We start from the raw sequence: 72,089 nt of genomic DNA on the forward strand, positions 1-72,089 counted from the left end.
ATTGACTGGGTTCCCTTCTCCCATTTTACAGGTGACATAGAGTGACAGTGATGCTCGGTATTCCTCAAGGCACCTGGAAATATTCTGGGCTGTGCCCTGAGCTGACATCAGGTGGGTTCTACCTTCCTGATTGGCCTCTGTTGGTGCTTGAAGAGCCCACTGAAACAACAGACTGAGCAAAGACTTACAAACGCTGTGCCTGGAATCTACTTGAAAGAATACGAAGTTCAAACTGGTCATTTTGCAGATGAGAAAAGTGAGGCCCAGCACCATGAAGCATTAACAGAGGATTGAGACGAAGGCTCTGTCCCCTGATTTCCATTCCGGTGGTCTTTTTCCAGTACACAGGCTGTGCCATAGCTTTTACAGGCATCTGCAATTTTGCTGGTAGAGTTACTTCTAAGGAATCTTTTGGTGGAATCTCTTTAAGTGTCCCTTGGAGTGTAGGCATTATGGGCAGTCTTCAGTGACTGAACACTCCAAAGCAGTTTAAACAGGCATGGAAGCAAATCCCAGTAACACTGGGCAGATGCTTTAGACATTTAAGGAGCTGCAGACCCTGCAGAATCCCTCAGTTGTGTGGTCAGCACACAACAACTCACATAATTGTAAAATTTTTCTGCAATAAAAATTATTTTTAATAATTAAAAAACATACTGTTATAAAAATATTACCACTGGTAATAACACCTGCTTTGATACAACTTTATAAAGACTTTTCCTGTAATTATTTCATCCTGTCTTCACAAAAACTGATGTCATATGAGCATACCTATTTCCACACAAGGAAACTGAGGCTCAAAGGGATTAAATGATTAGTTTAATGGTATTCAGTTATTAGGCAGCAGAACAGGAACCTGAAATCCAACTCCCTTGCTTCTATACATTTCTCCTACTAAATCACAATTCCTCTTGACACGAGCTTTAAAATGGCTTTCCTTGCAATTTTCCTGAGCATTTTGGTAAACAAAGGTCTCCAGGTAAAGTCCAAATGATTTTTCACTGACTACTGCCTGGCTTCTAGTTCTCTTGGCAATCTCTTCTTTTTAGGCTCTTTTGCATTCATATTTTGAGAGAATAAGATCTTGAGGAACTTGACTGTGGCCTGGGGATACTTCAGGATTGTGAAGTCAGGGAATCTGAGGCAGGAATTAAAAGGTACATGCACACAAATAAGAACACACCTTTTCAAGAACTTACGCTTTTTTTTTTTTTTTTTTTTTTGAATAGGCCTCAGCCTCTTTAGTAGCTGGCACCACAGGTACACCACCATGCCTAGCTATTTTTTAAACATTTTTTTATAGAGACAGGGTCTCCCTATGTTGCCCAGGCTGGTCTTGAACACCTGGGCTCAAGCAATCCTCCCACCTCAGCTTTCTAAGGTGCTGGGACTACAGGCCTGACTCAATATACCTGGCAATTTATGCAGGAACTTTTTTTCTTTTTTTGGTAATCTCTCCATGAATTCATTATAATACCATTTTACTGTATATTTAACAAATAAACCTATCCAAGAAAACAAGTAAACAAGAACAACAACAAAAACAAGGAATTCAGTAATTTACTACTAACTCAACACTCACCAAGCCTTGTGTAACACTTGCCAACCTAGGGTAACCAAACTGCTCTTTTCTATGAGAAATCTTAGAATTTACAGCAATTTATCATCAGGGCTGATGTCTGAGCTCTTGAAACAAAATTGAAAGCTGGGATGTCCAGGAACCCTAAGTGAGTTGCTATCTGTTTTGTGTTTTGATTTGATTCGTTTTGCCTCTCATATTTCAAGTCTTTCCGTAATCTACAGCCTTTGCAAAGAAGGAGAGTTGCATAGAAGGGCCAGCTTTGGGGTCCTCAGATGAAATATCTGGGAGCATTGCCCAACACTACTTTTACTGACATTCAGCTGGGTCAAAGCCACGGCTCCAAGTAGGGAAAAAAATAAAAGGCCATTGTCCAGCTGGGTGAATGGCTGCTATCTTAGTGACTTGCACTAAAGCTCTGGTATAAATATTTGATTGTTTCTTTCTAGATTTTTTGATTACATTTCTGGGGAGAATAGAAAAGCTACAGTATACATGCCTGTGTATACACACACACACACACACACACACACACACACACACACACCCCACAACCACACGACCGTAAACAGTAATTGGAGGTGGAATTCTGGTTTAAGGATCAACTCTGCCCCAGATTGTATAAAAATAATAGTAGCATAATCTTTTAAACCACTGTTTTGATCCCTAGCTTATTTTTACTTTATTAGTTAAATAATTAGTGCTCACATTAAGCCAAGGGCGTATCAGTGGATTTAAAGCTTTAAAGCAGAATCCAACATGCAAAATTAACTTTTTCTTTATTCAAAGTGTTATAGTGAATATAAATGTGAAATCACTTTACCAGTTATAAAGCAATATACAAATGTAGGTTGATATGATGCTTAATTGAATCTATGCATTCATTCATTAACCGAACAGTTAGCGCTCATCACGTAGCAGCACAGTGCCAGGAACTTAACAATGTCAAAGTTGCCTGAAGACCCCTTTGATTTTGGTTTGGAATTGTGAACCTGTAATTTATCCAGTGAGTAATATGCCTTTGAAATGGGTCCTGATTTCAAAGACAAACATACAAAGCCTTTCAATTTTAAGTTTATAAACAACTGAATTTCACTGAGTAGGATTTTGAATATACACCAATCTATTCAAAGTAAAACTAGTTTTTTTAGCCTCATCAGCTGCAAGAAATGTTACCCAGCAATTGAAGTCTGGGAGTTTACCCAATGCAAAGTAATGTAGCTACTTGATGTTTTCTTAGTTTTATCATTGCAGAAAGCAAATTAAAATAATTTATGCCCCTAAAGAGATTTTTCTTCTTTCTTCCATTCCTTTTTATTTATTGTTGCTGCTGTTAGTAGTTAAGATATTTTGAGAGAAAGTGGGGGAGGGCTGAACAATCATCTCGCTGAGTAGATCAAAGGAATAGATTCTATGGGCTAGGCATACTCTAAATGTTCTTTGGTTTTTGATGCCCCAGAATCACATTAGATCCTGTAATTTAAATTTCATTGTCAGAATTGTATCTAGTTGAGTAATTTCTACCTTACTTTATCAGAAACAAGGTTTCTTTGAATAGTATAGAGAAAAAAAAAGAGGCAGAGAAAAAATTCTTCTCCAATAAGCCCTTATTCAGGATCTACAGATAAATACTCATTTCACAATTTCCGCTTGTATTCTATATAAGCCCTCATGGCACGAAAGAGATTTTTTAAAAATTTTAAATAACAGATTCTTGAAAAGGAGTTTCAAGCTCCTTGAGAGTAGTGAGCTTATTTTAACTCTTCAGCACATAGCCTCGGACTGGCTATGTTTATTAAGCAAGTAAATGAATGAATTGTGATAATACCAGCAGCATCTACCAAAACTACTGAGCAATTCCAGCCTGAACTAAGTGACATTCAACCAGAATTTTTTAAAAAAGCATCAGGCACAAAGAACGTTAGCCTGAGCTAGGAACAAAGCTATGCTGTGGCCATACAGAGGGAGTTTCATAATGTTGCTCACCCTAGAGAAGTGATTTCCCAAAGGCATGTCTGTGCAAACATTTTCACAAATCCAGGGCAGAATGAAGGAATTTTCTTAAGAAAAATTTTATTCTTAGATTATGACCTTCTCATATTACAGTATAAAAATTTCCCTTTTTCTATGAAACAAAGGAAAAAAGAGACTGGTTGTGTTCACTGTCTTTACGGGAGTGCGGTGGGAGGGAGTTAGCAATTCTGTTAGTCCTCAAACTATTTTTGGCAACTGCCAGTTTACGAAAAGCCAAGGTAAAGTAATCAGTGGACCACAGAACTTAGCCTCTCAGCCCGCTCTCCTGAGAGTAAATGGGACCTACAAGTGCAGGTCACAGTGACCTCCTATCACTCTCATGACTGCCTGCAACAAGGTAGCAAAAACGCAGACCATCTCCTCCTGATGTCTGCAACTTTCTGGGTGTGATACTGACCACAGGTGAGGTTTTCACAGGTGTTTCTAATTCATTCCTACACGAACACCGGCTGCACTTTTAACCAAGCTTTTGCCGATGAATGCTTCATTGAATTATCCTTTCTTGGAGAGACTTTGGAATCACTTGATCCCCAGATTCAAACAGCATTCCAAGGCACTGGGGTTAGGGAAAGGAAAATCAAGGGCATGTTTCAAACGACGGCAAAGGCCTCTACCGACCTCCCTGTACATGGTGCTGTTTGTCATGACGAGATGCTAATTCCAAACCAAAAAGTCTATTTAGTCAAGGAATGGAAACCCCCACATGACATCAGGACTGTTTCACATCACACACTCAATTCCGATCCCACACTCACAGTGCACCAAAGTCACTGAAGGAAATCACTCCAATTCTGGGCACTCCAGCTATCTGAGAGTTCAAAAGCTTAGACCATCATGTGCTTTTTGCTATTATTCATGCAGAGAAGATCTTTTCATCTTTTTTTTTTTAAGTTGGTCAGAGAAACTGGGTGGTGCTTTTCCTTAAAATAACTTGAACAAAAATTAGAAATGACATAACATCTGTGACAAATGAAAATTCTACATTGTATTCATTCACTGAAAATTCTCCCAGCAATGTATGAAAAGCCAGCCAAGGCTGTAAGGCAGCCTCCCTATCTGGGGAAATACTGTGAAGCTGGACAAATGATGAAACCGAGCTTTGAACAAATATACCCCTAATCCAACATAAGATGTGGCTGAACAGCAAACTCAATGAGATCTTTGGTTTAGCAGAGAAATTATGTAATGTCAGAGAGCCCCAGACTTGCTTAGCTACATGTCTGAGAATGCTTAAAATGGTCCTTCCACACCAACTAATACAGATGTACAATTCACTGACCTAGTTTTCCCAAATTGGATCAGTAGCAAATGGTGATGATTTATGTCCCAAACCTTCCACCATGAGCAATCCAAAAAACATATTCAAAGCGGGGGTGTGGGGGGGAGAGAATCACATGTTCAAGGGAATATAAAATACCCGGATGTTGCAAATTAGGTTCCAGAGCCACTGGCTAATATCAGAATATGTCTGCAGCATTATAAGCTGCTGCTAACCTATGAATATACAAAAAAACAAAAAAAGCCACTGGACTGGCACCTCAGACATTTACAAGGAACCATTCATTCATTCAAATGAACAAACCTAAGGAGAGAAGAGCCTACCTGTGAAGTTAGACCCTAATATAGGGCATACACACTGGTATTAATAGCAGGTGGCATCCTAAAAAGAAAGTTCTTGTCAACTAATTAGCAATGTGTCTTAGGCAAGTGATTTTTCTCTCTGGCCCTTACTCAGTTTTGTGATCTGTAAAACAGGGATTAGATTAGATTAGGACATATCTAAGGTCCCAAACATTGCTGATACTTTCAAATTCAAGTTGTTAATCGAATACCAAGAGAAGATTGTTAAGGATTAACACGATTTTCAAGATAAATTTAGATCATCCTCCTCAGTGCACACTGAACATCTTCCATGAGAGACCACTGCCTTAGTATGTGGGGGAAGTGAGGCAAAATGTTCAAATCCAGTCTTTAATTTGAAAGGGTCTGACATGTTGGTTCAGGAGATAGCACAATGCCTAAAACTGCAATACAGATCAATCAATGCTAAGTTCCAAAACGTCCAGTACAGATACAGCACAGAATTCAAAGGAAGATAAGCTTCTCCAAAGTTCAGGACAGAAGGAATCATTTTCAAGGAACAGGTAGAACTTTAGCTTAATTCTCTGAAGGTAAAAAACTAAATTGGATAACATCTCAGGATCATTGCAGATCTAAAAAGGCCCCACCTCTAATAGGTATAGTATAATTACTAGTATCATACAAATTAGTTCAATTTATAAAAGACTTATTTTTCTAGTAGGTATTTCATGATAATTAATTACAAATTTCCTTTGAATAATCATACCATATAAGCTACCTATCTACTTTATATGTGACTTAATAACTAATTCAGGTTCAAATAATTGGTTCAAAATAAATTGAAGATGACTGCTGAAAATTATTACTGTCCTACTACTAGGATTTATTACTTGACCTTCCAGTAGCTATCTCCTCACCACTGGTACTTCTGGGGTAGAACACAGGTGACTTAAAGCAGTTGTTTGGCAGCTATACAGAACTCCTCTCTATGCCACTGACCTTTTCATTGGTAAACTGGTGGACACAGTTAAGAGAGGAGACAACAATTCTGCCATCATCAAGTAGCTTTGCTATGTTTGGCAACTTTGCTCACAGCTGGAAGAACACAAAGGAAAGCTTTCCCATAGCAAGTGGCAGAAGGTTACCTGTGACACATCCCTCCTTTTAGTGACCCCACCAAGACTACAGTACCCAAAAGAAGAGTCAGCCACAACACAAAGGGTGACATTTAAAGTACATCAAATTCTGAATTAGAAACACAGTCAAAAGCCCTAATTTCACGAAGTTGGGCCATCCTGTGCCTGCAGCTCTGCTAATGGTTGAAAGAAAAAGATTTTTTAAAAAAATAAAAAGAAAACAGAAAATGGGAAAGCACTTATTTAAAATTACTGTCACATCTCATTTTCAATTAGTCTTTCCTGAACTCTGCCTCACCCCCAACCTTTGCTTGTTGTATGTACTTAAACCTATAGACAAACATGAAATTCGTTTGCATAAAGGCACTAATTAACATACATTGCTTGATGATAACAAACCCATCTTTTCATCTATTTTTAAATTCTTATTGTGAATCCTTAAAATATACCTCATTTTAAAGCATCACTGATTCAATTTTAAAACATTGCCAGAACCTGCTTTGCTAATCTGCAAACTCGATAATTCTCTCTCAAACCTCAGCACACTCAGCAACAATTTAATAGCAAATATCTCTAGTGGGACCTCATATTACTAAGATTCTATTACTTTTTATATTACCAAAAAAGTGCTAGTACACTCCAAAGTATTATAAATAGTTCAGACCAGGCAATGCTTGTCAAAATATATGAAAGTTTATTTTTTTGCACTCAGAAACCTGGGATTTTTATGTTGTGTATTTATAACCTATAATGTGCCCCCCATAATTAGTACAAAATGTGGATTACTAATCAACTTTCTAAAGTTTCTAGACATTTTATTTCTGTTAATGTGACTGCTAAGTTTGGTACGTTGTATGCTTAATAACCCGATCTTGCTACTAAACGCAAATTATAAACGTATCTTAAAATAATTGCATATACGCCTAAAACGGGCTTCTTTAATTATATTCTTCTTAGTCTGCTAAGCAGCCTTTTTCTGATTGAGGGAACTTGTGTTTGTGCTTCCTGAAGATTTTTAGTTTGGGGTTTAAGAGACAGATATAAATCTACATACTTATAATAGTTTTAACATATTTAAAAATGACCTTGAAGAAGTATATACACACTTAACTACCAAATGCTTTGTATCTTGTCAGAAGTCTCTGTAAAACTGCTCGTTTGAAACGTTCAAGTTCTTCCATCATTAGTACAAGTCCAACTAGAAGTATACATAAGTATGTCAATCTATAAATACAGAGATATTTCCACAAAGAAGAGATTATATAACACTCTATCAAGGCATGTCTTCAGCAATGTCATGCTAGCTCCATTTTTAAACAGATTCTTACTCATTCCGTGTGTGAGCACTGTGCTTTTTATTTATTTGCAGTAACTACTATTCACTATACAGACCAGTCTTTAATAAACTACTCACATTCTTTGTCAGAGATGAATTGCAAAATGCCACCTTGATTACAAAGCAAATCCACTGTTGATATTTGCACTACGTGTGTATGGACAAACCAGCAACATGATACATTAATAACCTCCAACTTGTATTCCCATGCTCTACAAAATTTCTCTAAGGGTTATGAAATGGTGATCTTTTAGTCCAATTTTCTGCCCCTCTTCTACTCTTCACTGTTCCTCCAGTACGTTTAATCTCTTTAAATTCCCTCTCCATGGTAATACCATCTACTCTTCTTTTTAAAAATTTACAATGAGGTATAACTGTCACAGGAACAAAATCCTCCAGCTTCTTCTCTTCCTGTAGATGGACCTAGCTGGCAAGCCAAATCGTAAGGAAGAGGCTTTTTTAACAAACTTGATCAAACAAAGGAGAGTACCTGGAAATCCAACACAGAGTGGATCCTATGCATTGAGAGAGAGTCTTGCTCATTGCAGTGGAATTTTCTACCTCCCAGTCAAGGAAGCATAAGGCTGCTCTGGGTTCTCCTTGGCAAAAATGGACTACATTTTTGTAGGACTCTGCTCCCTTACTATTTCCTTGGTATGATCTGGACCATGCCTTACAGTGAGACTGATTCCATAGCAAAGCTAGAAGGGCAGGCTTAGTCTCTGATACACTAATCGATGCCTGCAAGTGACAAAAGTCAACACACTTTTTCTGGCTTGATGGGCAGAAATCACCTTATCCATCCAAACAGTTTCTGACAAATTCAGCACCTACTACCATTCCAGAAACACATTTGTGCCACAGGTGTGGTCGTCAACAAGCTTAATGCCCAGCTGCTTAGAATCATAGAACATTTCAAGCTCCTAAAGAGCCTACCACCCAAAAAAAGCCCAGGTTCAGATGGGTTCACAGCTGAATTCTACCAGACATACAAAGAGGAGCTGATACCATTCCTTCTGAAACTATTCCAGACAATCCAAAAAGAGGGAATCCTTCCCAAATCATTTTACAAGACAAACATCATCCTGATACCAAAACCCGGCAGAGACTCAACAAGAAAAGAAAATTTCAGGCCAATATCCATGATGAACATAGATGCAAAAATCTTCAATAAAATACTGGCAAACCGATTGCAACAGCATATCAAAAAGCTCATCCACCATGATCAAGTAGGATTCATCCCGGGGATGCAAGGCTGGTTCAACATACGCAAGTCCATAAACGTAATTCACCACATAAACAGAACCAAAGACAAAAACCACATGATTATCTCGATTGATGCAGAGAAGGCTTTTGACAAAATTCAACAACCCTTTATGCTAAAAACCCTCAATAAACTAGGTATTGATGGAATGTATCTCAAAACAATGAAAGCTATTTACAACAAACCAACAGCCAATATCATACTGAATGGGCAAAAACTGGAAGCATTCCCTTTGAAATCTGGCACTAGACAAGGATGCCCTCTCTCACCACTCCTATTCAATATAGTACTGGAAGTTCTAGCCAGAGCAATCAGGCAAGAAAAAGAAATAAAGGGTATCCAAATTGGAAAGGAGGAAATCAAATTGTCTCTATTTGCAGATGACATGATTGTATATCTGGAAGACCCCATCATCTCAGCCCAAAATCTCCTGAAACTGATAAACAACTTCAGCAAAGTCTCAGGATACAAAATCAACGTGCAAAAATCACAAGCATTCCTATACACCAGTAATAGACTTCAAGAGAGCCAAATCAAGAACGAACTGCCATTCACAATTGCTACAAAGAGAATAAAGTACCTAGGAATACAACTAACAAGGAACGTAAATGACCTCTTCAAGGAGAACTACAAGCTCCTTTTATAGAAACAGAAAACAAGACCCAGAGAGGTTATATGATTTTCCAAAATTAGACAGCTTGTTAGAATGCTCCTGTTTTTCTTTTCTTTTCTTTTTTTTTTTAATTGTATTTTAGGTTTTGGGGTACATGTGATGAACATGCAAGATTGTTGCATAGGTACACACATAGCAGTGTGGTTTGCTGCCTTCCATCCCCTCACCTATATCTGTCATTTCTCCCCATGCTATCTCTTCCCACCTCCCCACTCCCCCGCCCCTCCCCCATTTCCCCCCAACGGACCCCAGTGTGTAGTGCTCCCCTCCCTGTGTCCATATGTTCTCATTGTTCAACACCCTCCTATGAGTGAGAATATACGGTGTTTGATTTTCTGCTCTTGTGTCAGTTAGCTGAGAATGATGGTTTCCAGGTTCATCCATGTCCCTACAAAGGACGTGAACTCATCGTTTTTGATAGCTGCGTAATATTCCATGGTGTATATGTACCACATTTTCCCTATCCAGTCTACTATCGTTGGGCATTTGGGTTGGTTCCAGGTCTTTGCTATTGTAAACAGTGCTGCAATGAACATTCGTGTGCACGTGTCCTTGTAGTAGAATGATTTATAATCCTTTGGATATATACCCAGTAATGGGATTGCTGGGTCAAATGGGATTTCTATTTTTAGGTCCTCGAGGAATCGCCTACCAAGAAAAGATTCAAAGTGTTCTGCCTACACCGTGTATGGCAGCAGGCGAGGGAGAATACTTTAGAAAGGTTTCATTATTAAGTATTCAAAATTAAGGCAAAGTATCCAAATCTTAACTCATCAGAAAACCCAAATGCAGATATCCACATTTTGGGGATTTTGAAAGGATCTTAGAGAGCACCTCATATTGCATTATTTGATAAATAAGAAAACTGAAACTAAATGAACAAGAATCATTTGGTTTTTGAGATTTTTAAAAACTAAAATGAGAGACAGAAAGAATTAATTGGTGTCATAACAAAGTAACAAGCCACTGGTTACTTATGTAAATATTGGCACTACAGATCTATTTAGTAATCATGCTAAGTTACAGGAAATACTGCATAATAGTGGCTTTTCTTAAATATTAGACTATCAACTGTGGGAACCAGTGGCTCACCAGAGAATCCTTCCATGCCTCTGACAACTTCAGAGCAGAAAAAACAGGGAGGACTGATGAGAACATCCAGCTGCTGCTGCTGGCGTCTCAGACCCTCCTTTCTGGAGGAAGTGCCAGGATCCTAGGAAATACATGACCTGGGTTCTAGCCTTAGATCTGCAGTAAGCAGCTGTGTGGTCTTGGCAATACATTCAGTCTCTTGATTTTTCATCTGCAAATTAAAAGCTTAAAATTGCATTGGTTCCTTCTAGCTCTCAAATTCTTTGAGCTCAGTATGCAGAGCCGGGGAGTGACTATATGATGTGTATTCACGTGTGTGTGTAGGACAGATGTGGGTCCAGTCTCTGTAACCAGCAAATAGTGAATGGGCAGAAGAGATAGCATGGGGAGAAATGACAGATACAGGCGAGGGGACGGAAGGCAGAAAACCACACTGCCATTTGTGTACCTATGCAACAATCTTGCATGTTCTTCACATGTACCCCAGAACCTAAAATGCAATTAAAAAAAATTTAAGCACATTGAGTAGCAGTGGAATAAATGAGAGCTGCAGGTCCTACATATTCCTTATAGCCATTTTATTCATAGGAGGGATTACAGAGAAAGTGTCTCTTTTCCAGGGAAAATTAAGAAAACCAAAGCATCATTCTGATGCAAAGGTTCAAGAAGAATGGAAAGAGGCTGGACAGAGTAAGAAGCGCACTGAGGAGATGAGAGGAATTCACACACGCACAGGCAGTATTGTGGATTCGGTACTAGGCCACTGTAGTAACACAAGTCATACACATTTTTTGGTTTCCTGGTGCATGTAAAAGTTACGTTTACACTCTTCTGCAATCTACTAAGTATGCAATAGCATGCTTAACAGCACAATGTACACATCTTAATTTAAAAATTACTTTACTGCTTAAAAACAAAAACGTAACAGTATTTCTGAGCTTTCAGTGAGTTGTAATCTTTTTGCCATCGAAGGGTCTTGCCTTGATGCTGATGACTACTGACCAACCAGAGTGGTGAATGTTGAAGGCTGGGGTGGCTGTGGCAATTTCTTAATATAAGACAGCAATGAAGTCTGTCATATCCATTGACTCTTTCATGAAAGATTTCTCTGTAGCATGTGCTACACATATTCTTCACAGAATTGCAGTTAGTTAGGGCCTTGTTCTAGATTAGGCTTTGGCTTAAGGGAATGTTGTAGCTGAATTGATCATCTACCCAGACCACTTAAACTTGCCCCTATCAGCAAAAGCCTGTTTCTTTTTCTTATCATTCATGTGTTCATCGAAGTCATACTTTTCATGTCCTTGAAGAATTTTTCCTTTGCATTCATAACTTGGCTAACTGTTTGGCACACGGGGCCTAGCTTTTGGCCTGTCTCAGCTTTCAACATGACTTCCTCACTAACCATTTCTAGCTTTTGATTTAAAGGGAGACACATGTGACTCTTTCCACTTTAACACTTAGAAGCCATTGTAGGTCATTAATTAGCCTAATTTGAAGATTACTGTATCTCAGGGACTAGGGAGGCTCTGGTACAGGAAGAGAGACTGGGGAATGGGCCAATCTGTGGAGCAGTCAGAACACATACAACATTTTTTTTTTCCACAAGAAATATCCACTTACTTACTTTCTTTAAAATTGTCTGACACCCAGCTCTCAACACCTGACCAGGCTGATGGGAATCTTCTGTCTCTGTCAGTAAAGAGGATTCTACCTGCCCAGGGATTTCCCAGTCAGGAAGCCTCACCCACAGCCCAGAAGATGGTGGACATTTGTTGGTTGTTCTCCCAAGATTCTTTCCCCTCCACTCTATTATTAATTCCATATTTTCCTTTGTTGTACAACGGTCATGGGGTTTTGGTGAGACTGACCCCATCATTGGTTTCAGAGGAGGGCCCTGCTGGTCTAAGGTAATCTTCATCATCTTATCCCACCTGCTGCTGTGCTTGCTTTGCAGTCTGCATCAGTCCAGTCAGAGCAAACCTCAGGACACTTGTTCTCTGATTGTGGGCACCAGCAGTTTCTATCCCGCAGGTGAATGTGGAAGCTGCAGCCCCAAAGTTTACAGCAGCTTTCTAATGACCATGAGAAGAGTCAGCCTGAAAATGAGGCTGACCTGTGGAAGAGCAAAGAATAAAGAGAACCTCAGAGCAAAGGATCTGGAGCCTGATTAACCATGCCTGAGGCTGGATGCCTACTTTTGAATAACCACATTGGTTTTTATTAATACACAGTATTTACACATATGTATGGGGTACATGTGATATTTCATATTTTATTACATGCACAGTATATATAATGAATGACCAAAGTCAGGTATTTAGGATGTCCATCACATCACCTCAAGTATTTATCCTTTCTATGTGTTGGCAACATCTTGAGTCCTGTCTTCTAGGCACTTTGAAATGTACAATATGCAATACATTGTTGGAACATGCCCTCTAATATGGTGCAGTTAGTGATGCCCCAATAGTGACAACAGAAACATTAAAGATCACTGATCACAAGATCAGCATAACAGATAAAATAATAATGAAGGAGTTTGAAACATTCTCAGAATTACCAAAATGTGACCCAGAGACGTGAAGAGAGCAGATGCTGTCAGAAAAACGGTGCTGACAGGCTTGCTCAATACAGGGTTGCCATAAACCCTCAATTTGTTAAAAAAAAAATCTGTGAAGCACAATAAAGCAAAGTGCAATAAAATGAGGTATGTTTGTCCGTCACTCAAGTATGTGCATGGATAGGAAGGTTTGGCCTGCAAGGTATCTATCACCTGCGATCAGCATGGTCTGAAATTCTCAGACTTCCTTTAGCTTGGGCATGCTGTTGTGGCAGTCACTATTGGTTAAGGAACTAATAGTCATTCCCTTCACTCCTCCCTTTCTGCCATCCCACACCAAATCTCAAGCAACCATGAGCTTCAGGTAGTAGGGTTCTTCTTCAGACCCAAAAACCAGAGTTGAAGAATCCTATCCAGATGTTAAACACAAATGCCTGAACCAACATCCAGATGTTAATTTTAGTAACTTAACTAAATGTGCCAGCACCAGGGATGCCTAGGCACGGATTATACAACCAGCTTTCAAAAGTGATTAGCCTCGACTTAGATGCCAGGTAAGTCAATACTCCATCACCACATTTCTAATAGTTGTTTCAATACATAAGTGTCAGAAACTGGGTAACTGAGATCCAATTGCAATGAGGAGGAAAGATGAAGACACAGCTAATCAGGCACTCACACCTCCTTCTTGAAAGAATGAGCATAGGGGACCAGATTCTGGCTACAGGGAAACCCAGTTGGACCACCTTAGCAGTGGTCATGATAAGACAGGACCAAATTTGTTTGTGTGTTTTTGTTTGCTTGCTCACATTTTAATGGGGGAAAAAAGGTATTTCCTGTGCTTTCTGTGTTTTTGAAGATTTTCAGCATTAAAATCTTATTGCTTTTATTATTAGAAAAATAAACCATATGTAATCCCAGCACTTTGGGAGGCCGAGGCGGGTGGATCACGAGGTCAAGAGATTGAGACCATCCTGGTCAACATGGTGAAACCCTGTCTCTACTAAAAATACAAAAATTAGCTGGGCATGGTGGTGCGTGCCTGTAATCCCAGCTACTCGGGACGCTGAGGCAGGAGAATTGCCTGAACCCAGGAGGCAGAGGTTGTGGTGAGCCGAGATAGCGCCATTGCACTCCAGCCTGGGTAACAAGAGTGAAACTCCATCCCGAAAAAAATAAAGAAAAAGAAACCATAAATATTTTAACAATGGTGCAGACTTTGAATTGCTCCTAAGACTATATGAATTTCCCTTAAAATATGATATATAAAGTCATATATATGTGCATGCATATATATTTTAAACAGAACCAGTAGATAGCATAGTACTTTAAAGAAAAAAATTATGAATATTGATTTTTTTCTCCCTGATGAGATATTACCTGGGAATCACAGCCAAGGTGAGACTATTTAGACCACTTGATCATTAACCTTTCTCCATATGTAAGTTCACAGACATCTACAGAATGTGGTTGCTATATCCCTAAAGGGGCCTCAAGTCTAGTACAAACCCTTATTTTGAAAACAAATAGTTCTGTCTTATTTCTAAAATGCTCCAAAAGTTCTTGGGGCATCCTATTCCCATGTTCAGTCACAACCACAGGTCATCAAATCTTCCTGCGTCTTAAAAACAGACTTTCTCTGGATGCAATCTAAACCCATTTTCTTTTGCTCAGTCCAGTGAGATGGAGATGGTTGGCTGGTGTTCTCCAAGGCTCCACCTCACTGCCCATAGGTTGTTAATTTTGACTCTGTTCAGCCTTCTCTTCTCCAGAATAAATAACCCATCTCTTTTCCTTGTGTACATAGTCTCCATCCCTGTCATCATTTTCCTCTTTTATATGTGAATTCTATGCAATTTTCCTGCATATATCTTAAGTTACAGACCCTAAGTGTAATAATATTCAAATAAAAACCCAAACTACAATAAATTTGACATAAGGATTATTTTCTAGCTGCAAATAATACATGTCTTAACACAGCCCAGGATAATAACGCTTTCTTAATGCCATCACTAGGTTAATGACGCATGTATTTCTGGAATGCCAGATCTTCTGCAGCCAAGTTTATGTCACATTACATCCTCTATCTAGACCCTTCTCCTACCACCTATTCCCCAAAGGAAGTCACTGTTAACAAATTTACATTTTAGTTCTTACAGTAGGTTTCTACTTTAACTTTAAATAAATAATACGTGTGCATCTCTCTGTCCTGATTTTTCAATCTTAGGTAGCCAGTACCTACTGACTTCTCTGCCTGAAAGCTGAAGAATTTTATTCATTTACATACATTTTTTCCCTCCCCACCTGCTCCCCAATTTGGGTTAAAATTCATGATTTTTTAGTTCTTCAGTTGGATAGCTGTATTCGTTTCTGGATCTAGCAGCTTTAGAGAAGAGTTATTGATCTTGAAAGTCTCAGATAAAAAAGTTAACACACCTCATTGTCTCTGGACTTCTGTCAGCGTATAGCTCTGTACTGTCAAAGTTGATAACATTTATATTTTGTTTTATAAATATTATGACTACTGATATTATGAAAATGTTATTGCAGACACAAGAAGAAGAAAATTAATCCTATGCCACCAACTCATGCTATTAAAAATAGAATGTTCCAAGCATCACAGTCAGTAAAACATATTCTCTACTCTTAAACTCTAACACACTCTCAAAATCATGCCACAATTTAGTTTAGTTGTTATTTGAGTACTGGATTTTTAGGCAGTGCTATCAATACTACAACTGGTTACAAGCAGGTAACTTAAAAGATTAATTTAAGAAATTTGTTGGAAAGATTTAAGGGTCACTCTCAAATCAAAGGTAAAGCTAAGAATGAATCATTAAAAGTAATGATAAAAAATGCAATTATTTTTGGACCAACCTAAATACAAACTTTAAACTTTAAATATCTGTATACAATGAAATGAAAGAGAGAGAGAGAGAGAGAGAGAGAGAGAGAGAGAGAGAGAGAGAGAGAGAGAGAAACTCATTATAACAGGAAAAGGGCATCTTACAGGCCCGGCTTGGATCACAAGATAAGGGCAGTGCCTCTCGACTGAAAGTCTCATCAAGGTTGCATGCAATGGTGAAGGAGAGTTCTCAAACACAAAATCAAGATGCAGTCACCAGAAGAAAGAACAGAGTTGGGGTAAACCAAACAACGGCATTTATTGATTCTAATAGTACTTGTCACATTTTCATTCATAAACAATTTGGGTAATTTTCTGTTTGATATTGTCCTTCCCAATGAGATTCTGTGTTCTACAAAGGTGAAGTTACATAGAGCATTCATTCATTTTTCATTTAATTCACATGCCTAGCAGTGTCTGACAAGTTATAAGCACTTACTAAATAGCTCTTGAATATTGTTGCATAAAAGAAAGGCCGAGGGCTTCCAGGATGTACTGCCTAGACTATTTGTCAGAGACTATTTGTATGAGTTTATTTTAATAACAAGTATTTTCAGATGGCTGAATTACATATTAAAGAAGGGACTACTCTTTCCAAAAGCACATTATCATGGAGGAATACAGCCTAAGTTTTATTTTACAAGTATTGTAAAAGAAGGGCACCTCTTTAAACCTTTGGATTATGGCAGGATCCCATTATCTTGTCTGCATGCTACCCCACACAACTGATGGTGTACAATTAGCTGATCCAAAGAATTGGCAAGCAATTTAAATTTTCATTAGTCATTCAGAATGTCAGAGCCAACAGCCTGCAGATCTTTGCAGTCAGGACTCAGTAATAGCACTACATAATACCTGGTCTAATGTCTCCTCTGCAAGGGCTCAGTCCTTCTCCTGACTCCTCTCCATGCCATCTTTCCCACTTCTTTTTCCCTCTTCTTCCTTCCTCCTTCCTTTTCCTTCTATCTTCCTTCTTTCTTTCCTTCTTCCTTTCTCCCTCCTCCTCCTCCTCCTTCTTCTCCTTCTTCTCCTTTTCCTTCTTCTTTTTCTTATTCTTCCTCTTCTTTTTCTTTGAGACAGTGTCTTGCTCTGTTCAGGTTGGAGTGCAGCGGTGCAATCATAACTCACTTCAGCCTTGATCACCTGGGCTCAAGCAATCCTCCTGTCTCAGCCTTCCATGTAGTTGGGACCACAGGCATACACCGCAACACCTAGCTAATCTTTTTTTACATTTTTTATAGAGATGGGGGTCTCACTTTGTTGCCCAGGCTGGTCTCAAACTTCTGGGCTCAAGTGATCCTCCTCAACCTTAGCCTCTGAAAAGTGTTGGGATTACTGGCATGAACCATGGCACCCAGCCCTTGCCCACCTCTTAACGAACTCGGTGACAGTTATTTATTTACAAGCCTGTCTCTCCAACCAAACTATGGACCCTATAAAAGAAGAAAGTATGTTTGATTCATCTTTGTTTCCCCAGTGGGTAGCACAGGGCTTGGCAAGTAGGAAGTATTCATTAGATGTTTACTGAATCTAAATAACCATCAGGAAAGAAAGTCTTTGACAAATAAATACAACGAGAATATAGAAACAGCAGTCCATACTCTAAAGAGGGAATATTTTGTCTTCATGTAAAAAAAAAGCTCCACCTTTACCTCAAAATGGAAGGAAGCAAGGAAGGAAGGAAGGAAGGAAATAAAGAGAGCTTTAGTTCTCTAAGCTGTAGAGAACATTTTAAGTTCTTTTTCAAAGAACTTAAAATGCATGGATTAGTCAGAGGGGTCTAATATCTCTAAATCAAATGATGACAAAATAAAAAACAAAGAATGCAGAAATTATCCTTTTTCCAGGATTTCATTCATTTATATCAATCAAAAAAAATGTTAATGAGGAGGGTTTGGCAGGGGTCATTAATTCCTTACTGATGTCACAAATTCACAAATTTAGCTTCACTTTTCAGAGGCTGTTTGTGTCCATGCTTGTGAAATCTGCACTTCACCTCCAGACAATAACTAATTATTACTGATTACTAAGAAATAAGTCAACAAAGATTTTCCTGTTTACATTCTTATCAGACTGTATCAGAACCAGCTGTTTTCAAGTTTGTTGTTGCTGGGATTTTTTCTTATCCCAAGGGATAGATTTCCCACATTGTTCTCTGAATACATGCATGCAGAACTGCCTTTTAATGCACGGTTGCAGTTTTCACCAAAACATTTGAGTAAGGGGGAAAATCCCATATGTTTTTGTGAAAGAAGATGAAAATAATCAGGTATCTCACTGAATCTGTTCTATCTTCAAATGAAGAATATGTTGGGGTCTGTCCTATCTCTAACTAACATCTCTTTGTTTGCACAGGGTGACTATTGATTTTGCCAAAAGTATGAATGTGGAGCTTTATGATACTAAAGTAACTTCAACCTGGACAACATAGTAACAGACTCCATCAATATAAGAAAGAATGTACAATTTTAAAACAAGCAAAATGTGACCCCTTTGCTCCATTGTTCACCAACTCCATTCTCCTGTGATACAAGTAATAATGATGTTCCATTGTTAAGGAAGCAAGAGTGTAAGATTTTAAGTAGTGGTATTCACCAAGGTGCTACATGACTTTGGGCAAGCAATTAACCTTTGGTGTCTCAGTGATTTCATCTGTAAAATAGGGATACGGATTTTACACAGGTGTGATGCCTGGACTAATTAGTATAATTATCATTATTGATGGGAAAATAATGTTGGTCATTGATATATCTCAAGTTAGCACCTGGAGAACCACATACCTTCTCAATCTTGACTCCATTTTATAGGAGTCTGTAAAAAGAATGATGACAAAAGCTATATGTGGAAACTGGGACAATACAGTTAAAATGGTCCATATCCACATAGGCTCGTGTCCTTAATGGATTATTTTTGAACTTGCATTTATCACTTAGATGCTTTCTGAAGTTAGACTACACACATAAACTATGAAAAAGGAAATTTTTCAAGAGCCACATTCAATTGTTAAGCTTCCCTGCAGCAAAATGCTTTCAAATTCATTTATATGTGACACCATGAGCTACCATAGTGGAAGTTTAGAGTTGAGAGACAGAATTTAGGGTAATCAAAGTCAAGTAAAAGTATACACCAAAGACATTGTTCTTATGACATTCCAGACTCCCCACTTCTGTGTGTGTATGTGCCCCGAAAGAACCCCAGCTCAAACACTTTGGGACCAGGACAACCAACAGAGCTACGCGAGATACCAACTCTGCAAGACTGGGGTCACCGAAGCTGGGGACAGTAGGGTGTCCTTAGGCCAGAGCCTGGGTAATAACTTATGGGGCAAGAAAACGGACTTGTTGAAAAAACAAAAATGGTGTTTCTTCTGGGGCTCATCTAGGACTCCTAAGTGCACTTACTATGATTTTTAGGTCAGGATGAAATAACTGCTTTTAAAAAAAGATTACCTCTACATATTGGCAAAAGTGACAGTGAAATACAGAGAAAAATGTAGAATATCGAAAGCGCTCAAAAGATCAGTACTCAATACTACAATCTCTGTATCCCTTACCATAGACTCGTGTTCTTTCTAGGTCCAAAATTTCTTCTTTTGGCTTCAGTTCCTCCCAGCAGAAAATTATCTTTTCTTGAGCTCAGTAGATGTCAAGCCTCAAATCTCCAATGTCTCCAAAGAAGCAGCCCCAAATTAGCCTCTTGGCAAGTTATTCATATCAAGGACTGTATTCTTTTCCTCTAGATTTGCCTCAAAATTATGGGCAACAACTTCCAAATGGAAACGCTAAAGCTGTTGCTGTTTGCCTACTACCCTCACCTATCATATGAAATATAACAATTAGCATTTTTAGCAGGATTGAAACTGCTAACACAACTTCTCTATGTCTTACACCATTAAACTTGATGAGAAATCCCCTCATGATTAACATTCATCTCGCTGTATCGTGCTTGAAGGTTAATAATATCCACCATCTCCTGAGAGAGGGGGAGGGAAGCTTATTTATTAAATGAATAGCCGAGTGAGGCAGCCAGAAAAAGAAATTCCCCGCTCAGTCCACTAGAGGGTGGCTTGGCAGAGCCGAGGGATGGCCAAGGCAGAGAGGGCCACGGGCAGGGCTCCCTACCTTGCTCGCCTGCACTTCGTTGGTAAGAAGAAGCAACATTAGTATTCATTCTTTCTATTCCTCACCCTGGGAAGGCTTTCATTTCTATTAGAGACACTTTACAAATGTCAGAAGTCAGTGTTGGCTGGGTCATGGCATGATGGGGGGAAAAATCAACCTATAGAATTAGACTGCTTAAATTAACATCCAGTCTAATTCTTCTGAATCAACACTGGGGGAGATAAATATATATGTATTAACAGACCCTAAGTTTAGAAGTCTCATAGATTATGTAGCAGTATGTGTGCTCTTCAGATATGAACGTGGAGTGAATGGTGCATGTACGTTATATGGAATTATACATAATGCATAAAGAAATGTACCTAGCATTTAGCAAACCAGCTGTTTCTGCTTATAACCCTGAGTTATCCATGAAATGCAGTAGACATTTTGTAATAAATATCCTACTTGGTTGACTTTTTTTAAGGCCTAACCACCTATGCTGATTTATAGAATTCAGGAAGAAATATAAATTTTAGCAACGAAGGAGAGAATTTTAAAATTTCCCATATCAAAACATGTTGCATTCTGAGAAAGAAGAGATAGGGAATGAGCCTGTTTTGGTGGTCTCTGCATAGGTGCTAAAGCAAAAGAGAATACGATTTTCCTATCTGTAATATTGTTCAGTGTAGCAAACCCTTTTGCTTGTTACAGTACAGCAAATGGAGTGTTTAATTTGGGATTCAATGTAGTCTAGAGTCAAGGTGCAGCAGTTTTATTACAGAAATACAATTTTATTGGAGGCTGAAGATTTAATTTCCACCTTACGTAGAGAGCCATAAACGGCATGCCTGTTTTACATTTTGCATAGTATTTGATATATGTAATTCCTGGCCTAATTTTAGAGTTTGAAAGGTGGAAGAATCACAATATGTAGATTCAAATTCTTCAACACTTCAGCCACAGATGACATTTTAAAAATGAGCAATTTTCTGTTTCTTAGTCATGGATCTGAAACCCTACCCTTGTTTCCCTCCCCGGAGCTCTGCACCATATCCTTTGCAGGTCTCCCTAACTAGGGGAGCCACAAAGCCACCTAAAGGACGCCCTCATGTTAGAACAAATGCTTTCTTTGTTTAAAGCGGTCTACTAGATGGCATCCTACTAAAACCTAGGATGATCAGGCGATATGGATAGTCTGCCTTCAATTGTGCCTGATATCTGTCAGGGTCATATGTTAATATCTGTTCAGATGTATGGATTTCAAATAAAATAATTTGTAAATACATTGGAATGACTGAATGTGAAAGAAGTAATCAAATAATGTTGGCTGTAAGGCTATATCCACACTGGAATCCAAATTTGGAGGATTTTGTCATTCTCTTTTTTTCAAACTTATTCATTATAGGACACACACACACACACACACACCCCCACACACACACAAATGTTGCTCTTCCATTTGTTTGCTTTTGCAGCATTAGTTCTCTTCATCAACGTTTCATACCTCCTCTTTACCACCAGGTGGAGCCCTTTGTTTATGGACATGTGTCCATTTCCTTTTTCTCAAAGATGCTACCAGATAAACAGCTCCAGAGCTAAAATACTGTTGCAAACACGAAAATTTAACACACAGAGATTAAAAAAAAAAAAGTAAAGCTTTGCAGGCATTGGTATAATAAACCTTGCTTTGAGTCCTATTGCTACTAGATTTAATGGCTTACGCATTTTCCTATTTATAACTCCTGCACACCAAACAGCACAAAATAATATGTTGTGTGTGCCATAAACAGTGTTGCTGCAGGCCTATTTTATGTAGTACTATCGTTTTTATAATCTCAAATGTCTGGCAACTACAGTCAAAAAGCAAAAAACAAAAAACAAAAAACAAAAAACAAAACCAAAAAAACCCAACCAAATACTATGCGCTATAAGCCTCAGTTGTCTTCAGTCTTAAAAATATATACCTCATTGAAAAGAAAATATTTTTCTTCAGACAAAAGAGAGTGGCAATTCAGCTGTAACAGATGGCAATGTGAAAATCTTCTCTTTGTCAAATTCATCCCTCTTCAATTTGAGATCCAGTTAAGGGTACGTCAAAATCCATTTTAGCTTTGATTCTATTTAGGAGTTAATTAAAATTGAGTATTATTAGCACGGGTATATTATTCAATTATTTTAATATTCTTATTTTAAGAATTTAATCAAAGCTCTTCTCATGAACAAAAAGCAACAATACTTTAAAAACTGGAACCCCAATTTGCATGTGCAAATAACTGTGGAATGAGCTCACCTAAACTATCTTGCCAATGACCTCAACCTTGATCTAGAAAGATCATTTATGCACAAGTAAAACATTCACATTCTCTATGCTAACTCTCTGTTGGATCTATTCTCAAGGTAGTTTACTTATGGCAACGTTGAAAGGCCTTTTAATAATGTATGTATTTACCAACAACATTGAGTTACATAATTAACTGGAATATCATTTCCGTTCCATTTTTAATTTTAATAAGGATTGTCTCTCTTTGTACTTATATATGCAAAATTTTGCTTAAGCATCTGCAAAGCAGTGAGTGGAGGAAGATTTGCGTATGTGGTTTGTTTAGTCAGTCTCCTAGCCTGAGAAATTTGGCTTTTCTATTGGTATACAAACTGGTTCTTCGATCAGAGGCTGACTGCGAAGGAGTCCTTATACAATAAAATGCTGGAACCACCATTTTGCCGTCTGCTCACATACAATAAAATGGTGGCACAGAAAACAGTGAACACATTGTGCCCACGAGAGTTGTCTGAAAGTATTCTACCCTCTAACCCAGATTATCAAGCTGCTTTTAAAAATACCGTTACCAAGTGGCTAGAGGTATTTGCTTTTATATCTATATATAGAATGCACGTGTGTGTGTGTGTGTGTGTGTGTGTGTGTGTGTGTGTGATGTGTATGCATGAGATGCTGAAAGAACTGGCTGTGCACATTTGACGAAGGATAGAAAGAGCTAGTCAAAAATTAACACTCAAGCTGAGAGTGAAAGCAAACCTACGTAAAAAGTACAGGTCCTAGAAATTGCTTCTAACAGTTCACAAAAGCTGTATAGTGAATTTGGCCTTGATAACTCCTTTCATTTTAGTATTCACTGCAAGCAACTTTGAGCTAGGAAATTGAAAGGAGTTGATATTCTTCTTTGTTCGTAATGTCCTGTAAAAATTAAAAAGCAAGCCCTCATTTGATTCTCACCTGGGAACTCCACGGTCTCACTTTTTACAGAGGGGAAGAAAAACCAAGGACCAATATTTCTTTCGTCTTTTACTTCTTCTGTTCTTATTTTTAATCATTACAAATGCTGCCTTGGCTCTTTTAAAGTGTGAAAATTCTCTTTTTTCTGCAGTGCTTCAGACTCACGCAGACTCCTTGGGGATACAGTGAGGAGCTAACCAACTGCACATGGGAAATGAGAATGTTCGTGGTTAGAAAAACTGCAGTCTTTGGTAATTTTCCACATGGAGTAGAAGTCATAAGTGACTTTTTTTCTTTTAAATATAATGACTTGAGTACTTGATATAGAGTCAAAGGCTCAGATTTGAACATGTGAATGCACTAATGTGTTTTACAAAATTTTATGTGACTTCTTTCGATAAACATTTTCACTATTTTCAAGTGCATAATAAATAGGTTAAAACAAGACACCCTCCCTCTGCGATCCCCCCACTTCCAGACAGAATTATAAAAGGCTACTGTCTGTAAATGAGAAATAGCCCTGTAGGACCCACCAGCAGGTTATGCAATATGTGACATAGACCACCAGGGGCTGAACTGAAACTGCTAATACTTTTTTCATAGCATCATTAGCTAGAGTTAAACAAGGTGTCAAAGTGGAAAGATGGGGAGGTTAACCTGGCTCATTATATTTGCATGCCTTTATTTTAATTATTTTCTTGCACTAAAATTAAACACTAATATTCAATTTTATGACTTAAGTGTGTTAGCCAAATATAGTACTTTTCATCTTTTTAGATGATTAGTGAATTATTTTGTGATCATTATCTAAACTTTATTTTCAATGAATACGAAAATTATCCTGACAAAAATGCAATTTAAATTTAAGGCTAAGGAGAGGTTGTTAGTAAAAATTTTCCCTGTTGTATTCTATGAGATAAAATTGATTTTTTTTGAAATTTAGATCTTAAATCAAAATCTGCCTCCAAACAAAGTGAGTGAGCCCAGGGCTCACGGAGTGAGTGTGCATGCGTTCTTGACCTCATGTTGGCAGTCATTGGGAAAAAATATGTTCTCTTTATAATAGCTGCTTTATAATTTGGGACATTACGAGGTTTTTACATGCATTAATATTACTTGCCCCATGTACCTTAAATAAAGCCAACCCAATAAATTTAGGATTGTGACTGAGAAATAAGTGCCATGTCAGTAAACCTCAACCAGATACCAGAAGAAGGATTATGTGATTGTTTAGTTCAAAAATTAAGTTTCATGTCTTTAATTGGTGTCATATCCTGTCCTACGTATGTTGTACTTAAATCAAAGGCAACCACATTAACCTGGAAAGGAAACATAATAACAACTCCTTTCATCCCCTGCCTCGAATGTTTTTATGCTCAACCTTAGTTTTTGTTAAAACACTTTCAGACAAAGACAACAGGAAATAGTAAACATGGCAACACCATGAAAATAATTTTCGGATGCATTATTTCTCTCCATGTTCAAAGAATGAGTTGTACAGGCTGTGGAGGAAACTAATGTATCATTAAACCCAGTGCAGACAAAAACAGCCACACTCTTGTTCATTTTATAAATCTTGGTTCTAACCAGATGAAAGACGAGAATTAACTCAGTCTCTCACATCAATGGCCTGAAACGGTGGCGTATCACCGTAATACATTCAAAGGAAATCAGGAGTATCTAACAACAACTTTAGGAGCAGGAATGCAATTATAATTGACAGCCAGATGTCTGGTTGGGCTGCTACAACTACCCATCAAGACTGCAGATGGTCTTGAGATCTTTGCATCTAAACACCGAGTCCAAGTGAATGATATACAGATAAACAACAATACCACAAATCATCAACACAAACCAAAAAAGTCACCGTGACTGATAAAGATTTCAGATGTTAAGAGTTAGCCAACTCAACTCGTTACTCTCCCCTTTCCCTCCTAACCAAACAAAAAGCTTGTTAGTGGTTGAGGGCCCAGCAGGAAATGTTTGGACACCCAGTGCCAAACACTAGTCCTTCACTAAAGCCTTTAATATACTTTCATGTTTGGATTACGGAGGCAGAAAAGGCTCCAGTAGAAATTACTTTACATGTGGAATATTAATAAATAGACTAACTCTATTTACATTTTTATACTTCCTCCTTAATCAAGAATTACCTTAGAAGAGTACCTAAAATTCAAAGAGAAAGAAAATTTAATTATCATTAAAGCAATGATCAGCATAAAGCTTTTTGTTCCTCGAATATGTGTTTCAAAAAAAGAAAAAATTGAGTAGGTTCTCCTGGTAGATTAGATAGCATTTCTTAATCTAGCTAAATACACATATTTCTTCATGCTCAGATTCCCTATTATCTTGAAATACTTTTCTTTTGCATACCAGATTTGACACGAATTTGCACTTCATAAACCACTACAAGTAACAAGCCATTCTAATCCAAATGTGGATAAAGAATTTTGGGGAAAAACTTAGTAAAAATGTCTTATTTAGTAAAGCAGTTTGACATTTTAATTAATTTTATGGTATTAGGCAGCTTCAAAAATAATGTAATTATATTCAACTTATTTATTCTTTTAGTGAGCTTGGGTGGATATTTCAGCACCATCAATCATTTTGCATTTTTCATAAGGACTCTTCGAGTAACTAAAAATTATGCCTTTTCAAGCAAACTAGTTATAATGAAGTTAATCCAAAGTTCTTAGATTAAATATTTCAAAACATTTCCCTCATGTGACATTCTTCTCCAGGGCTCTACCCTCCTATTGTTGTCGGTTCAAAACCCATTTTGAGATCTCAGCTTTTTCCATGCGATGTCAAAACCAGAGGCCTTTCAAAGTAGCTGCTGTGAGCAGGAGTCCCTTTCTGCACAGCCAGCCTGACAGTCCCTCCAGTTGCTCTCAGAGACTTGCTTCATGTGGATACACAGAGCAATTCTCCAGACACAGACGCATCTGATGCTCTTTCCTGAAAACAACACTTCCAGAAAATATGCTGACCAAGAAGAAACAGCAGGGGTGAGAGAAGTGGCCAGAGCACTTGAAACATTTTAACAAGCACTAATTAAATGTCGTGCTTTAAAAAATGGCTTAAGAAAGTCAAATACAATAACTCCTTACAGATGGTTTTAGGAACTAACAAGACCTGTAGGAAATGGCGCATTAAGATTAGTGTCCCCAAAGTCTCCTACAACTATTAGTGACTAGAGGTGCTGTGCACGTTAGAAAGAAATAATCAGAATTTGTCTGATGTGAAGCTGTTTGTTTTTTTTCTCATTTCTCTCGGAAGGGAACTGCGAATCTGTCAGTACGTTACACAGTCAATACTGACACGGCCAGCCAATGGAATATAAAAATAGCATTAGCAGCCTTGAAATCTATTTTTTTTTCTGATGGGGTACAAAGCCATCCTGAAAAATAATTGTATCAAGAAGACGGGGACTGTGCTTTGTCATACATGTAGGACAATGCCAATATAGTAGTCATTTTATAACTGTTCACTCATTTATTGAATAAACATCCTTTCAGTGGTCACCCTCTGCTAGCTATGGACTATGATTTGGAGATAAAATAGACAGATACGGTATCTACCTTTCAGGGTGTGGAAGCCGTGTAAGGTTATTTGTTGAGATGGATGAATGGCTGGATGGGAAAATGTGTGCTGGGGAAAAACAAGGCGTTTCTCCAACACAGGTCTGGAGGTGTAGTCTGATATTCCTTTAGGATGAGACCTCTGATCTGAGCACATTCAAAGAAATATAGAGGCAGATTCGCCAGGTGAGACGGCTCACGGCAAACCCAGTGGCCGTAATTACTCCCAACATGGGCCTGAAACTAGGTGCTGGCATGGAAGTCTGAGCCTCCGATGAAGGGGCTTTGAAATTAAGTGAGATTTTCCGCCATCTTAGAACCTATTCAACATTATTGTTAGTACTAGCTTTCTTGGCAGATTCTGGAAGAAGAGCCTCTGGTAATAAAAGAAAATATAGACCTACTATTTAAACATTTTTAAAACCCAAAGTATAACTAAAAGACTAAAGGGTGTGTGTGTGTGTGTTTACGTCTGACTCTATTGTTAAGATGACACCTCTTGTTTCCAGTTGCTTGCATATTACCCCTTGGGAAGATGTGACTTAGCGGCCCAAATTGCCTTGCATGCTAGCAGTCTTCTTGATCTCTTTACTGTGGTTTGTTTGTATTCATTCTACTCCCATTTGCCATGTATCCAACTGTTTGATAGTAATATTCTACACCTTGTCTATACCCATGTTGCAAATTAGGGTTCAGCCGTGAGATGACTGTTAGAAGCAGTTAAGACTCAATGGAGGGGAGACTGGAAACCGTCAAACCTGCGCTCTCCAGAGCAGCCAGCAGAGTGCTTTGGAGACAGAAGGAGCTTTGGGCAAGGGTTCTGTCACAGAAGCTCTGTGGGGTCAAGCTGGTCGGTTGGAAATAATGAGTCAATCTAGCCAGGCCATTGGGGAGGTGCAGGGAGACATTCAGTGAAAAAAACTTCTACCAACTTCCATGTTTTCCATAAAAGAACTAGTTAACTAGATTTTCCTTTCCAGCTGGTTGCTTTGCAGTATCATGAAAAGGAATTTCCAAAAGATTGGGTTGATGGGCTAGCAGTCCCTGACCCCACAGAACCACCTGTGCCACATCACTCCTGGTTATCAAAACCACATACCAACCACCACCACCTACCCCATAAAAACATCCTCATTAGAATCAACAGAAGAAAATAAACTTGCTTTGAAGGTGGTGGTGTTGTGCTTTTCATACATTCATACATTCAACAAACATTCACTATGAAACTCTTTGGTGTCATTTACTGAATAACTCTACACATGCAAGTTGGTACAATTAAAAAAGGCTGCTGAAGGAACTCATAGGGAAAAAATTGTCAAAGTTGTAACAGTACAAAAGCTTCAGCCTTGGGAGAATCCAAAACCTAAGGAAAACAAGGCTGTTGTTCTCTAAAGTCATGGACTAGAACAGTGTTTCAGATAACGCCATTGATGAAGATGAGCTGATGTGGATGCTGGTGCTACTGTTCACATAGAGAGGGCTCACTTTATGCCTGGCACTGTGCACAATACTTTCATTATTTAATTGCTATAACAAACCTGTTAAATTGGAATTACTATTCCCATTTTACAGATGAGGAAACTGAGGCCCAAAGAGACTAAGTAGCATCTAGAACCAATGACATCTAGTAAATAGAGTAATCCAGATTGAACTTCACAGTCATCTTGCTCCAAAGCCCACACCACTTTGCCTTCTTTCTAATTTGATCGACTTGCTTTTGGTTGAGGCCACTTAATATTCAAGTCAAAATCTAAGTGATTTTCACTTACACATGTGAGAACTGGGTGAATTTTTTTTAGCTAGGTCTGGAAGACCATTAAGACAATCTTTTAAATGCATGTTTAAATGCCACATTTCCACGTATTGTCTGAATCTTAGTAATATTTCATGGGCTCCAAATCTCATTCTTTGTGTTCACTTTTACATCAGACCTCTCCAAAGAGGTACCACAGATGTAATGATGCAGGTTCCAAAGGTGTCGCCCTTCATGTCTAGATGGCACAGAACCGCCCCAAAGCTGGCCCCTCAGCAGCTGTGACAGTCAAGGAGTAATCCCACATGTGCAGCTTAGCAGGATGCCACCCAGAGGTCTGAGACACTGGCAGGGAGGAAGAAAGAATGGAGGAGAAAAGAAGAGAAGGTGAGGGAAGCATAGACAAGAAAGCAAGGGAAAGAGCGGGACAGAAAACTGCAAGCAGCCATCAGCCACCACCTCCCAGCTGGCCTCCCCAGTCATAAGCCAGCCTCCTTCCAAGTCCTTCAGCAGAGAGCACTGTTCAGAAATAAGCAAATGGGGCATGTAGAGGCAGAAGACCCAGAAGTCTTGGCTTGTCATCTGAAACGTTTGAACCCGGGAAAGCCATGAACCTCTCTAGGTCTCAGTTTCCTCATCTGTAAAAATGAAATAAGAATAAGGTCCATTTCACCAAATATTGAATACCTAATGAGATCATGTATTTTTAACAGCTTTATTGAGTTATAATGGACATATAATAAACTGCACATGTTAAGCAATGATGCATTTGAAGAGAAGCATTTGTAAACCATAAAACTTTCATCTCTACCAGGCTCAGAATCCCACAGTAGCTCTCTAATTTATTTAAGCCATTTTCTGTTTGGTTTTTAGGAGTCTTCATAAGGTCTGTACCTTATCCAGCCACCTTATTTCTCACCATTTTCCAATAGAGACTCTGATAACAATGAGGCCAGTCTTCTTCGTGATTTCCACTGGATTTTCCCTGGAACACCAACAGTGACCACAAAGCCCCTCCACTCATCTTCAACATCTTCATTCTCCTGTATTTGTTCAGCCTTTGAACACTAAACACTCTGACAAATGCTGTCCTGTGCCAGGGATGCTTCTGAGAGCAAGAAAGACAAGTTCACTGCTGTCGAGGGGCCTCTGAGAGAGCTCTTGACTCTAAACAGGGTGTTCCTCTGCCAGACCCTCCTCTCCATGTGAATCCTCCAGCTCTGGTGCCCTCTCCTCTTTGAATTCTCTTCCAATTACCACTAACTCTTTATTTTATCTATTTTTTTTCCTACAGCTCTCGTAGGCTGTTTCATATAACTTAAGGTATGGTTTTATTTTTTAAAATTCTCACAGGTGTAAGCACTGTCCGCGAAGCTGTTTTTTCCATATTCTTATAACCCAGAGTAGATATCAAATGCTTGTTGATTTCAGAAAAGCACATCAGAAAAGCAGGGCACGTGTCAGAAACTTTCCCAGGGAACAGGACCCACCATTGCCCCTCAGTGGCACCTGTATGGTGGGCTGGTCGGCCCTGCTGGGAGGGCGGCACTAGCGAGGACAGACTGATTCACGGCTTGTCCAAAGCCAGCCACAGGGGAAACCATGCTCAAGGACATCTTCCTGCTGCCAGCAAAAGACGAGTGTCTCCTAGCAACCGGCTTCCAGTGGCTTCCTGTCCTGGGAGCCTCCCCGTGCTCACAGCTTTGTGTCTTGGGGTTTTGTATTTTGGCCTTGCTAATCACTGTGTTTATTCTAGATTCTGAAAATTGAGGAATAAATGCAAGCTAGCTGCTGATAGTGGAGTGGAGATACCATTTCATTCCTAACCTCCTTTCAGCAACCACTCATGACTTTCATGTTTGGTCTTAGTCTATAACGGGTGAATAAATTTTTTAAAGATTTCATTTTTATCAAGGCAGTTGGTTTGAAAGATACATAAAAAAGAAAAAGCACACATTCTTTACATCAAATAATTGAAAAGTACTTTTCAAAACAGATGCACTATCATTCAAAACCTGTTACAGGAATAAGCTCTAACTTGGCAAATTCACAGATGCAGAAAGAAAGGCAAGGTGAATTTGAAGAAAATAGTTCAAAGGACCTTAAAGTTTTGGTGACTTAAAATTATGTCTGCTGCAATATGGGTTAAGCATTTATTTCCTCTGTGTTCTTCCTAAAGATTCTAACCTTAGTTTCAAGGTACATGTGACTACATTTTTATTTTGGTGGGATTGAAGTCTGCAGTTGATGCTGCTTTTTAACGTTTTCTCTTGTTTTTATCAAATATTCATCAAGACACAAATTCCTCATCTATTAAAAAATTAATCAGGCTTCACAGTAAAGAGCTCAAAACTGTCAGTATATATCCTTTATTCAAAAAACCTATAAATTAATGTTTAAAGTCTGATTAGTTTTCTCTTTCAATAAGGAAAACTCAAAGACTTAAGGTGAGTTGAGTGCCCGGAGTTAAATGCATGAGAGGGCTGGTAAACCCCAGAACTATTTTCCAGCAAAGCCACCAAAGCCTGGTACTGCCTGGGGTTCCCTGAGCAGCAAACTGAGGTTTGGAGTCTGCCGCTGCTGTATTTCTGCAGTGAGCTTAGTCTTTGCAGACTTGTGAGTTACTTGGAGGTACTCCTCAATTCCTCCCTGCCATTTCCCTCCCACCTTGTTCCAGCAGTAACAGCCACAAAGTTATGAGTCCAAGATTAATTCAAACTGTTTTGGCTGTAGTAGAGTCTCTCTAAATCTAAGACTGACCTTTCCCTTCTCAGGAATAGTATAGGATTTACCGGATAGTGCCAGTGACTTCCATCTTTTCAGAATCTACTTTTGAAATTTATCCTTGGATGGAGTTTCTACTTACGGGGTATTGAACATTTCTTGGAATAACTCATAGGCTCCTCAGCTTCCTCTTTTGGGGTTCTGCATATATTTGTCTCGGGGTGCAGAATGAATCACATGGCTACAAGCAGAGAACTCCCGCATGACTCTTGCTTACTCATTAAAGAAACCCACATGTGAATCAAAGCTTTCCTTATGGTCTCAGGCTGTTCTTCGTTCCCTGAAATGGTCAGAACACCCATCAAGTATCTTGGAAGAATGCGTACCTTTGAAGGCCATAAAGGAAGAATGCTAGATTAGAAGGAAAAGCTGCTCTGCCACCCACTTGTCTGAGTTCTGCTTTCGTCATCTTTAATCAATATGTAAATCTGTTCACTTGATGTTTTAATACTAGTTGAGGTAAATTCAGCTTCATTGTGTTTTTTCCAAAGAGGGTAAGCAACCCTGATTTTTTTCTGGCCCTTTTCAAATATCTACATGTAGTAGTGGAATGAGCTGAGGACAGGAAAGGCCCCGGGAGATGGTCTTGTGCAGTGGTTCTAGTATTCCAACCACTGCACAAGACTCATTCAAGAATAACAGGCGTGGGTCCCAGCCTTAATCATTTCCATTTTCATTATGGTTTGCACATTAATTGTAAATGACCAGATTGATTAGGAACTCTTTAAAGCCAAACAGATTGGGAGGCAGTGCAGGGTAGTGCTAACTGTATAGGTTTGACATTCCCATAGACTTGTACTAAACATCCAGATCTGTCATTTACTAGCTGGGTGACCTTGGAAAAGTCACTAGACTTCTCTGAGCCTCATATTCCTTACCTATAAAATAGGGATTGTGGTAACTACCTATATGAAAATTAGTGTGAGAATAAAATGAAACAACAGATGCAAATGATTTAGCATGGTGCCTATAATTACTGTTCATTGAATAAAAAACTAATGCATACTGCTTTGCTATGTATGGTATATTAATTGTCTTACCCGTTGTCTATTACATGCAAAGCACTGTGGTGAGTGCTATAGAGACCCCCCAAAATTTTGGATGCTCTCATTTCTCAAGAACTTTATAACCTAATTGTTCATCAAGGAGACAACATAGAAACTCATAGAAAAAGTAAAATGGCAGTTGGATAAAACTTCTCTTGGAGTGCTGTCCGCTCTCAGTATTCAAGTCCACACCTGAGGCTGAGTGCTTCAGTTATTGCTTCATGGGTTCATATCTGAACCAACTAGGGCAGTCAGTGAAATAACATTCAACCATCATCCAACAAATATTGATTGACCTACCACGTGCCAGGCACTGTGCTAGGCGATGGATATGTCAGTCTTCCTGGAGGTTTTTTTCTTAAGGAAGCACTCAGGGTCTGTTTTCAGCATTCCATATGAATTAACTCTTAACTTTTCAAGAAAACTAGGTTGGGGGGGGGGTATTAGCATCAGTCTCAGTCTACAGATGAAAAAACTAATCACAGACAGGTTACATAACTTGTCCAGGGCCACACGGTAATAGCAGAATTGGATCGGAACCAAGCAAAGTGATTCTAGGGTCTGCCTCGATAATACCAATACCTTATTACTTTGTAACAGCACCTTGTTTTATGAGGTGACCATTGCATGCCTTGGGTGTGGTTCCTTTATTCCGGTTTTTGAAGATGGATTCCCTAGACAAAAAGAGTGAGGTTTCACTCTCTTCTTTCCTTTCATCACTGAAGACCTGAGAAGGGAGTGTAAAGTCCCTGTGGACACTAGTTAGCCCTCTATTAACCAAGCTGTGTGTCATTAGTTATCATATGTAAGCCAATCTCTTGCTGTTTTGAATAGGAGTTAAAAACATACTTTGATGCATTAGAAGGATCTACCTTAGGGGAGGTTTACTTTATAATCAAACACAACAGATTTCTAACTTGAAAGCTACTGCAGGCTTTTAAGTATTATTTAAATTGTCCTAGACATAAATTACTCATAAAATTGAACTGTCACTTCATAGCAGAATGAAAATTAATATGTTCCTCTTGATTCCTGAACTTGAGCATAAATTATCTCATGCAAAACACTCTGGAATTTGGAGAGCTAAGATCAGAACCTTTTTCTCTGCTCAGTCTCATGTCTCATGTCTCGTGCGGTAAAAGGCAAAGAAAACAAGCCATCAGTAGTAAGCAGAATGAAGAAAGAATGTTTAGTCAAGCCTAATATCACTTTCTTTCTTAGTTCTTCAACTGTTAGCGAAATAATTTCAAAAAGAGAAAAAAAGAAAAACTGACTCATATTTGCAAATGGAAAACACCAGAAAAGGAGATCAATGGCTGCCCAAATGATCTCAGGACATAATTTTTTTAAAGGGAGAGCTGCAGTCCTTCAGACACTCTTTACAGAATCTAGACCATCACAGACACACAGGAGACTATTAGACCAGGCACTAGATTTTGTCCATGGTTAGCAAACGACATACAAAAAACTAAACTGCTCCCTTGAAGTTGAAATCAAAGAGCCTCATGAGCAGCGTTCTGTATTTCTGGAATGAGAGAGAACACACATGTGCAATGGAGGCAATCCAGAGAGAGGCGTGCTTCCCAGAGGCTATTTTAAACAGTGACAGATTACAAAATCCTAATGTGATAATGTTGGAATATGAAACACAGACACACACACGCACACACACACACACACACACACGCTTGTGAAAAACCCAGCTGAAATCCTTAAAAAGCCAAAGTTTAGAAGAACACGTGCTGTGGATGCACCAACAGTAATTTCAAAATCACTCTGTTTGAGTCCATTCTTCACCTCTTTTTATCACTTTGACACACTCTTTAGGAAATAACAGAGAAAGAGAAATATGAAGCTGAAGACAGAAAATTTAATTATAAAACAAAGCCACCCACCTTGCTTTCAGGGTCAGGAGACACAATGGTCTTCTTTTGCAGCAAAAATGAGCTTAACACCCATGTGCCAAATGATCACATATCTATTTAAAAGAAAAAGAAATGGTTTTGTTTAAAAGAAATGAATATTTTATATTCTAAGTCCCTCTCATTGCAAGTCTTACCAAAAAATAAAAATAAAAGCAGCATACTGCGACTCTCTGGCACAAGGCAGAAAGCCTAGTCCTTAAGTCACTATTCCCCTGTTTTGCAAAACAAAATAAAACCAAAAAGCAACAGCAAAAGGTGTCTGGCAGGTGGGAAAGGGCCTTAAAACACCTTGTGCCCTCCTGGGTCCCTCCCAATGCCTTCAGTGTGGGCTGTGGAAGCAACGCTGCTCAACACCAATGTCACCATCGGCTGCTTAAATATCACAAAAGTACACTTAGAAATGAGAAGAAAGTGGGGCCGGGCGCGGTGACTGACATGGATATGTACAGCCAGCCCCACTGCCACTAGAACAGCCTTAAATGCCCACACAAGGAGAATAAAAAGAAAAGCACATTTTGCAATAGAATAAATTCTTTTTTTTTTTTTTTTTTTTTTATTGAGACCGCGGAAAGTCACATGACCCTGCATGTAGCCTTTTAGGAAAGCAACCGAAATGGTAAAGCCAGGATGGGGGCTGCCTGCTTCCTCCCGCAGCCTTTCAGCCTGTCCTGCCGCGTGTCCACATTCTTCTGGGCGCATCTGTGGAGCTATTAAGTGGGATAATCCCTCTGGCCTTTGATACATTTCTGGACATGATTATTTCATTACTCGCAGTATATCAGTAGGATCATAATAAAAAGGACTTCTGACAACCTGCCAAGAGTTTTGTGGCCTTGTAAACACAAAAGTGCTCTAATAAAATTTTATTAAGTGTTAAAAAGTCATAAAAAGTGAAATAACATAAACTACAAAATTTACTGTCCTCAGCAAATGCTGAAAATATCTTCCACAGTAAAATTAAATTAGCATGTAATAGAGAAGTAGTGTGGAGTGGATTTAAAAGAGGATCCAGGGAAAATGACACTGTAACCCAATCAGGGTCACGGGGATTTAATTCGGATTTTTCCCCCTAAATGTGAATAAATGTGCTGATTACAAACGAGAGCTCCGGGGTTACTGGAGTCTCACACATTGTCAATACTTCGGAAGAAATAATATATTGCAGATTGTAACGAGCACCCGGAGCCGGCGAAAGGCAGGGCGTCCACTAGGGCGCGCTGAGAGACCGGGAATCCCCGCAAGGGCGCCCGCGCCGCCCGCCGCCCGCCGCCCCGCGCACGCTGTGCCCTCGCCCCCCTCCAAATCATATTTACAGTTACGGGTTTTTTTCGCTCTCGCCTGTGACATTTTCTTCAAATCGGAAGAAAATGAAGTGTAAGTCGAGCTTTGCCGCAGGCAGCCCTCGGTTTCCGCTCTCAGATTCGGGGGCCGGGAGCAGGGCGCCCTGCCCGCGGCAGTGCTAAACTCGGGGAACGGGGTGTGGCCCTCAGCTAGCGCCCTGGGACCCGCCGCCCCGCCGAAGGAGGCCGCGGAGCGGGCGAGGGCGGCGTCTGACTGCGCGGGTGCGCTCCTAAGGCCGCGGGCCATTGGCCTCGCCGCGGGTTCAAGTGCGTCCAGGTTTGGACTACGCGGCTCCGGGAGTGCGTTCTCTCTTCTGCCCAGACACTCCCCGGAGTTCAGCGGATCAGTGGCCCCGGGGACCCCTTTTCCCGGCCCTCTCGGCCGCGCTGGGCGGCCTGCCTGGGTCCCGACCCAGCGCGCCTGTCTCCGGTTAGTGACTGCGGCGCGAGGGCGAGGTGGGGCCATCGGGTCCCAGCTTCTCCCCGGCCCACGCACTGGGCTCCTGCTCCCATCGTGGAGGCTCCGCCTGGAAAAGAAGTCCGACTTCCTCTCCAAGCTACTCCGAGGAGACTCGGGAACCGGCAGGAAATGACCCGAACTGCCAGCCTGCGCCTTTGCAGCCGGCCCTCGCTTTGCTGAAGACAAGCAGCTCACGCCAAAGCCTTGCCTCCCCCTTCCCCGAAAGCCCCGCTCAGGTTTGTAAAGAGGGGTGCGAAATCTGAAAAGCATTTGTCTTTTAGGGAGAGAGATGTTGGTAAGGGGCCCAGTGAAAGATGGGTGCTTCTTAGCTCATCAACGCGCCACGTCTTGCTTTGCAGCTCCAAAATGATGCCCCCGCTGCTGTCCGAAGGGTCAGTATTAATGCGTTAAGTGAAATGGGAAATAAATGGGCAGTTTCGCATTTCGTGGCATCATTTTTATAAGGGGATGTCCAAAGTTTTAAATTGCTTTTAAGAATTAGCCACATCTCGCCGGAAAGTTAATATTTTTTAATAAACTCATTAATAAAGCCTAGAAGAAGTAAGATAAAGTTAGTTACCTCGCAGATCCTCCAGTCTCTTGTAGAGACCTGCACAGGTTTCTAGGATGAGGACGACTTGCATTTTTAATTTTCTAGACTAAGTGCAAGGGCATTGAGTTTTGAGGTGGCAAGGTCAATGTTCAAGAGCAAATGGTACAGCCAAGCATCTCTCAATAAGCAATATTCACTTTTTATTAACACTTAAGGCTGAAAAAATATAATTAATTTACAGTGGGAAATATATGCCCATGTTTTAGACTTTTTTTTTGTTATATGAATTATATGAAAAGGGATGTTCTTTAGTGATTTTTAAAAACCCACCTGTTTATTGTCATTTGCAATTTGAAATAGCCAAGAGCAGTGGGGCTAGCTAAAAAGGCAAACAAGTCAACTTCAGTGTGGCTTGACATTTACCATCAAATCTTTGAACCTAAGAAAAACGGAATTTAAAGCAATCCATGTAAACAATAAAATTTCATTGTGACTCAATGTCCCTGCCCCTGGGGAAGGGGCAGATGACACTCAGTGACCGGCGTGGAGCCATTCCTTCTGCGGATGCAATTGTGGATGTGGTAGGCCAGGGCTGCCTCTGGACATGTACAGCAAGTTCTTGTGGACGTACAGAAACAAATGTTTTACTAGCTAGGATGTTCTCAATAGTTTACACTAGAAGTTTTGCATGTGGAAATGTACGGTAAATATTTCTTCTAAAGGAAAAGTTTCCAAAGGAAACTTTATACTTGTATTATTTTGTTGTGTTCACATTTCAGATTAAAGTTCATCTTTCAAAAAATTTTCCATAAATATTAAAACACTGCAACTATTATTTTTAATTCTTTTGAGCTGCATGTTTGCTGCAAGTAGTTTTTTAAGTAAGATTAATATAATCCTGTTTAAGGAGTTTAATGGAGAGAACAGGATTTCCAAGCTCATAAATGCAGTCTATATAAAATAGTGAGATCAAAGGTTTTTGTTAAGAAATTTGAGCATTTATACATTTTAAATGAAGATAGAAACATGTTTTAAAAGTATTTTTCCACATCATTTCCCTTCCCCCCAAAAGAATTCAGAGAGTAATTTCCATAGTCGAAAAATGCTATAATCAGATATAAAAATTATTACCATAATATATAGTTCTCTCAATATGGTGGATAGTTTTTAATATATTATGAAGAAAACAGAATTATATTCAAAGCCCACTGAATGTTTGAAGGAATGGAAAAAAATAAGATGTTTCTGAACACATTTTACTACTGAAATCTGTAAGACTATTAAACTGTGCTGGTAATTGTATTCTAAGTGGTAGAAGTATTTTTTCCAACTGCTTTTTAAACTTTGAAAATTTTATATGTATTTTAATTAGCACTTTTCTTTTAAATGTTCCAAATATTTAGCTATATCAGCTATATGATAAAAAATTATTGGAATTTGTTCCATACTGTATCAACAGTTGAGAAATATTTTATACTAATCTTTTTATATACATGGGATAAATTTGAACACGTGCCTTTTTGATGTTAAAAAAATCCAAATTCATTTCTCTCTTGAAAACTTAGCATCAATCTTCATCTTATTTTTTTATGCACATAATTTGGACATGCCACTTTGTAGGAAAGTTTTAAGATACTGCAAGTTTTATATGGCAGAATGTATATTAAGGTATGAAATAGCTAATGGCCAAGATTAAATCAGGAGGTGTGGCATTCACTCCTTTGGATGATTATTTTAAAGGTAGTCTTGCACTCAGGAAGGATTTTCTTATGCTTTGTATTTATGAATATCTAAATGATTCTGCCTTGCAACTTCAAAACTCAATAACCAAATACCAAATTTATGTATTTTCAATGTGACTAAGGCTAGGAATATGAGAAACAGATTGGTTTTATGAAAGAAAGCAAGCATTTACAATTGTGTTTTAAAATATAATCCTAATTTCAGCTTCTGACAGCAATCTTGTGGTCAGCTCATCAGATCAGTTTCTAAATAGCATATAAAAACTACCTTTTCCACATCAGAAGTTCATATTTAGGTTTCCTTAACTGCAAAATCACTCTAAAAGAGAGTGTTTTATGTGAAGGGCCATTTCATGTGTTGGTTCCATCGATTACATATGAATGTAGAAAAATCTTGTTTAAAGACCAGTAAAAGTGAGGAAATTCCAAGTCAGGCTGGCTAATTCCATTCATAATTCATCCCGAGTACCTGACCGAGGAAACTTGCAAACAGTTTATAGCTATGCATACAAAATAAGTTGACTTACTTTGTAAGCTGGAAGCAGAGCTAAGTTTGACCTCCCTGCTTGGAAAGTCATAAATTAATAAAATTACAGAATGTGGTTAAGCTTTTGGGTTTCCCAGGAATTTTCCGATATCAATGCTTTTTGGATTTTTGCATTTTGAAAACGTAAGCACAGAAAGACAACTGTTTAGTCCTGAGATGAGGTTGGCTTTCACCCATCCAGTTCCTTCCCACTTACACATTTGTTCACTAATTCTTCGAGTACTAGGGGACAGAGGCTCTGTCTTTTTTTTTTTTTTTTTTTTTGAGACGGAGTTTCGCTCTTGTTACCCAGGCTGGAGTGCAATGGCGCGATCTCGGCTCACCGCAACCTCCGCCTCCTGGGTTCAAGCAATTCTCCTGCCTCAGCCTCCTGAGTAGCTGGGATTACAGGCAAGCGCCACCATGCCCAGCTACTTTTTTGTGTTTTTTTAGTAGAGACGGGGTTTCACCATGTTGACCAGGATGGTCTCGATCTCTCGACCTCGTGATCCACCCGCCTCGGCCTCCCAAAGTGCTGGGATTACAGGCTTGAGCCACCGCGCCCGGCGAGGCTCTGTCTTAAAAAAATAGCATATGCCATTTCTCTGCCCCCTTCAGCCATCCCCACCCCCAGCACTCCCTTTACTCCAAGCCAGTTGGACAAGTATTTAGCATTGACACATGGTTCAAACTGCTGTATCCACAGCCCTAGGTACTTTTGGGGATTGGCAGGAAATCCATCCAGACTTTGCCTTCTGAACTGGGAAAAACCACTGGGGAGTCTTATGCCTTGATATTGGGGCACCTCTAGGGTGTCTTTCCAATTTTAAGCAATCCTTCAGTTGTTTTCTAAGGCTACACGGTAGACTGATGCCTTTCTTAGTTTTGATGTTTAGTAAGATTTCTTAAACATCTTGAGTAATTGTAATTTTAAACTAGACTAATTTTAAAGTTGAAAACTGGCCCAGAGAGAGTCCTTACATAGTAACTTTAATCTGATGTGAACTCAAATGACTTTTTAAAAATAAGATGCTGAAAATATGGGTTTCTGGTGGAAAAGGCTGCCATCTACTTAGAATAAGATCCTTAGGACCAGCTAATACCCATCAGACACACTCCAATAAACTGGAACAAGCCTGAGGTGGAGCTACTGACTCCCTGTTTTCCTGAATGTAGGTCATTTTGTGTCCTTACAATTTAACATTTGAAGGGATTTCCTGTCTTTGAAGTACAACAGTTTGTCACCTGCTTGGCTAGCTGCCTTAACAGTTGGGGCTCCTTTCCTACTTTGAAAGACCTAGTGACTCCACATTCCCTTGCCAGAGTTTCCCAGCTCATTGAATGCGTGATATCTGCAGCTCTGGGACCCTCCTCTACAAGTCAGTGCCTGCAGATCCCGTTCCAAGCTTCATTTCTCTAGCTCAAAGAGCCTAAAAGAAAAGCCCGGAGCCATACAGTCACCTGGTTGAAGCCATAAAGAGGTAAGCTTTCATAATGTAGAGCCATATATCAAAATTCATAGCTTTTTAAAACCAGAGTAACTAGTGCTCAGGCATTCGAGTCACAGGCTAGAGCAAACACAGCAACTGGTACCAAATGTATCCTAGTGGCTGAAATCCATTTAGGCAATAAACAAACAAATGTCCTTTTAAGAATGTGGTGTTATTTTTACTTAGGAATGCATGACTTTATCACCTTTATGATATGAATCCTACACTTCAATATTTTAAGTGAAAATTTGCCTATTTAAAAAGAAAATATCATTCACAAATGAACAGTGTATTAGAAGACAACTGTAAATCGCTTCCAGCAATGGTGGTCTGCTGAGTTTTACCAAATGATACCACATGTGCATGCCAAAGCTCTTTGTTAACATAACACATTTCAATCAACTTGTCTCCCTTTACCACATCCACCAGCTAATCCTTGTGCTCCCACTGCAAAGGCTGTCCTCTTTTTGGAGAGGAACACCAATTGTTTGAAAGCCTAGGCACAAATAAGGCATCTTCATAGTATCCCTCCTTAAGAGTGTTTTCATCTTAATATTAAGTAAACATTTAGAAGCTTATGAACTTTGGGGGATTTCAGAGAACTGGACATGTGTATATAAAATTACAATATTTTGATAAGTGAGGGGAATAAAATAAAAAATAGGTTTCAATATGATTATGGCTTAAGATCTTGATGAAGATCACACCTACTTACAGGTTTAAATGAAACATTGGTTGGCTGCTTGTTTGTTATTTTCTTCCCTCATTTTTTCCTGTCTCCATTATTAAGCACAATTATTGGTATAAAAGATGTTTTCAATACCCATTTCTAGACTGCATTCTAGCCTGGGCAATAAAGCAGCACTTCCATTCTCTCCCTCTTCCTCTTTCTTCCTCTCCTTCATTCTTTTTTTTTTTAATTTAAAAAAAAAAGATCTTGATGAAATCAAGAAGAAAGTAGAAATCAAGTGCATCAAAGGAAGAAGGGTCAGGCTGAATTCTGTTTGTAATTTTTTCATAATAAATTGAAATGAAGTTTTTTCTGACTATATGTTTTCTTTGATAGATATTAATCCCTTTGATTCATTTAATTTCTCTGGAAGAAATTGTAGCCTTTGTAACAGAATCTGCTCTACTGGGTTGTGTATGGGCACCTACCAGGTTGCTTTCTAGCCAGTATCATTTGAGTCATCTAGAGAAAATGCCCTTAGCAAACACCTTCAAAAAGCATCCATTCCAAGGGCACACCTCTTATGTCTCTTGCAAAGCAAGTGGTACTATGTCTAGGCAAGGAGTCAGACTCAGATACATGCATTTATCTCAATGCATGAATTTTTTTGGTGACCTTCTTCCTAGGTCCTGCCCTTGGCACCTGTAAGCCAAGTGTGTCTAAGTATTGGAATGGATTTTCTAGGTACCAAGTGAAAATTCCATCTCTAGTCACATGCTCCGGCACCTTTCATGTGGGTAAAATGTTCCAGTCTTTCCTTGATTACATCACAGATGATACGAGAACAGGACACAGGGGAGAGGGAATTGCTAAACAGCTGGATAGCTCTGAAAACTCAGAGCACTTAAAAACACTTTGAAGTCATGCAGATGCTCTTTTTAAAATTGTCTTCAGCGAAACTCCAAAACCCCAATAATACCTACCTTAAAAGCATCAGGAGTATTTTAATTGGGCAATAACCATCCATATTCTCCTTCTGATAAATTAAAGGGAATTAAGAATGAAATTTTATGATGATTATAAAATGTATTAGTACTGACCCAAGGGACAAGAACAATTATGAAAAATATGTCCTACATATTTGGCATGAATATGAATTTAGACTTTAAACCATTCATCTTAAATGCTCAAGCATCTTATTAAAGCTTATAAAATAATATTCACATAATGATAACAGAGTATCTTATAATCATGATTGATATTATATCATCAATATTGCAGCAGGCTCTGTGCCAAATACTGAAATTGACTTGGTCTTTGCCTGTTGGAGTTAGAATAAAAATAAATACATTATTAAAAAGATGAAACATGCTAAAATATTTTGTGCATTTGAGATTTTTTTTCTTTCTCCAGTTAAAATTACTAACCATGAAAAGGAAAGGTGATTTTTAAAAAACCTGGAAAACCTAGTGAGTTGGAATTTTACTACTAACTGTTGGAAGAGGATCTGATCAAAATTAAACTTTAATAGCCAGTAGCTGTTTGAGGACAAGTTCACCTTACATGAATACGGATCATCATTTGAGGATAACCCACCAAGCTTAGCCTACTGGTGGCCAGGCCCTAAAATAGGAGTTATCTTGGAGAGCAAGAGCATTTCTGTATTTGAGTTAATGCTTCCTACCAGCCATCAAGATTAATTAACTCCTGTAGTAAACTTAAAAAAACCAAAAACCAAAAAACAAACAAACAAAAAAACAGAGTCTCACTCTGTCACCACGCTGGAGTGCAGTGGCATGATCTCGGCTCACTGCAACCTCCGCCTCTCCAGTTCAAGCAATTATCCTGCCTTAGCCTCCCAAGTAGCTGAGACTACAAGCAGGGTGCCACCATGCCCAGCTAATTTTTTTTGGATTTTTATTAGAGATGGGGGTTTCACCATGTTAGCCAGGATGGTCTTGATTTCCTGACCTTTTGATGTACCCACCTTGGCCTCAGAAAGTGCTGGGATTACAGGCATGAGCCACCACACCCAGCCAATAGACTTTTTTAAGAATTGGAGATGATTACAGAAATTGCCAAAGACAATGTGGGGAAAAAATGGGCGGGCTAAGTGGAGGGGCTGCCTATATCAGCATTTACTTGGGCCTAGCCCCGAAAAGCCGTAGCAGTTGCCATTTAGACACTTGTATGTTAACAACATTAAGGCCTTTAGAGTATGTATTTAACTGTGAGGAGTTTGTTCCACTTAGGTATTGGCACTTTTTAGCATGACCTACCTTTGTATGTCATGCTAAAAAGTGTATATGTCTAATAGAACACACATATTTAACTTATCATGGGCATGGGTTTCCTGGGTTCCAACTTCAGTGTCTGACCTCCGGTAGGTTTCTTAACTGGTCTGAACCCAAGTTTTCTCATTTATAAAATAAAGGCAGTAACTGATGCCTTTATACAAGATTAAAATGAGTATTAAATGGCCTAATGTTCACAAAATATCTGGAACAGTTTGCTGTCAGTAAATATCTGTTACTACAGTTGCTAGGGAAAAACAAGGTTGAATCTTTGTTCTCAGTTTCTCATTACATAAAATTTTAGAGACTGTTTAAACAAAAAAGAGAGAGCATCTAAATGAACAGTTTCAATCGCATCTGGTTGATATTCAGAAATACAGCCCTGAACTCAAACTTCAGACTTCAGCGTTAGCCAACCAACCTCCTTCCATCACCACCTGAAGGAAGATATCTTTGTGTAGCACAAAAGAACTTAATTCGAATTTTTTTTTTTTTTTTTTTTTAAGACAGGATCTCACTCTGCCGTTGCCAAGGCTGGAGTGTAGTGGCACCATCATGGCTCACTGCAGCCTCGAACTCCTGAGCTCAAGTGATCCTCCCACCTCAGCCTCCCGAGTAACTGGAACTGTAGGTGTGAGCCACTATGCCTGGCTGGTTTTGTCTTTTTTAAGTTTTTTTTTTTTTTAAATAAAGACAGGTTCTCACTGTACTTCCCTGGCTGGGAAAGAACTTCTTTCCCTCCAGGTGATACCCTTTTGCAGACAAGTCAGGTTAAAAACTGACCCAAAGGTCCTGAAGTACACAATTTCCTTAGAGAAAGAAAACAATAAGGGAAAAGGACATGCTGACTTGCTAATTCACTTTGGGGGCCTGTGGGTAACATCAGAATGGCAAAGCACTTTTTTCTTATTTGTATTTGTATTTTTTAAAATCTTCTGAGAAGTGACTTTCATATGCCAAGAATCATTCCATGATTAGTTTTTATGACCAAGTTATGAGCTCTTTTAAATATAGGGACCTAGAATAGAAATGCTAACCTACCTGTAAGAAGAGCTATGTGATTGGCATCCCCATCATGCTGTAACTGACACAAAATAAACTTACGGTGATTGCTGCATAGTGTAACTTTAATGCATAAGCATATTGTAACATCTGACAAACTGATCTAGATCAGCAATGTGGAACCCATTCATTGTCACCGTCAACAAGACCTTGTAGTCAAACATCATCACTCTCACTGAAGAGATAGTTTACTGAAATATACTGAGATTTTGAAACTGGAGTCAAGAGGTAGCACACTATTTTATATTGATCCATTTAATGGTCCTTGACAGCCAATAAGAAGACACTGGAAGAATACATGAATGCAGTAATTGTTAATAGGTCTATTGATAATATTCTCAGTACCAGGTAGGGAGGGAGAGAGGGAGGAGAAATGAAGGAGGGAATGGAGGAAGGAAGGAGGGAGACAAGAAAGGAAGGAAGGAGACAAGGAAGGAAGGAAATACTCTGATATCTTACTCTAGAAATAGAGCTGTTTTTATGTATTTTACTCCATTATTTTTGATATCAATACTGATCATACTGAGGTTTGTGGTCATCTACACAGTTGGCCAAATTTCACTGAAGTTTGTTTTTGAGATTCTACTAGGTATTTTCATGTGGCATTTGCCTAATTTTGGACTATATTTAAGATTTGTTCTTACATTTTGGATATTCTGCCTTTGTTCTTCACAAATGCTCAACTGTCTTAGAGGGCTTTCTGATTTTTTTTTTTTTTTTGGCTGAGGTCACTCAACTAAATTATAGCTAGATAATAACTCTAAAGCTTAGTTCTCCTGGCTTTCCCTGATGATCTACTTATGCCCAGATGTCCCCTTTATAAAGTGTGGCTCTTCAAAGTCATTCTAAGATTGCAAACTGCCAGGTTATATTCAATAATCTGGACCTAAATAAATTGGTACATTTTGGAAGAACCTGGTAGGTAGGGAGGAGGTGGATGGTGTGGAGTCTTTGTTAGTAAGGTGAGAACATTCTACTTGGGGTACTAAGGTATCAGATTATTCAGTAGGGTAGACCATTAAGTGCTAAATTTTGTGGTGTGCACCTTAGTGCTTTAGGAGATCAAAGGAAAGAAATACCAATGGGACAGAAAGTTCTCCAGAGGAGGTGGACTGCAACTGTATTTGTGAAGGATGAGTAGTTGTGGATAGATGAAAAGAAGGCTTTCAGTAAGGGGGACGTAGTAAGTGAAATGCTGAAGCAGGGATGGGCTCAGTGTTCCCAGAACTATAATGACCCCAGGAAACTTCCACTTGTACTCTATGTGCTTACTATTTTCATCTGTCCAGAGTCAGCTAGTTCTCCAAGGACAGATTTGACAGTCTGCACACATTGAGATCTGTTTCATTTTAACTTTTATTCTTGCTTCTCTCAAATCTGGCTAAAATACTATTCTTGTCATGTCATTTTCCTGCTTCAGACCCCTCCATGGCTCGCCGTTGCTCAGTCTCCTGAAGATTTCATGCCAGACCTTTGCACCCACCCCCACCCCCTGCCACCTTGAGCTTCATTGGACATCTGGACCCCTCTCACTTCTTGCACCCCAGCTCCAGCCACCTGGAACTGGCACCTGCCATATTGTCTCTTGCCTCTGGCCCCTCACATAAAGCTTCAGGTGTTGGTTTAAACATCACATCTACAGGAAGACCAGACTAGGCTCTCCTGTTGTTTCCTCTCACATACCCCTGCATTGAGCTTTTCTGTTTAACATAGACACTGCCATTTTCAAGTTCAAACTCATGATCTTAGAGACACTTAGATTTTCTCATAAATTAGTTGCACATTTTTAATAGAATAGGTAATTTTACTTCACAGCTAAGTTGAAGGGAAGGTACAGAGATCTCACATATGCCCCTGCCTCTCCCCCTGTTATCAACATCTCCCACTATCAACATCCCCTACCAGAGTAGTACATTCAAAACAATTCATGAACCTACATGAGCATATTATTGTCACCCAAAGTCCATAGTTTGCATTAGGATTCATTTATAGTCTATGGTTTGGACAAACGTATAATGACATGTATCTACCATTATTGTATCATACAGAGTAGTTCTACCGCTTTTTTTTTAATCCTCTATGCTCTGTCCCTTCATCCCTAACTCCTCCAAGCCCTAGAAACCACTGATCTCTTTACTATCTTCATGGTTTTACCTTTTCCAGAATGTCATATGGTTGGAATTATTATAGTATATAGCCTTTTTAGATTGGCTTCTTTCACTTAGTAAAATGCATTTAACTTTCTTCCACATCTTTTCATGGCTTGATAGCTATTTTAGTGCTGAATAAATATTTCATTTTCTGGATGTATTCAAGCCTATTTATCCACTCACATACCGAAGGACATCATGGTTGCTTCCAAATTTGGGAAATTGTGGATAGAGCTGCCATAAACATCTGTGTGCAGATTTATGTGTGGACACATTTTATTTTAATTACTTAAATATCTGCCATCCTCATGAGACATGAACGCCTTGCAATGAGAAACCATATTCGACTTGATCAGGTATGACCAGCAGAGAGCCTGGCCCCCATTCATTCATTCAAAAATTTATATGAAATACCATGTGCCCTAATGCAACAGAGCAAAGCAAACAAAAATTCTGTCCTCACATGCTGCTTGGGGATATCAACACTAAAATGAGCCAAAACTAAAAAATAGAGTATGTATATGTTTATAGTGTAGCAATAAATATGTAGGAGAAATATAAAGCAAGGAAGGAGAACAGAAAGTGCCTGGTTCAAGCTGAACTTTAGACAGAGCGGCCAGGGGAAGCCTCACTAAAAGGATGACATTTGAACAAAGACCTGGAGGAAGTAAGGACAAGTCATGCAGATAGCTGGAGAGGAGCCATGAGACTGAAGAAACAGCAAGTGCAAAGTCCCTGCCGTGTGCCCTGGCACGTTCAGCAGGTCACTGTGGCTGGAGCATAAAGAGCAAGGAGAGGGGAGGTAGGAAGTGAAGTCAGAATCAGAGGTAGTGCTCTATCCTGGCCTCACTGTCCACCTTCCAGCAGATGGGAATCAGCAAGCAGGAATAGGACTCTGGCCCCTCCATTGTCCGCTGCAAATGCCTCTGGGCGGACTGTTACTTACACCCTTTTCTTATGAAAACTTACATCCTTCTCTTGTGAAAGCTTAACTTTTGCAAAAGGCAGGATAGGATTGGTGAGGCTTTATTTATTTATTTTTTGTTTTCATTTGCTTGTTTTGCGCTTGCCTCAGGATTTAAAAACTGGAATGGTGAAAGTGACAGCAGTCAGTTGGAGTGAGCATCCCATTGCCTACCACAATCAAGTCAGCTTCATCCCTGGGATGCAAGGCTGGTTCAACATACACAAATCGTAATCCATCACATAAACAGAACCAATGATGAAAACCACATGGTTATTTCAACAACATAAAAAGAGGGACTCCTTTCTAACTCATTTTATGAGGCCAGCGTCATCCTGATACCAAAACCTGGCAGAGACCCAACAAAAAGGACTTTGATTGTACAGTGTTCTTTTTTAAATAGTCATTCCAAATATCGCGAGATGCATTGTTAACAGGAAGTCCCTTGCCATCCGAAAAACCACCGCACTTCTCTCTAAGGAGAATGGCTGAGTCCTCTCCCAAGCCCTACACAGGGGAAGTGATACTATTGCTTTCATGTAAATTATGTAATGTGAAATTTTTTAAATCTTCACTTTAATACTTTTTAATTTTGTTTTATTTTGAATAATCAGCCATGTGGCCCCCATTTTTTGTCCCCTAACTTGCAATGTATGAATGCTTTTAGTCTCCTTGGGAATGGGTGGAGGTGTGGAGGCAGCCTGGGCTTACCTGTACACTGACCTGAGACCAGTTGAATAAAAGTGCACATCTTAAAAACAAAAACAAAAACAAAAGGGAATTGAGAGCAGTGGGGAAAGGACACTGATCACCACTTAACCAAGTGGTTACAGAGGATTGTTGTTTGTTATTATGTAATATGTGTGCTTCAGACTAGAAGATCCAAATAGATGGATAGACTAGGCTGTGTCCTTTTCTGCTTTAAAGACTGTTTTAAATGACAGTTTTAATGATTTAAAACAATAATAGTAATTCAATATGGAACAAAGTTCAGTTATCAAAAGTCTGTTAAATAAAAGCATCCCAATACAATCAAGTCCCACCCAGGGATCTGATGCAAAATGCAGATCATAAATAACATCTTTTTAAAAAATATGTACTTGAAGTTCTGGGGTATATGTACAGAATGTGCAGGTTTGTTACATAGGTATACATGTGCCATGGTGGTTGGCTGCCCCCATTCAACCCATCATCTACATTAGATATTTCTCCTAATGTTTTCTCCCCACCAACCCCCTGACCCACGACAGGCCCCAGTGTGTGATGTTCCCCTCCCTGTGTCCATGTGTTCTCATTGTTCAGCTCCCACTTATGTGTGAGAACATGTGGTGTTTGATTTTCTGTTCCTGTGTTAATTTGCTGAGAATGATGGTTTCCAGCTTCATCCATGTCCCTGCAAATGAACTCATCCATTTTTGTGGCTGCGTAGTATTCCATGGTGTATATGTGCCACATTTTCTTTTTTCAGTCTGTCATTGATGGGCATTTGGGTTGGTTCCGAGTCTTTGCTGTTGTGAACAGTGCTGCAGCAAACATACATGTGCATGTATCTTTATAGTAGAATGATTTATAATCCTTTGGGTGTATACCCAGTAATGGGGTTGCTGGTTCTAGATCCTTGAGGAATTGCCAAACTGTCTGCCACATGGTTGAACTAATTTACACTCCCACCAACAGTGCAAAAGAATTCCTATTTCTCCACATCCTCTCCAGCATCTGTTGTTTCCCGACTTTTTAATGATTGCCATTCTACATGGCCTGAGATGGTATCTCATTGTGGATTTGATTTGCATTTTTCTAATGACCAGTGATGCTGAGCTTTTTTTCATATGTTTGTTGGCCGCATAAATATCTTCTTTCAAGAAATTTCTGTTCATATCCTTCACCTACTTTTTGATAGGGTTTTTTTCTTCCTTGTAAATTTGTTTAAGTTCTTTATAGATTCTGTATATTAGCCCTTTGTCAGATGGATAGGTTGCAAAAATTTTCTCCCATCTGTAGGTTGCCTGTTCACTCTGATGATAGTTTCTTTTGCTGTGCAGAAGTGCTTTAGATTAATTAGATCCCATTTGTCTATGTTGGCTTTTGTTGCCTTGCTTTTGGTGTTTTAGTCATGAAGTCTCTGCCCATGCCTATGTCCTGAATGGTATTGCCTAGGTTTTCTTCTAGAGTTTTTATGGTTTTGGATCTATGTTTAAGTCTTTAATCTGTCTTGAGTTAATTTTTGTATAAGGTATAAGGAAGAGTTCCAGTTTCAGTTTTCTGCTTATGACTACCCAGTTTTCATACAATAAAAAAATGATAAAGAAGATATCACCACTGATCCCACAGAAATATAACTACCATCAGAGAATATACAAACACCTCTAGGCAAATACACTAGAAAACCTAGAAGAAATTGATAAATTGCTGGACACATACACCCTCCCAAGACTAAACCACAAAGAAGTTGAATCACTGAGTAGACCAATAACAAGTTCTGAAACTGAGGCAGTAATTAATAGCCTACCAACCAAAAAAAGTCCAGGACCAGATGGATTCATTGCCCAATTTTACCAGAAGTACAAAGAGGAGCTGGTACCATTCCTTCTGAAATGAATCCAAACAACAGAAAAAGAGGAACTCCTCTCTAACTCATTTTATGAGATCAGCATCATCCTGATACCAAAACCTGGCAGAGACACCACAAAAAAAGAAAATTTGGTGACAATGTCCTTGATGAACAGCAATGTGAAAATCCTCAATAAAATACTGGCAAACTGAGTCCAGCAGCACATCAAAAACCTTGTCCACCATGATCAAGTTAGCTTCATCCCTGGGATGCAAGGCTGGTTCAACATACACAAATCAACAAATGTAATCTATCACATAAACAGAACCAATGACAAAAACCACGATTATTTCAACAGATGTAGAAAAGGCCTTTAATAAAATTCAACACTGCTTCATGCTAAAAACTCTCAATAAACTAGGTATTGATGGAATGTATCTCAAAAAAATAAGAGTTATTTATGACAGCCCCACAGCCAATATCATACTGAATGGCCAAAAGCTGGAAGCATTCCTTTTGAAAACCAGTACAAGACAAGGTTGTCCTCTTTCACCACTTCTATTCAACATAGTATTGGAAGTTCTGGCCAGGGCAATAAGGCAAGAGAAAAAAATAAAGTGTATTCAAAAAGGAAGAGAAGTAGTTAAATTGTCTCTGTTTGCAGATAACATGATTGTATATTTCAAGAACCCCATCGCCTCAGCCCAAAATCTCCTTAAGCAATAAGCAGCTTCAATGTGCAAAAATCACAAGCATTCCTATACACCAATAATAGACAGCCAAATCATGAGTCAGCTCCCATTCACAATTGCAATAAAGAGAAAAAAATACCTAGGAATATCAGGGATTTTTGTCTTAGGGATGTGAAGGACTTCTTCAAGGAGAACTACAAACCACTGCTCATGGAAATAAAAGAGGATACAAAGAAATAAAAAAACATTCCATGCTCATGGATAGGAAGAATCAATATCGTGAAAATGGGAAGAATCAATATCGTGAAAATGGCCATACTGCCCAAAGTAATTTATAGATTCAGTGTTATCCCCATCAAGCTGCCATTGACCTTTTTCACAGAATTAGGAAAAACTACTTTAAATTTCATATAGAAGAAAAGAGCCCATGTAACCAATACAATCCTAAGCAAAAGTTGCTACCTGATATCAAACTATACTACAAGGCAACAGTAACCAAAACAGCATGATACTGGTACCAAAACAGATATATAGACCAATGGAACAGAACAGAGGCCTCAGAAAAAAAACACCACACGTCTACAACCATCTGATCTTGGGCAAATCTGACAAAAACAAGCAATGGGTAAAGTATTCCCTGTTTAATATATGCACATCTTATGCAAAATGCAAGTCTTATGCAGATTGCCATAGTAAGCAAGAGAGTCATGCAAAGAAGTGAAAGAACATGAAAGGAGGTAACTTCAGCTATCAAAGAAGTTTTAGAATGCACCTTCACCCTGAATGATTATCCCGTTATGACAACATAGAAAATTGCTGTGGTTTTCTTATTGCTGTTTCCATCTAGTCATTCAGAGGCACTATTCTTTGGCCACTACTAGTATAACTAGCAATTGAGCAACTGAAGTAACTATTTCCTTTTTTGAGAGAGAGAGAGAGAGAGAGGGAGAGAGAGAGAGAGAGAGAGTCTTTCTCTGTCACCCAGGCTGGAGTGCAGTGGCGCTATCTCCGCTCACTGCAACCTCTGCCTTCCGGATTCAAGTGATTCTCCTGCTCAGCCTCCCAAGTAGCTAAGATTACAGGCGTATGCCACCATGCCCAGCTAATTTTTGTATTTTTAATAGAGACAGGATTTCACCATGTTGGCCAGGCTGGTCTTGAACTCCTGACCTCAAGTGATCCACCCACCTTGGCCTCCTGAAGTGCTAAGATTACAGGCATGAGCCACCACACCCAGCCTAAAGTAACTATTTCATCAAGTGATACTTAGAGCCATATAAAGCTCCTCCGTGCACAGGGAAAGAGTATTAGACATACCAGAAAGGGAAAGCACACAGAAGGAATTTCTTTCTTGAAATACCTCTTCATAGCTACAGACTCCAGAGTTCATAACTTGTATGAGTGCCACAAAGCCCTCTGTACGGGACGTCTGCAGAGGCTAACTGTGTGGAACGTCACTCAGCATGGCTGATGGGCTCCCCCTGCCACCCCCGGCCACCCTTGCTCCATCAGCATACATCATGCACACCAGCTTTCCTTCTCTCATCACTTGGCTCCCAGCCCTTCATTGAACCCATGAATGGAGCCTCCTAAGAAAAGAGACACACAAAACATAAGAGCAAGACAAATACCACATCCATTTCCAAAATCAGTAAACTTATCATGAGAACAGCTTTCCAGTGTAGGGCTTAGTTAGAATTCCATCATAACAAAGAAAAACAAATAATGATGTTTCTCCAGAATCTAGACCACATCAAAATTCTCTGATTGTCACAGCACATTGCATAGAGAGCACAAATGCACTAGAGAAGTAAATGTTAACATACAAAACACAAAAGGGCAATGCAAAAAGACCGTATCTGTGTGGGAGGTGTTGATGCATCTGTTCTGAACTGCAGCTCAAAGCACTGTTCATGGGGTATCAACTGTCTCTCAACACAGTGTTATCTCCTTGGCACATGCTTGAAGTTTTGGGTCTTCCTTGCTTTCCCCTAATCTCCACCTTCTGTGGTTGTTAGTGAGCTTCAGTTTGGACTGAAATCCTGTGGCACTTAGAGCTACATGATCAAAGCCCTGTGTAGGCGTTTGGGTCAGTGCCAGCAAAGTTCAGGTTGTACTTCAAACAGATCCTCGGAGTGCCTCGCAGCCAAGGGGAAGGGTTCACTGGGTTTGATCTTGAGCTGGCAACATTTAGGGAGTCTCTGGCCCCTTCAGTTGATAAGCCCTGCTTGGCAGAGCTCTGCTTTAATTAACGCGGCCCTTGGGTCGATTCGATTTCCTATGTTTCAGCACCTCACTGGGTGTAACCTTATCTTTGCACGTCGTACTCATGATGGATCTGAAACAGTGCAGGTGAAGTTTGTCTTTGACGCGACAGCTGGATTAGATCCCAGTTTCACAACCACAGAAGAAAAGTCCAAAATCTCAGCTCCTCGTTTGACATTTTATGGAGCAGTCACAATGGGTGAGATGCTAACGTAACTGGACACAGTGATTCCAGTAGAACAATGATTACTTAAAAGTTTATTCCTCTACTAAGTGTAAGTGTTAGAGGCAATAGAAATAACTAAGTGCTAGATGGTTCTTGGGGGTGACATGGAGGTATCTCTCAGAAGCTTGGAAGTAGGGCAAGTAGTTGCTCTCTAAAGTTACTTAAATACATGCCTAATTGCAGGAAGAAGAATGTTTCCTTACCTTTTTAAAATGTGATTTCAGAAGAGGCAGGAGTACATCCCAGTGTCCTAAGGAACATGAGTCCTACAATGCTTCTCAGATCTATTTGGGACAATCTTCCACAGTCACAATACCGATTCCACTTTGTTTACATTTGCATTTCTTAAACATTTTTTAAACCATAGAACTCAGTCACACAACCTCTTGCTTTAAAAAAAGAAAAATTCAAACTCATTAAGGTACTAAGGAGCTAATTTGCAAAGCATACTTACTCTTGGAATATAGCCTGTCCCAAGCTAAGGAAAGAAGGTCACAATGGATGAGCTGCACTGGAATACAAAATAAATAATCATAGAGCCAGACTTTTGTGACTTGTGTAGAACTGCCCTAGAGAGATGGTAATGGGGGTGAAGCGAAGATCACACTGTCACCAGAGATCATGTTCGTGTATGCATGTGTGTATGACTTGAAGTGTCATCTCATCTGTCCTTGCCACAGTCTGTATGGAAGATCCTCTGATACTATTCACTCTCCCTTTGCTGATTTCTGAATAAAGATGTGATACAAGGAAGGTGCTGCCATGGATAGGAGGTATTCTGCACCCCAGAAAGGGATATCCTCTACTATGGGTAGTCAAAATTTTCTTCTACTCATCAGTTTCTTGTGAATTAACCAGATACAGTACGACCATCTCTGAAAATCCTGAAAGATACCTGGGTCCAAATAGTGGCTTTGCTACTCACTAGATCTATACTCTCAGACTGGGCTCCATTTCTTCACTTGCGTATTGGCAATACTACAATTTTGTGGGCTTTCCATAAGTATTAAACAAAATATGATTAGTGGCTTTCACATCAGAAGCATTCCACAAATCTGTTTCATAGTTTTGTTGTTTCTATTGTGATTCCTTATTTCAAAGATCAACAGACATCAGCACAATTTGTTAGAGCCCTTCAAACATGTTCTGCAACAGGCCATTGTTAACAAAATGTGCATTGCTTTCTTTGATTCAGCATTGCTAAGGCAAAATGAGTGAGGATATAAGTGAAAAACGAAAGAAAAGGTCTGTATATAGGCAAGATGCCTTTTTCCCTTGACTTTGAGTTCCTGGAAGATGGGGTCTTGTATCTCTATACCCAGAGAGCCTAGTAATGGGCAGGTGTTTCTGCTGAATGAATGGATATGTTAATTATCAACTAGGAGGTTATGAAAAAGGGAGTTGTCATTGGAGGTGCTGTGTAGATCCAATAATAGAAACCAAGGCCGGGCACGGTGCTCACACCTGTAATGCCAGCACTTTGGGAGGCTGAGGCGGGTGGATCACAAGGTCAGGAGTTCGAGACTATCCTGGCCAACATGGTGAAACCCCATCTCTGCTAAAAACACAAAAATTAGACGGGCATGGTGGAGCACCCCTGTAGTCCCAGCTACTCTGAAGGCTGAGGCAGGAGAATCGCTTGAACCCAGGAGGCAGAAGTTATAGTGAGGTGAGAGGGCACCACTGCACTCCAGCCTGGGCAACAGAGCAAGGTGAGACTTCATCTCAAAAAAGAAAAAAAGAAAAAAATAGAAACCAAATCCTGGAAGGGAATGCCAGCTTGGTAGAGCTTGTGAGTGAGAAGCAAGTCTTTAAGAAGCTATTGCTGTTCATGGCTAGAGGGAAAGGGAAATTTAGGTTGGGAGAGGGAATGGCTTAAAGGATTCCTGATCAGGTTTTTATTCTGACAAAAACTTGCTGGAAAAGGTCCCAGCTCTCCGATACTGTGAATGCCTGTCTGCAAGAGGCACAGGAAAGTCAGGTGAAATCGGTTAGGGTGTTCTGCTCAGTGCAGCTGAATGTGATGGATGGCTTGGTGTGCTGTTTATCTAGTGCAGGTTGGTATTTCACCTCTGTTTTCATTAGACTGATGGTAAGGTAATAATTCTTTCCTCTGGCTGAAAAATCTGCCTTCAGCCGTTTGTTGATCTTCTTGAATGGGCACTTCAGGTGCACGGAAGTCACCCTAAAGGAGAGTTTGAATGAAAACTTAAATAATGCTGGTCGGCATCCACGGAGCTCTCAGGCAGCACAGGCCTCCGCTAGACTGGCTGTGATTATTAGGTGTGCAGAGTCACATTTGCCCAAGGACAGCAAACCTAAGGAATGGTACAGGGTAACCACCCCTGTAGGAAACAAAGTGTGAACGTCACATTTTATTTTTCTGGAAAGATTCAAGCTTATATCATAAATTAAATTAAGGCAATGCAGTCTTCATGAGGTGTTTACATGAAGCAGTGTTTTAGGGTGGAAAATGCCCCAGCCTGGGCCTCGAAAGTCTCCACCACGATTCTCTCTCTGGGCAAATCTCTTAATGTCTCTGAGCCTCCATTTATTTATCTCTCAGGAGATAATAATAATGTATGCACTGGTTTTAATGGAAAGCTCTTATCAAGATAATATAGCTTTAGGTTTTTCCCCAAGGCTAGGAGGAACAAAGAGAATAATGACAGAGGCTAGTGGCCTTAGTGAGCTGCAGATCTACAGTTCCTCCCTTTCCAACCTCTCTGATGGGGAGCACAGAAAGCAAGAGGACAGAGTTGCCTCATCAAGCATTGATCAAGGAAGGACTCTCCCCACACCCAACAGAACAGATCCATCCCAGCAGTTTTCTGAGTTTGCGAGCTGATGGGCAAAGTGATAGCGCTGCCACTCACAGGACTCCTGAAGTTGCTGTCTGGAAGGGGACTACTGAAAGCTTTCATCCACCTGTGACAGAGTGGCCAGCAGAAAAGACAGAATCTTGTAACTGCTGATTCTAACTCGTGGGACTTCCATTAAGAGTGAGAGTCCCTTTCTTCTTATCAACCTGTGAGGACAGCCCATCCATTACGTCTATACCGTGGGCTACTTGCCCAAGAAACATTTCTCATTTAATAAAACTAGGATGCCCGTATGTCCTGATTTGTTCCTGATAGTCCCATTTATGCTTTTGTCTCAGAATAAATATTATAGCACTACCATTAACTCTCAAAGTTTCTGGGTTTGGTCAGTAAATTATATGACACAGATATATTTTATAATAGGCACCTTCTCAATTCCCAGAAAATGCTTCATGTGTATCACCAGTAACCTCTCTACCATCAATTTAGTTGATTTGTAATATACAAATACAAATGCAGTTTTACTTTATAATTTTCACATAGCAATTTGTAGTCATTGATATCATTTTCACAGCACTCCTGAGTTGAGGGAGAGTATTTCAAAGAATTGTGGTTAATAAAATGATGAAGGATTTTCCTTCAAATACGTTTATGAGAATCAACTAACATAACTTTTTATAGCGTCAATTAAATGCAAACTACTGGCCAAGCACAGTGGGTCAAGCTTATAATCCCAACAGGTTGGGAGGCCAAGGTGGGAAGATCACTTGAGACTAAGAGTTCAAGACCAACCTGGGCAACATGATAAAACATTATCTCTACAAAAAATACAAATACAAAAAAAAAAAAAATTAGCCAGGTGTGGTGGCACACACTTGTAGTCCCAGCTACCTAGGAGGCTGAGGTGGGGGGATCAATTGAGCCCTGGAGGTCAAGGCTGCAGTGAGCCGTGAAGCATGCCACTGCACTCCAGCCTGGGTGATAGAGGGACACCCTGTCTCAAAAAAAAAAAGAAAAACATAAAGTACTATAATTTATAATTCTGAAATAACAATGTCAACTAAAGCAGTGTTACTATTGTTTTTAGAGACAAAGGCTTGCTCTGTCAATCAGGCTAGAGTGCAGTGGCATGATCATAGCTCACTGCAGGCTCAAACCCCTGGGTGCAAGCCATCCTTCTGCCTCAGCGTCCTGAGTAACTGGGACTACAGGCATGCACCACCATACCCAGCTAATTCTTTTAATTTTTTGTTTGTTTGTTTGTTTTAAGAGATGGGCTCTTGCTATTTTGCACAGGCTGGTCTTTAACTTCTGGCCTTAAGTGATCCTTCCACCTTGGTCTCCCAAATTGCTGTGATTATAGGCATGAGTCATCATGCCTAGCCAAGAATTATTTGTATTTATTTGTTCTTCAGTTATGCAGTCATTCAACAAATGATTGTTTGTGACATGTTTCCAGGTACAGTGCCACATAAGGGAAATATAAAAATGAAAGACAGACTGTGACCACAGGAATTTATAGGAAATGGGTTTAAGAGAAAAGTAGATTCTAATGAGACAGGATTATAATATGGCTAGAGTAGCACAGAATAGGAGCGCCTAACCCAGTCAGCTTCATGCCACTGGATGGCCAGGAACAGAGAAATGTGATAGTGAGGGATGGCTTCCCAGGGGCAGTGATGTGGAGCTGTCTTGAAGGACATGTACAAGTTAGTCAAGGGAGAGATATGAGAAGAATACTTTATAGTGTCTTTTCCAATATTAGAAAATAAAATAGTTAAGACAGATTTTAAATCCAGGAAACATTCTCTCCCTTGAATATTCTCTTCTCGTGTGATATGGTTTGGATCCCTCCAAATGTCATGCTGAAATTGATTTCCAGTGTTGGAGGTGACTGGACCATGGAGGCGGATCCCTCATGAATGGTTTTGCATCATCCCCTTGATGATAAATGAGTTCCTGCTCAGTTAGTTCATGAGAGATGTGGTTGTTTAGAAGCCTAGGACCTCCCCTTCTCTTTCTTGCTCCAGCTGCCACCATGTGATGTGCCTGCTCCCACTTCTTCTACCATGATTGGAAGCTTCCTGAGGCTCATCAGAAGCCTAGCAGATGCTGGTGCCATGCTTGTACAGCCTGCAGAACCATGAGCCAATTAAACCCCTTTTGTTTATAAACTCCCCAGCCTCAGGCGTTTTTTCATAGCAAAGCAAACTGCCTAATACACTGTGCATTTGGCAGGAAGCTGTTGCTGGTGGTCTGGGGACTGAATGATTGAATAAGCTTTCAATTTAGGAAGCTCTTGAAAGGAGAGAATTTTCTAACAGCACGTTCCAGTAGAAATATGTGATTCGCAAATACAATTTTAAATGTTCTATTAGCTACATAATAACAGTACAAAAAAACAGGTGAAATCCATTTTAATAATCTATATTTCACCCAGTATTTCCAAAATATTATCATTTCCATGTGGAATCAATATAAAAATAGCGAGTTATTTTGCAATTTTGTTTTTATATGAAGTCTTTAAAAGCTGGTGTGCATTTTACATGTACATGTTTCAATTTGTACTAGCTCATTGCAGTGCTCAATAGCCACATGTGGCTAGTGGCTCTTATATTGAGTCCAGTTTTATAACATCAACATTACATCTCACCATGGTCACAAGTGAAAATTAACCCAGAGTGTTCTGACTAGAGTTATTCATGATGATTAATTTCTCAGTTACATAAACAGCATATGCTTCAAGAAGGGAAAACAGGGATTCTGTAAAGATCTGTGTCCTAGGTATTTCTCTTATACGTTTGACAGCCACCAGTGTTTATGACAGGACATATACTTCATAAGCAAACTATAATATGGTATTGTAAATATAAATGTTTTAACCGTGGGTATAGTAAAAGCATTTTGGGCTTCCCAGATTGGCTACAGATTCCACCACCACTGAGGCCAGTTTGTGATTATGCATCTATGATACAATTCGGAACGAATTATTCCATCATAAGAGGTGTAGTCAAGGCAAACTCTCACACAATAATGTCACCTGTGATCATTTTGTTCTTATTGAAATAGCTGCAGTGCTGTTATATACAAGCATCTTTCTTTTAGTGAGATAAGACAGAATGATGGCATTGAGATGAGAGACTTGTAATGATTTCCCATTGGGAGCAATGATCTCTGGTTCTTAATTTCTCTACCTGTGAAATGACAGTAATAATTTGGCCCTCAGGTCTTAGTACCATAAGGATATGAACAAATACTTATAATTTTTTGGATTCCCAGTTTAGCACGGGACTTCTGATTGCAAAACTATTTCTTCCATCTCCAGAAGTGTTTATGAGAGATAGGGCCATCCAGTGAGTTACTTTTTCTTTAGTGGGTCACTCACAGTTTGTGACAAGAGCATTACTAATTGCATAGCTGGTGCCAGAGGCACTGTGGAGTCATTGAGGAAGTCACTGTTAGCTACAACCCGTATAAAAGCCAATTACTCTCTAGAGAGGCAACATGCCATCCTGAGAGAATACAGGGCTGGTGCCTCAAAGTTTTTCCACAGACGAGGTACGCAGCCTGGGGCAAACTATTTTAACTGCAGCCTTCTCAGCTGTGAAAAATGAGAATGGCAATCCTTACTGCTTTGGATGAGAGTTGTGTTTATTAATTAGTTTGTGTTTCAAAGAGCTTCACAACTGGAAAGTTTCACTATTGGTTTAAGGAAAAATTTCCTTTCATTTTATCCTCCTCCATATTAGGATGAAAAGAAACTGTGCTCACTGAGGCTGGGAGAAAAATGGAGGGGATTCAGGCAAAAAAGCTAACAAATCTGACTTCCATGGTAGTGGCTCATTTCCTCAGCTGTAAGATGGCACCCATTAAAGGGAGCTTTGTAAATTAAGTATCTTAAAGGGCAACCAAACCTGCCATCTGAAGAATTGCATTCGTTTTAGACTTAATTTTTATGATTGCTTCAAGAAAAAAAGGGTAAGAAAATGAACCAAATCACACTGTGATAGGGGATTTGAAAAGGAGAAGTAGCTTAAACAATATAATGTTTTCTGGCTTGAAAAACAGGTTGGATCTGCTTATATCCCAGCTTTTAAACTCTCAATCTCCGTGTTCTCTTTCTAGCTTATCTCAGTAGGTCCATCAGTATTTTCCTACCAAGTGCTCTACTATCATTGTTTAAAAAACAGAGAAGAGAGATAATTCATTTCTGTTCTTCTTGTGGCTGTCCCTTAGTTTTTTGTTTTTCCTTCCATACGGTGGAATGCAGCTGCCTGGCCAGGGACTGCACTTCCCAGCCTCCTTTGCATCTAGCTGGGTCATGTGACAAGTTCTTGCCAATGGAAAATGAGCAAAAGTAGAGTTTCTAAGTGGCTGTGACTTTTCCAGCGTCTCTGGGGACTGGAAATGATTTTGAAGCTATAAGGAAAGGCCAAGTCTCAAGAAGGCAGAATCCTTTATCACCACATGGAGGAAAATCTCCCACTGATAAGGAACATATGCTCTGGATTATTATCTGAGAGAGAAACTTCTGTTGTGTGAAGTCGCTGATATTTTAAGCTTATTGTTATAGCAGCTAATGTTACTCTAGCACATATACTGCCAAAGCTGACACTTCCCGAAGTTCCCATTATAGTTGTCTTTTCCACGTCAGAACTTGAAATTCCTTTAGGACTTTCATTACACTCAGTATAGTGCAGAACATGTAAAGTATTTAATAAATACATAAGGAATTGAGGAAGGAAGGTATAAAGGAAGAGAGGGAGGAGGAAAGGAGGAAGGAGTGGTTGAATTAATGTGTATGCATTTAATATGACTCATTTATTTTCTTTTACGCTTTTAAATTCAACATGTCCATTTCCACCCCCCACCCTCATTCTCGCATTGAGTAGTGGAGCGGGGGAATAGTTGTACTTTTCATGGCCTTCCAAAAGATGGACACACTGCCATGAGAGAAACTGCTGGTCAGAGAGAAGCAATTCCTTAGAGAAAGCAACCCACATATCATCACCCAAGAGAGCTGGACCATTGCCAACATCTCCATCAGGAACTTGGAAGAGTTGTCTGTCTTCCCAACACAATAAAACTGGAGACACAAGCATGCAGAGCTCCAGCCAGCACAATTACATAAAGCCAAAACACATTATCACTTGCAGGCTGCAGGATTTATGACCAACTATGATGGAAAATCCAGAGACACTTTACTTGTCTGAATTCATCACTCACAAAAGACAATATGTATTATATTAATCATAGAGAAAAGTTGTATATATTGTACTTTTTCTAATGAAAACCTTAGTAAACAGAGCAGAAACAGATGCCAGCATCTTAGAGAAAAAAAGAAAAAGGGAAAAGATTGCCAGTTTGCTCCTGTTCAGAAAATATGCAATTCCTGTTCCTGTTGAAAAATTCCTTTCAAATGCATTGAAGCACCATTTCTATTTTGGCAGTTTCCTGCATTTGAGGAGCTGCTTCTAACTTGAGTGGAACAGAGAAGCCAGTTTGTATTCTGTATGGGTGTCTGCTCTTCCAAGTATGAAACAGTGAAGCTAAAATCATTTCGCTTCTAGAAACCTGTGATTTCCATTTGCCATGAGGTTGGCACTTACTCTGGCAGTGCCTTTGCCACGAACTCTCAAAGAACCATGCTCTTTATCTAGCATAGCATTCTTCATCTTTATCATAGCTGCTTACCACTTGTTTCTGCTCTGGAATGCACATCCTGTACATGCAGGGTGCATAGTGTCCATGGCCCAGTCCTGGCACAATGGTGAGCACTCAAAAAATATTGAAGAGCTCTGTTCAGGTTGTGATTTTATGTTACCAGTGTTTTTACACAATTGTTTACATTATCATTCCCCTTGTACACAATGAGAAGGTAAACGGGTGTGCTCTTTGTCTATCATTTTCAAATTTTGAATTACTTAAATAAATGTTAGTGAAATCAGTTTATCAGAACCAAAATTGCAATCTTAAAATGTCTGCAAGATAGAAAATATTCTTTAACAAGGGAAGGAAAACATTACAGAAACAGATTCCTCTCCTCATTCTGTCAGTGCTTGGACTTGGTCCTCAAACCCTAAAAATGAATTTGTTTCCAGAACACCTGAAACAGAGACCACATTTTTATGTTTGCCTTTGCGCAGTGAAGTTTACATTAGGGAGAAATATTTTCCTTATATGTGTTTTTAAATCATTTGGGTTTTCTAATAAAATAGTATTCTCATTTTCTTCCCTCTTCCCAGATGAATGCATTTATTATTTTAATCCATGAAGGGGTCCACATGGGGCTGTAGTTGGTGGCTGGGATGCTCTGGAGTGGTGCACTTGGCAAAGAATGTGTTATTTGCATTTAAGAAAATACTTTGTTGGCTAAGTGTCTAGCTACTAAAATAATAACAGTTCATCAAAAGACACTTATCCTAGATACTCTCCCAAGCGTGGCAATCAGTTTTCCTAAGGAGTCAAAGAAAAGAGTGAGAATTGTGGGAAGCAGAAGACTAGAAGAACAGACTCATTTGGAAGCAGGAAGAAGTGGTTCAAGGAATTTAGGATTTGGAATATAGGAAAAGAAATGGGGAAACATATCCATCCCTGCTCTTCTCTGTAGACATCCAGTTGAACCTACTCCAGGCTAGTGGGAAGTAAAATCGTTATCTGATGTTCTGTGGCAACATCGAAATGTGTTGGTTGTTGCAACCAGACTAGAGTCAACATTGAGAAACCACCAGAACCACTAACTCGGGCTGGTGAGGCATAGCTACTGGCCAAAACCTGCCCAGGAGGCCCAGTACCACTCACAGCCAGGAACAGGGTCATGGTGGGGAAAGGTCAGCTCGCTTACTCCAGCCCACCTCTGATGGGGAGGTGAGGGCTTCCGGCCATGGGCTGCTCATTCACCTCCCCTCTGGAGCAGTAAACGAGAAGTAGCAAGAAGCTAAGCTCCTTTTATTAGGCATTGTTCATTCCTCTAAGGTGACCACTGATATTTTTTATTCAATAACTTAACATAAATATGTGTGCACAATGGTTATATGTAATAAAAGCAAATGTATTAAAATTTTAAACATAAATTGTGATCATTGCACAAGTCTGTGAGTGTCCTACAAACCATTAAATTGTATACTTTAAATGAGTGTGTCTTATGTTATTAATGTGATTATAACTCAGTAAAGATGTTTTTGAATCATAAATGTTTTTATCTATTTTTTCCCAAAAAAGTCATATACTGAGTTTTGTTATTACTATCAACTTCCTTCTTACTACGCTTTTGTATTGCCTTCTACAAGTCTTGGTGATCCCAGGATATACTCCAGAACTGATAAGTGTTGGCTAATGAATTATAACTTTATTCCAGTTTTAGAACTGCCACGCCAGGTTATATTATCTGTGTTATGGGGTCAATATAGAAAATTTTACTAAACAATGAAACTGACCCAGAGTGAAGCTCTTCATTTGCTCCTGCACTTCCTCCCACCCACCTCACCTTCCAGGGTACTCCTTGCCTTCTCTGGGTGTTGATGCTTATTGTGATCTTGTGTACCATACTTTGAAAGATGTGATGTATTCTCTGATACGTTCCACTTCTACACTCTATGATTACAGAAGAGATTGGTGAACATTGTTATGATTGTAAAAATGGATGATTATTTTTTAACCTGTCTTCAAAGCTAATTCATAAACAATAATTCAGCCTTACAATGTCTTGTGTGAGATAGTTGTAGTTATTTTATAGATAATAAATCTTATAAGGGTTATATTTGGTTCATGAGAGTTACTCATTTCCTTTTTCTGGGATAGGTTGCTGAATGGAATGAATAGCCTAGAGAAGAGCTTCTCAAACTATCTCTTGTGGAAGGTTAGCTTTTTAAAAAAAAATTCCAAGAGGTTGGCAACTTTTGTAAAACCAATAAAATTAAACTACTATTTTTCAAAAGAAGACATACAAATGGTTATTGTATGAAAAAATGCTCAACATCACTAATCATCAAGGAAATGCAAACCCAAAACACAATGAGATACCACCTTGCTCCAATTAGAAGGCTGCTACCACAGAGACAAAGGAAAAGTGTCTTTTATTACATACTATTGGTAGGAATGTAAATTAGTACAGCCATTATGGAAAACTATGGTAGTAACCCAAAAAATTAAAACTAGTACTACCATACGATCTGGGAACCCCACTACTGTGTATATATCCAAAAATAAAAATCAGTATATTAAAAAGATTTCTGTACTCCCTTGCTTATTGCAACACTACTCACAATAGCCAAGTGTCCAGCAATGGATAAATGAATAAAGAAAATGCAATATATATGCACAATAGAATACTATTCCACCACTAAAAGAAAAGAAAAAAAAAAAAAGAAATCCTGTCATTTGTGACAACATGCATGAACCTGGACAACCTTATGTTAAGTGAACTAAGTCAGATACAGAAATACCACATGATCTCGCTCAAATGTGGAAACTTAAAAAAAAATAGTTATCACAGAGGCAGCTTGCACAAGAGTGGTTACTAGAGACTGGGGAATGGGATGAAAGGGAAAAACAGGGAGAGGTTTGTCAATGGCTACAAAGGTACAATTAGGAAGAAGAAAATTCTGGTGTCCTGTTGCACAGTAGGGTGACTATGGTTAACATAAGGTATTGTGTATTATAAAATAGCTGGAAGAGAGGTTTTTGAATGTCCTAAACACAAAGAAATGATAAAAGCATGAGGTGATGGATATGCTGACTAAGCTGATTTGATCATTATATAACATTTACATGTATCAAAACATCAAATTGTATCCCACAAATATATACAATTACAATGTGCCAGTTTAAGAAAATGTTAAAGAATGCAAAATGCATGACCCCTTTTAATGGATTCAGCAGACATAAAGTTACATTTCAACTAAATATGGAATGCATGGAAGGATTAGATAAAGGATTCTTTTAATTCACCAAAGCAACTGAGGTCATCTCTGGTAGTGAACTCAAGCACGAGATTGGTGGTTGGACTCAAATTACCAAACATAAGAAAAAAAAGTAATTTTTAAAAACTGTATAAATTGTTCATTGACAACATCCAGAGAGGCAAATGATAGAGAAAATGACTGCTACCTCATAATCTTTGTAATTCTTCAATCATAACATGAAATTATGAATGGAATAAATTCTGCATATTAAACAACTATGTACACACTTTAATGAACAATTTGTATATTAATGTATAATTTTCATGTGATGAATGAGATTGCTTCTTGTTGTTAACTTATCTAACCTAGGTTAGACTGATGACAGTGCTACTTACAGGGGATAATGTAGATCAAAACTGTCTCTATGTTTTGATAACAAAAAAACCAGTCTTACAGAGATACATCCATAGCAAAGAAAACAGGATTTTCATTTTTAACATCTTTTCCCAAAATGTGGCAAGTGATGCTCTATGTGCAAAATATTTAGATTCTTTTTTTTTTCCATTTTTCCATGCATTTTTTAAAAATTATACTTTAAGTTCTGGGATACATGTGCAGAACATGCAGGTTTTTTGCAAAAGTATACACGTGCTATGGCGGTTTGCTGCACCCATCAACCTGTCATCCACATTACATATTTCTCCTAATTCTATCCCACCCCTAGCCTCCCACCCCCCAGCAGACCCCAGTGTGTGATGTTCCCCTCCCTGTGTCCACGTGTTCTCATTGTTCAACTCCCACCTATGAGTGAGAACATGCAGTGTTTGATTTTCTGTTCTTGTGTTAGTTTTTGCTGAGAATGATGGTTTCCAGCTTCATCCATGTCCCTGAAAAGGACATGAACTTTTCCTTTTTTTATGGCTGCACAGTATTTTATGTTGGATATGTGCCACATTGTCTTTATCTAATCTGTCATTGATGGGCATTTGAGTTGGTTCCAAGTCTTTGCTATTGTAAACTCTGCTGCAAATAAATTATTTATCAGTAAGTAGTTCCAACAATTTATTCTGTAAAGTTGTAGTTAAATTAACTTTTGAACAGACAGGGATTTTGTATTTACAGATATTTGAGTTACAGTTGACAACTTAAAATATTACATGCTTTAGCATGTTCTTGCTACTCATCATCTCTAGCTCACCTTATGATTTCAATACTCCCTGAAATGGTCTATATACTCTTCAGTGAAGTGAGTCCATTGGCCATGCATTTGAATGTTAAGGCAATTTCAAATTCCTATAAAAATTTGTGCCCAATTACTCTCAATTTCTGTACATCTCATTTCAGACTTGTAATAGTTGATCGATCACACTATGAGTAGCATAGCTATGTAGATAAAGGATTCCTTTAATTCACCAAAGCAACTGAGGTCATCTCTGGTGGTGAACTCAAGCACGAGACTGGTGGTTGGACTCAAAACAGATTTCATGAGATCCCATAGATTGATGCTAACCTAAAGGAAAGGCTCAGAAAAATTGCTGTTGGGGTCTTCATTTGAACCTTTCCTGTCCAATCCTTTTACCAATGACTTAGATGGTGTTATAAACTTATCAGACTTAAAAATACAGTTTACATTTATTAAGCATTTATTTTATATAACCCGTATACTAAGCTAATTGTTTCACAAGCATTATTTCATCTAATCTTTAGAACAAAAATTTTATTATGGACATGCTATAATGCACAGTTCACTATAGGGTTATAAACCCCCAATTTGTAATTGAGAAAAGTCAAATAACTTCCCTGAAGTCACACTGCTAGTTAACAGAACTGGGATTTGAGTTCAAGCCAGCAGACTCTACATCCAAAGGCAAACGACCTAGTGGACAAGCAAAACTAACCAAGATTGGCACAACTGTAAGTGAAGGAAACAGAATATTTGATATATTCTCTAGGTTAATTGCTAGGCAAAAATCAATAAGGTGAAAATAAGAGGAATACATCTCAATTCCTCTATTAGATTAACATAAGTCAATTACACAAAAGCAGGCTGAGGAAGATCTTATACATCAGAGTCTCTTGGGCATCACCTTGTATCTTTCAAGCCTTTTTTTTTTTCAGACAGGGTCTTGTTCTGTCACCCAGGCTGGAGTGCAGTGGTGCCATCTCAGCTCACTGCAATCTCTGCCTCCCGGGCTCAAGCGATTCTCCTGCCTCAGGCTCCTAAGTAGCTAGGAATACAGGCATTCATCACCAAGCCCAGCAAGTGTGTGTGTGTGTGTGTGTGTGTGTGTGTGTGTGTGTAGAGTGTAGAGACAGGGTTTCACCATGTTGGGCAGGCTGGTCTAGAACTCGTGGTCTCAAGTGACCCTCCAGCCTTGACCTCCCAGAGTGCTGGGATTACAGGTGTGCGCCACCATGCCTGGTCTAGCCTCACTTCCAATTCTAGCTGCTGCTGCAGCAGTGCATATTCTCTAAAACAGGGGTCCCAACCCCTGAGCCATGGACGGATACTGGTGCATGGCTTGTTAGGAGCTGGGCCACACAGCAGGAGGTAAGCCATGAGGAAGTGAGCAGTACCACCTGAGCTCCACCACCTGTCAGATCAGTGGCAGCATTCGATTTTCATAGGAGCTCAACCCTATTGTGAACTGTGCATGCGAGGGATGGAGGTTGCACACTCCTAATGAAAATATAATGCCTGATGAAACCATCCCCCTGACCACCACCCTAGCTGTGGAAAAACTGTCTTCCACAAAACAGGTTTTAGTGACAAAAAGGTTGAGGACCACTGTGTTAGAAGCTCTGCAGGATACTTCTGCTAACAGAACCTCATTTAAAGAGCTCACGTTTCTGCCCTGGGATGATTATTCTCCTCCTTCTTCTCCTTCTCCTTCTCTTTTTCTTCCTCCCACCTCTTCCTCCTTCTCCTCCTCTTCCTTCTCCTTCTTCTAGCTTTATTAGGTAAAACTGATGTGCAAAAATCTGCACATATTTAATGCCTGTAATTTGATGAGTTTGGATATATGCATACATGCATGGAACCATTACCATAAGCAAGGTAATAAACATATACATCACATTTATCCATCATTAACCTCTCCGAAAGTTTCCTTATGATTTGGTATTATTTTGTTTGGTTTTTTGTTTGTATGTTTATTTGTTTTTGTGGCAAGCACACCTAATATGAGATCTACTCCCCTAAAATTTTTAAGTGCCCCGTACAGTATTGTTAACTATATGTACTGGGTTGTACAGTAGATCTCCAGAACTTATTCATGTTGCATAACTGAAACTACACCCACTGGACAACTCTCCATTTCCTTCTCCCAAGTCCCTGGTAACCACACTTCTACTCTACACTTTTATGAGCTTGTGTAGTAATAAGCACCTACATTAAAAGGGAAGAAAGACCACAATTAAACAACCTAACTTTATACTTAAAGGACCTAGAAAAGAATAAACTAAGACTAAACTTAGCAGGTTAAAGAAAAATAGTAAATATTAGAGCAGTAATAAATGAAATAGAAAATTAAAAAAAAATCACAAAACTAACAGTTGTTTTTTTGAAAAGAACCCTATTATGAACTGTGCATGCAAGGGATCTATGTTGCGCACTCCTTAGAAGAATCTAATGCCTGATGAAACCACCCCCCGACCACCACCCCATCTGTAGAAAAACTGCCTTTTTTCCCCTTAGAAGGATGGTTAAAATGGAAAAAAATTAGCTCAACTTAGAAAAATAAGATCCAAATAAATAGAATCAGAAAGGAAAGAAAAGACATTATAACTGATGTCACATAATATAAAAGACCACAAGAGGCTACTGTGAATAATTATATGCCAACAAATTGGATAGCCTTGAAGAAACATAAAACCCTGGAATTCTTGGGAACCTCACCTAGAGAAGCCTGCTCAGGTCATATGCAATAGTAGTTGGGGCAACTCCTAGCCAACAGGCATGACAGCTGATGAATAAATGTGTTTTGTCTTCAATGGTTTTCATTGTGAGCAATTCTGAGAAGCATTCTATATCCTCAAGTGGTCCGGTTGAGTACAGGACCAGGAACCAACTCTGTAAGACACTGATGGGCTTCTCCTCTTTCCCTGGTTCTCACTCCTGATCCCTAGGATCATCTCCAAAGTCACCTGCTGCACACAAAGTCCTGGCCATCAGACTCTACTTTGGGGGGAACCCAGGCTTGGCAGCAAATCATGTAAAAAATAGATCTGCATAGATGACAAGTTCAGCCCAAGGCAGGAGTGTGATATGACAGAGAGAGGGGTGAGGTAGGAGAGATAGAAAAAGGAAGAAAGGAATGAGGTAGGGAAGGGAACATAATAATACCTTGAGTGCTATCGCCTAGAAATTTGTGCATAAATTATATGCCACCTGTAATCATAACCTCCAAGAGACTAGAAGGAGACAGAGAGGGAAATATGTTTTTGCTAGTTGGAGAATTCAAGGTACAAGGCAAGAAAAAAACTGAAAGGTAGCTTCTAGCAGAGACAGACTCCTTAGCCTGGCTGTAGTGACGCAGGTTTCAAGAAAGTTCATAACTCTTAACATTTGAGTGTGAGTGAAATATTCTGAGAAGGACCCATACCTTTCAACATATTCTCAAAAAGGCCCATCATACAAATAATACTAAAAGAGAATTAAGTCCCATACTAGGTTGTATAGTAATGTATACAAAGAACTTTTGAACTTCATAGAAGAAACACTCCCAAAATTATTTCATTAACTAGCTGTCATCCTCTGCTTATTTATCCAGTATCTACACCCAGGTACAGTCCCCCTGAGATAAGATATGTAGGCTAGGAGGAAGAAGACCTCAGTTCTGGTCTGCCCTCTGTAACCACAAGACCTTGTCCAACTCATCATGGTTTTCTCATTTGTTAAATGGGCCAAGGAAGTACATTGGGTGAATATAAAGTATGGATTAGGAAAATCAGATGAGAAGACATATGAAAGTGCTTTGTGACCCCCTATAGCCCATACCAGATGTAAAAGACATTGTGTGGTTGAATGGACTTATTTTCCAGGTAAGGAGCTAGAGTAGAGCTCCCTAGGTGGTCTATGCTATGGACCCATCATCTGGGAGCTGGTTAGAAATTCAGAAACTCAGCAACCCACTGCCCCACCTTCTGAATCAGAATCTGCCTCTTTTCTTTCTTTCTTTCTTTCTTTCTTTCTTTCTTTCTTTCTTTCTTTCTTTCTTTCTTTTTTTTTTTTTTTTTTTTGAGACAGAGTCTCACTGTGTTGCCCAGTTTGGAGTGCAGTGGGCCAATCTTGGCACACTGCAGCCTCCACCTCCTGAATTCAAGAAATTCTCATGCCTCAGCCATCCTAGTAGCTGGGTTTACAGGTGTGTACCACCACACTCAGCTAATTTTTGTATTTTTAGTAGACAGGGTTTTGCCATGTTGGCCAGGCTATTCTTGAACTCCTGGCCTCAAGTGATCCATCCACTTTGGCCTCCCAAAGTGCTAGGATTACAGGTGTGAGCCCCCACACCTGGCCCAGAATCTGCATTTTAACAAGACCTCTGGGTGATTCTTGTCCACATTAAAATTTGAGAAATCAGAGTAGGTGATAATTGGGATTCTTTTCAACTTGGAATTTTTGATGTAATGACTGCAATTTCCAAATTTTTTCTCTACCATCTCTTCAAGTTGCTGTTGTATCCTCCTTTTCTCTCATCATTATGTCCTAACTCAACATTGTTTCCACACAATCTCCCACAAACATTGATTTAACACTGCTGAGAGTAAACTGGGTATATATCGTCCTTATCATCCTTGTTAAAACAACTGGTTCCTTAAAAATTACAAATGCCCATATTGTCCACATCATCCTCTGAAAGGAAATCTACTACTAAAATTAAAACAAAATATTTAGTTTAAATTGGGTATTTCCAGTTAATCATTAGGTGCCTAGGGAAAAAAAAAACTGTTTAAAAAAGAATCCTGGGCAGATGCAAAAGTTTAAATGATACTGATAATAAATATGCCTTTTAACATTTGCTAACTGCTTTACTCACTGCTATTTTGACACTGGTGTAAAGGAATTACCACCTGAAGACATGGGGCAGGTCAGTTGGCATCTACAGAGACTCAGTGCTTCTCAGGTTAGGGCCCTTCGCATCACTTACGGCCACCAAGAGAGTTGAGTTCAATCAACACCCCCTCATAAAAACACATACAAGTTTGTTAGCCAAGTGATTTGGTCCCATTACAATGTAGCTCTGTGCCAACGCCCCCTGTAGCCTTCAAAAGGGCAGAGCTCCCTCACACATGAAAGGATGATTTTCCAGGCACTCCTGGATGGCCTCAAGAAACTTGTTGTTTGTCATGTTGGTCTTGTTTATGTTTGTTTTTACTTAGGCTTTTTACAACTGGGTACTACACTCCAGAATCCTTGAAGAAAAAAGCCTGCTAGAACAGGTAATGGTAATAATGCTAATAATACCTTGGGTATATACAGTACCTTTCTTTCTAAATGCTTGTTGTATCTTTACGTTGATGATCTCTTTTATCTTCATGGCACTTCTAAGAATTGGGCCAAGGCAGATAATAACATGGGCTAAGATCTGGCCTCTTGAGCTTTCAGTATAATGTCTAAAGTAGAAAGCTTAAGAGATTGGCTTGAGTCATAGCCACTTGCGAAATCTTGCATCTCCTGGACTATCATTTGTCAGATTGTTTTCATTGCTTTTGGCTTCTTTCCAAAGTTAATTACCAACCTTATTTCTTTCCAGTTATGAGATCTCCAAGACTACATTCTTTGTAAAC

Source organism: Saimiri boliviensis, chromosome 5, assembly GCF_048565385.1.
Source record: "Saimiri boliviensis isolate mSaiBol1 chromosome 5, mSaiBol1.pri, whole genome shotgun sequence".
In the NCBI taxonomy this organism is placed as follows: Eukaryota; Metazoa; Chordata; class Mammalia; order Primates; family Cebidae; genus Saimiri; species Saimiri boliviensis.